Below are 72,089 nucleotides of genomic sequence, written 5' to 3' on the forward strand. Positions count from 1 at the left end.
CCCTCGCTCTACAAGCCCGCTCACTCCTTCCTAAAAAATAATTTTTGACTTGGAAATCCGATGGATTTCCCTTCGACTTAGTTCGAGACTCAAGCAAAATGCTCAGAACTCAAAAACTTCGTCGGATCAACTCTCCGAGTGATTTCTAGGCAGAGCACTGCTCAAAAAAACCCAGAATACTCAAGAAGAGGGTTAAAACTGTGTGTGAAAGTGTCCAATGACGTCAAAATGACGCCATATTTATAGGGAACAGGCGCAATACGGGCTATGGAATCAATACGGCCGTATTGAAATTTTTGAACTTCAATACGGCCGTATTGAGTTCAATACGGCCGTATTGAAATTCAGAAATTTCAATACGCCCGTATTGAGTTCACTGCGGCTGTATTGAAGCTTCAATACGGCCGTATTGATTTCAGTACGGCCGTATTGAAGTTTCAGAAACTTCAATACGCCGTATTGAGTTCACTGCGGCCGTATTGAAGCTTCAATACGGCCGTATTAAGTTTAGTACGGCCGTATTGGGCTTCATTCCCTCCACTTCCTTATTTTAAGCTACTCTAAGACCTCTAAACCTACAGATAGCCATCCTATGGTCTTCTAGGAGTCCTTCTGGCTGACTTTCCTTCGATCTTTGAGGGTCTTCGAGTTTTATTTCCGACCCGGACAATTTTAGGGGTCTACAGGCCCAACCATAGTATTTTTTAAAAATTGATTAGGGTTTTTCTTTAGAGCGCAGATACTGTCGTATATTAGAGTATTCACTTTTCTTAACTTTCTATACGTACTACTGTTGAGATTCATGGAGTGGTGAATCAACTCAAGCTAGGAGAATGAAGGTTTTGATGATAACAAAATGTGGAGTATGAGAATCAAAGCTGACTAAGGACATCAACAAGTCAAAAACAAAGTCAAGAAGAAAATATGGCTATTATGATGTGTAATAGGAGTAGCTCATAAGTTGTATTGTTTTGTTGAGCTTATTTTGCATGTGTGTGCTTGGTGCATGAGTTAATCTTTATCTAATCTGACTAAGAGTGAGTATGATGATGAGTTAGAAACTTGAAAAGTTAATTTGAGACATAAAATAGAGTTTTTGAAAATTGACTCAAAATAATCGATTATCATTAAATATAATCGATTATTCCAGCAACAGGTGAAAAGGATGCCTTGTTGTAATAATCGATTATTTGTGAAATAATCGATTATCCCATGAATCACTCTCTGGAATAATCGATTATCCTGCAAAATAATCGATTAATCTGTTCTTGGTTGATTTCAAGAAATCATGAAGAACAAAATAATCGATTATTCTTTAAAATAATCGATTATCTGGTTCTAAAAATGTTATAAATAGTTTTCACATTTTGAAACTTCAGAACAAGATAGAACAGAGAATCAAAAAGATAAAAACGTTATTGTGAAGTCTTTATGACCTTCTTGGAGTGTTTTCTTTGTGAAACCAAGAAGTAAAACGTTTTTGAAATGCTTTGAGAAAAGATCATCATCATCATCACATTCTTGAAAGAGAAATATTAAGATTTGCTTCTGAGTTCACTATCTGGTTTGTTCAGTTTCTAGGTGAATTCGTTCCTTTAATTCTTTGTGAATAATTGTAAATATTGAGTAGGTGTCTCAAGTGGTAAGGATTTCTTGTAGTGGGTTTCTACAAGAGGTGCTTTCTTGGGGTCAAGAAAGTGATTATCTTGAATGTAGGAGTGTATGCATGTGTGGTATGCTTGTAAAACTTCTTCATTAAGATAGTGGAACAAATCTTGATCAGGTTATGATTGTGGATTGGATGTAGGTCACATGTGGAGTGGCTGAATCAAAGTGTTGCATATTGATTGCTTTTAACTTTGAAGTTTATTAAAGATTAATCAAGAAAGCATATAGGACTTATTTTTCATTAACAAGTCTTTAAGGAACTTTGAAAATTCATATTAGAAAAGTTTGAATTGAAATAAAGATCCTAAGAACTCTGAAAATTTTTAAAGTGTCATAGAATCCAATTCACCCCCCTCTTGGATTGAGCCATTCTTTTCTAACAATTGGTATCTAGAGCAAGGTTCTTGAGTGTTATTCAAGATTTCAAAAATAGCCAATAGCAACCTACATTATGGTGAAGGTGTGTCTATTCGTAGACCTCCTGTTTTCAATGGTGAAAACTATGTCTACTGGAAAATTAGGATGAGAATTTTCATTGAAGCAATTGACATTACTGTGTGGGATGCAATTGAAAATGGACCCTATATCCCTATGATCAAAGATGATGATGGGAAGAGAGAAAAACATTGGAGTGAGTGGAGTGATGATGAGAGAAAAAGAGCCCAATATGATTATAGAGCAAAGAACATCATTACATCTGCATTGTCTATTGATGAATTTTTTAGAATTTCTCAATGCAAATATGCTAAAGAAATGTGGGACACTTTGCATGTCACACATGAAGGAACAAGTGATGTAAAAAGATCTAGAAAGCATACTCTCATAAGAGAATATGAATTGTTGAGAATGAACAATGGTGAATCAATTTCTGATTTTCAAAAAAGATTTACACACTTGATAAATCACCTTGTTAATCTTGGCAGGAAATTTGAAGAGGAAGAATTAAATGTAAAAGTGTTGTAATGCTTGGACAGATCATGGCAAGCAAAGGTGACTGCCATAGAAGAATCAAAGGACTTGACTTCATTGACCCTTTCTACTCTCTTTGGAAAGCTAAGAGAGCATGAGCAAAAGCTACATATATTTGAGGAGAATGAACAGCAAGATAAAAAGGGCAAGGGAGTGGCACTAAGATCCTTAAAATCAGTCAAAGGCAAAGAAGTGCATGAAGAATCAAGCTCCGAAGATTCTGAAACAGAGAACTTCAACTTGCTGGTGAAGAAGTTCAGAAAATTCCTAAGAAAGAAAGGGAATTCCCCCTACAAGTTCAACAAGAAGACTAACAAGAAAGAGGAAGCAAGTACATCCTCCTACAATTTTTTTGAGTATGGGAAACCAGGACACATAAAAGCTGAATGTCCAAACCTCTTAAAGAAGCAACAAGAGGAAAAGAAAGTGAAGAAAAATGGCAAAGGAAAGAGAGCCTACATTGCTTGGGAAGACAATGAATCAAGCACAACAAGTGATGAATCTGAATTTGAAGAGAACAATTTGTGTTTGATGGCTGGAGCTGATCAAGACACAATAGTAAGTGATTCTGACCTTGAATCTAATCCAGACTATGACCAACTTCAAGAAGCTTTCATTCAAATTCACAAAGAGGCTGTGAAATTAGATGCTTTAAATTCAAAGCTTAAAAACAAGTTTTCATGGTATGAAAATGCTTTAATTAAAGTTGAACAAGAGCTTGAGGATTTGAAAAATGAGCATGACAATCTTCAAACTATTTTGAACTTCAATGAAGCTCATTGTGAAACCTCCCCTTCTTCAAAAGGTGTTTGTGAAAATTGCAAGACTTTGGAAAAGGAAAATGCTGATTTGAAAATTACTCTTGCAAAGTTCACAAATGGAAATGCAAATTTGAATATCATTTTGGGAAGGCAAAGAAATACTTTTGATAAAAGTGGACTTGGTTTTAATCAAAGCATGAACATGGCATTAAAATCAAGAGAAGGAGTTTTTAAGAAAAACCAAGTTTTCAGAAAATACAAAGGCAATTTCATTAGACAAACAACTTGCTATTATTGTTGTAAGAAAGGTCATACAATAAGGAATTGCTACTCTAGAAAGTATGGAGTTCCAAATGGAGAAATGGTTTGGATTAAAAAGTGCCAAAGGCTGAGAACTAACCATCAAGGACCCTTCACATGGGTACTTAAATCAATTTTCTGATCTTTGTTGTAGGAATGCTTGAGAGCCAAAAACTTATTATGGTATCTTGATAGTGGCTGCTCAAGGTATATGACTGGAAATCCTTCAAAATTCTCAAGTCTGAAATTGAAGAATGAAGGGTTTTTTACTTATCGTGACAACAACAAAGGGAGAATTGACAACATATACATGCTTGACTTAGAGCATTCAATAGCAATGTCCAACACCAAGTGCTTAATAACCAAAGAAGACAATATTTGGCTTTGGCATAGAAGATCTACACATATTCACATGGATCACTTAAACAAACTTAGTAGAAAGGAGTTAGTGATAGGTTTACCTAAACTCAAGTTTAGTAAGGACAAATTATGTGATGCTTGTCAAAAGGGCAAGCAAGTGAAGGCTAGCTTTAAAAGCAAAAATCAGATTTCAACTACTAGACCTTTACAATTAATTCACATGGATTTGTTTGGTCCTTCAAGAACCATGAGTCTAGGTGGGAACTACTATGGGTTAGTTATTGTAGATGACTATTCAAGATTCACATGGGTTATGTTTCTTGCAAACAAAAATGAAGCTTTTCATGCTTTTAAGAAATTTGCCAAGCTTGTTCAAAATGAAAAGAACACAAACATCACCTCAATTAGAAGTGACCATTAAGGTGAATTCCAAAACATTATGTTCCAAAAATTTTGTGAGGAGCATGGTATTAATCATAATTTTTTAGCACCTAAGACACCTCAACAAAATGGGGTTGTTGAAAGGAAAAATAGGTCTCTTGAGGAATTAGCAAGGACTATGTTGAATGAGACCCAATTACCAAAATATTTTTGGGCTGATGCTATTAACACAGCTTGTGATGGAAATGGTAAGGATGAGTGATGAATGTTTTTCTCCTTAGCTCTCCTTATGCATGGATCTTCTTCAAGGAAATAGAAACCAACGTGATGAACACTAGATGGAGGAGATTCTCGGATAGGAAGAAGGCTTAAGCCTTGGATGGAAGCATCCAGGCTTAAGGTGCAAGGGAAAGCTCACTTCAAAGAGGAGGAAATCCTAGAAGGGTTCCTAAGGTGAAGCTTTCTCTCATGGTGACTCTTGAACGAAATTTGGCTGAATAAGCTCTCAAATTTCATTATTCTCAAAAGTGAATACAAAGAGTGGAAGAATCACTTAAGTAGGGTTCCAAGTGTGCAACTTTGGGCGCCTAAATCCAAGGCTACATGTGGCGCCCAAAATTTGAATTCAAACTTGAAATTTGAATTCAAATTTTGGCTCCCATGTGCTAGTCCGAAAATTTAGGTGCCTAGATGCATTTAGGTTTGATTTGAGAGTTATTTAGGGTTAATTTGAGTGGCACATGTTCAGCCACCCATGGTGCTAAACATGTGACTCAAATGTAACTTAAATGACTTCCAAATTAAACCTAGTTTAACCTATTTTACCTATTTAAGTAATTCTTGTATATTCCTAATCTAATGACCTAAATACAATGGTCAAACAAATACAATGGAAAAGAAAAATTACAAGAATGAAAATGAGCCCAATATTGGGTACCAAAAGCCCAAAGGCCCATGAAGCCCAAAACTAGGCCCAACAAGCCTAAAACCTAAAATGCTACTCTATGTGGTCCAAAATACAAGACCAAAATATATGATACCTATACTAACATGATGTATACAAAACATATGAAAATAGCTATAACAAAATATGGCCCATGAAAAGTTCAACTTGGGCCTTCCCAGGCCCATCAGGCCCATTGGGCCCTGACTGGCCCAAACCTCCATGTCTAGCCAACTCCTCTTGGCTCCTTCAATATGTCACCTCTTGCCTTCCTAGGCAGGATTCCATCATCCCCTCCCTCTTGAAAAGGATTTGTCCTCAAATCACGAGGATGCATGGAATAAGAAACATCACCTACATACACAACAAACCATGTATAAGAGGTGACATGTTTATGATGAGAAAATGGATTATGGATCCTAAGAGGAGTCCTTATATCTAGCCTAAGAAAAAATAAACTATCAAAATTAGACTCCCTAAAAGTAGAAATAGGCTCCTCTCCTAAGCATAACCTAGAAGTAAAACCTAAGAATGTAATAACACTATGACTAAGACAATGAAAAGAATGATTTTTAAACACTACAATATCTTGCCTAAAATACCCTAAATGGTAGCCTAGGCTTTTCCTAAAATATAAAGAAAAGAATACTAGAAAACGTCCTAAACAATTTTGAATCATATTGTTTGGTAGATAAAATGTCTTGGAAAATCTTGAAAACTCATATAAACTATTTTTGTCTTGTAGGGAAGGGTGCAAATTAAGTTCAAATAAAGATGAACTTCCCATAAGATCAAAAATAGAATATGAAATATGACAAGATGTATCTATCAAACAATATATTCCAAAATTTGGGTGCTTTATTAGAACAACTATGGTAGAAGGATTCCTAAAGAGAGGAAGGCTATCTTCCTTGGGCACCTCCAAGGAAGTAGCACAAGAAGTGGAACTAAATGTAGTCCACTCCTTCTTCACTACATCTTGAAGTTGAGATTCATTTTTCTTTAGAATGATTTGTTCTTGAATCTCTACTTCATGACTAGTGGTATGATTAGGGTAAGAGTTAAGGTCTTTATTTATGAAGAGAGTATTTTGTAAATGATTTTTAGTGGTAGAACAACTTTCTTCACTCACAAGTCCTTTAGAGGAATTATTTTCCTCCTTACTCTTCCCTAAGAGCAATGCCTTTTTTCTTTCTTTTTCTCTTGTTTTTCTCAATTTTTCTTTTGCTAAAAGTTTTTCTCCCTTTTGTTTAATAATGTGAATTTCTTCCTCTAAAATTGCAATTTGTGCTTTTTTTTCAAGTTTTTCTTTTTCTTTTTGTAAAGCTTCTTGCTTTGTCCAAGGTGTTAGTGATTTAAGCCTTTGAGTAGAATGTGAAAAACCTTTTGGAGAGCTTAATTCACTACCACTTGAGAAATATTTTCTCATGATTAAACAAAAGAATTTTTTTTTTTTTTGTATATGCTATGCAAAAAGTTATAAAATGTTTTTGGTATTTTCTAGGAATGAAAATAGCACTTGGAAGTCTAAGTGTACAAGTTGCACTATCAAGGGAGGTGAGCTACAAAGAGCCACTTAATAACCAAGCCTTTTCAAGTGGAAATCACTAAACTCCTTTGTGATACTTCCAATTCCCCAAAACTTTTCACAAAAATTTTGAATGCTTTTTCACAATTTGTTTGTTTTTGAGACTAAACTAAACGTGAGCAAGTAAATCTACACAAGTCTAGACGTTTCAAGGCAGCAAAATAAAGCAATTAAAAGACAAAGAACTTAAAGGAAACAATGTAAGCAACTAGTCGGATATCCTAAGTGGAAGCTTGAAACATATGAAATTTCCAAGCCACTTCCACTAGCACTACACGTGAGGATGCTAACAAGGAGTTAGATATACCTGACCAGCTTCTTAATACTCCCTCCAAGCTTTACAAATTGATTTTTAAATACAAGAGAGATTGCAAAATTTAAACTAGCCTAGAAAGCAATAAATGGCGGTTTTGGTGACCAATTTAGTGACGGATTGTTGTGCAAATTTTCCAACACTTAATCAAGTGTTTAATCCGCCACTAATCCTTCAATATGATGCTACTGGACCTGCAAAAGAAACACAACAAAGAGGTTAATGGTGGCTGCCTCACAAGGTGAAAGGAATGGTCACTCAAGTGAAGGAAGTTTAGGAGAAGTTTTGGTCACTAAATTAGGTCAAATTTTTAGGTCTTAGTGTCCAAACTTTTCCTACTCTTTGTTGAGCAATGCTTGATCCTTGAGCAAGGATTTGAGGCCACTTCCAGCACAGGGAAATTATTGAAAGAAAACTAGACAAGCAATAAAGCACAATTTGGAAAGCTTATACCAAAAGTTAAGAGTAATATGTATATATGACAAGACTCAAAGAGGTTCAACAAGTAAAACTGGAAAATAAGACTCCAAATAAAGCTAGCACTCAGTTAGGAATGTTCCTAGATAGGTACTAGAGTAGATGAACAAAACAAAAAAAATTTGAAAGCAATTGGATAAGTATAGCACAAGTAGTAGTCAAAACAATAACAAGGAATCAAGTGATTTTTCACCAATGTACACCTCTCGGCTTTTTCACTTTAAAATGCTTTCTCTAATTTTTTTTTAATTCTTTCTTTTTCTATATTCAAGTTAAGAGTCCAGAGAGTATATTTGCCTTTTGTTTCAAATTTTTCTAAGATTCCAAGCTATAGAAACCGTGACTACAATTTAGACAAAAATTCAAGTGAAAACAAGGAAACTAGTGCACTAGTTTTTAGGTTTTGTCTTGGATTCTTTTGTACACTTTTCTTCTTTGAATCTTTGTACTTTTCTTTTGATTTAGGCTCTGTTTTTGTCTCTGTTTTCAGCCTATTTACTTTTTAAAATTTGAATCCAAAAGATAGTGCACTAGAAGTAAGATTAAGCACTTGAAATTTTTGAGTCACAAAATTTTTTTTATAAGATTTTTCAATGGAAATGTGATTTGAAAACTTAAGACACAATGGAAACCTAACTCTAAAGAAACTTACTAGAACTAATAGCAAGTTATGAACACAATAAGGTAAAAGAAAAAGCACATATAGGAGGCAAGAACAATAAGCAATCCGAGAGCAACAAATTGATGAACTAGACACAAAGAAAATTTAGGTCAACATGCTATTCAAGGAATTTTAAGACATATAAAGACTACACAAACATACTAAGACAAAACATGGATTAAAAACCAAAATCTAAATGCAATGTATGCAGTCCAATCACGGACACATATTAGGAATGGAGAGACTTAAAATTAAAATCAAAAATAAGCACAAGCTAATAGGTCCTAAACAAGTTGATTGAGGAAGAAAATTCAAGAACAATCAACCAATGGATCTATGGAACAAAATATGATATAAAGCATGTAGATCCGAAAAGAAACTCAAACAAGACACTTAGAACACAAAGAACACAAAAATAAACGGACCAAAAACTCAAGAACTTATCTCCTTGAAGACCTTGCTCTTGATACCAAAAATGATGGAGATGGTAAGGAGGAGTGATGAATGTTCTTCTCCTTAGCTCTCCTTATGCATGGATCTTCTTCAAGGAAATAGAAACCAGCGTGATGAACACTAGATGGAGGAGATTCTCGGATAGGAAGAAGGCTTAAGCCTTGGATGGAAGCATCCAGGCTTAAGGTGCAAGGGAAAGCTCACTTCAAAGAGGAGGAAATCCTAGAAGGGTTCCTAAGGTGAAGCTTTCTCTCATGGTGACTCTTGAACGAAATTTGGCTGAATAAGCTCTCAAATTTCATTATTCTCAAAAGTGAATACAAAGAGTGGAAGAATCACTTAAGTAGGGTTCCAAGTGTGCAACTTTGGGCACCTAAATCCAAGGCTACATGTGGCGCCCAAAATTTGAATTCAAACTTGAAATTTGAATTCAAATTTTGGCTCCCATGTGCTAGTCCGAAAATTTAGGTGCCTAGATGCATTTAGGTTTGATTTGAGAGTTATTTAGGGTTAATTTGAGTGGCACATGTTCAGCCACCCATGGTGCTAAACATGTGACTCAAATGTAACTTAAATGACTTCCAAATTAAACCTAGTTTAACCTATTTTACCTATTTAAGTAATTCTTGTATATTCCTAATCTAATGACCTAAATACAATGGTCAAACAAATACAATGGAAAAGAAAAATTACAAGAATGAAAATGAGCCCAATATTGGGTACCAAAAGCCCAAAGGCCCATGAAGCCCAAAACTAGGCCCAACAAGCCTAAAACCTAAAATGCTACTCTATGTGGTCCAAAATACAAGACCAAAATATATGATACCTATACTAACATGATGTATACAAAACATATGAAAATAGCTATAACAAAATATGGCCCATGAAAAGTTCAACTTGGGCCTTCCCAGGCCCATCAGGCCCATTGGGCCCTGACTGGCCCAAACCTTCATGTCTAGCCAACTCCTCTTGGCTCCTTCAATATGTCACCTCTTGCCTTCCTAGGCAGGATTCCATCATCTTGTCATGTGTTAAACAAAGTTCTGATTTAGCTCATTCTAAAGAAAACACCCTATGAGATTTATAGTGGGAGGAAGCCTAATATTTCATACTTTAGAGTATTTGGGTGTAAGTGTTTTGTGTTGAACAATGGTAAAGAGCAACTTGGAAAATTTGATGCAAAAGCTGATGAGGCAATCTTTTTAGGATATTCTATCAATAGCAAAAGCTATAGAGTATATAACAAGAGAACTCTAATTGTTGAAGAATCAGTTCATGCTGTGTTTGATGAGACTAACAAACAAGAGATAAAGCAAACTGAAATAGAAGACTTGACTGATTTGCTTGATCAACCTCCATTAGAAAGTGAACCTAATGAAATGCCTAAAGAGAGTGAATCAAATGAAACCCTTGTGAGTACAAGTGAACAATTGCCTAAGGAATGGAAAACTTCTAGGGACTTATCAATGGAAAATATAATTGGAAATATTGGTAAGGGAGTGTCAATTAGAAGAGCCATCAAGAATATTTGTAATGCTATGGATTTTTTTTCACAAGTTGAACCTAAGACTATAGATGAAACACTACAATATGAACATTGGTTAATGGCTATGCAAGAGGAACTAAATCAGTTTGAAAGAAATGAAGTATGGGATTTAGTGTCATTACCAACTGATTATCCAATTATAGGAACCAAGTGGGTTTTTAGAAATAAGCTTGATGAATCTGGAATTATTATAAGAAATAAGGCAAGGTTAGTGGCTAAGGGGTATAATCAAGAAGAGGGAATTGATTAAGATGAGACTTTTGCCCCTGTAGCAAGGATAGAAGCCATTAGATTACTTATTTCTTATGCTTCTATAATGAATTTCAAGCTTTATCAAATGGATGTGAAAAGTGCTTTTCTTAATGGTTTGATACAAGAAGAAGTATATGTGGAGCAACCACTAGGTTTTGTTGATTTTAAGTATCCTAATCATGTGTACAAACTTAAAAAGGCACTCTATGGCTTGAAACAAGCTCCAAGATCATGGTATGACAGGATGAGCAAATTTTTGATTGAGAATGACTATGTAAGAGGGAAAGTAGATAATACATTGTTTGTGAAAAAGTTTAATAGTTGAAATGGTTTAGGAATGGTTTAAAAAGTTAGAAATAAGAGAAGCAAAACTTATATGAAATAATCGATTATTTTAAAATTTAATCGATTATTGTAAGTGAGCCTAGGAGAATAATTGATTATTTGGGCAATAATTGATTATCTTGAAGAAGAGGAATTCTAGAAGTCTTTGGAATAATCGATTATTTGGGCAATAATCAATTATCTGGGAAGCAAGAATACAAAGAGTCTCTGGAATAATTGATTATTTGGGAAATAATCAATTATCTTGGCAAGTTAGAGGAAATGACCCTCTGGAATAATCGATTATTCCAAAAATAATCAATTATTTACTGCAAAAAGGGTTTTTCAAAGGATTTTACTGATACAAATAATCGATTATTTGTATAGATAATCGATTATTTGCGCGACCCTTGTTTTCCATACGGTTTTTGAACGATTTTATTCGCGCCAACCTTTAATGTAACGTAGTTAGTAGACTGGAACGGGGCGTTCCGGATTTGGAACGGGCCGTTCCAAACTACTAAAACAAGGGTTATTTAGTAGCCTAGAACGGGTCGTTCCCAAACTGGAACGGGCCGTTCCAAGCTACTAAATAGGCCTATGAATCTTGGACTGGAACGAACCGTTCCAAAGCGGTCATTGTGAGTTAAATTCAACTCTAGAACGGGTCGTTCCGGGTTTAGAACGGGCCGTTCTAGACATGCCAGAACGGGTCGTTCCGATTTCAGAACGGGCTGTTCTGCATGTGAATTTTACTCATGAGGAAGGAGCCCAGAACGACCCATTCCGGATTTGGAACGGCCCGTTCTGGCTAGTTCAGACTTCTAAAAATAGAGGTTGTGGGAAGTTGAGGAAGATGGAGGTTTTAGAGAGAAGTTCTAGAGAGAAGGGCTCTGGACTAGAAAGCTTACTTTTGAAGGATTGAAGTTCAAGAGTCAAGCTTTGGAGGATATTTCTTCTTCTTCTTCTCAGATTCTTGGCTTTTGGAGCCAATCTTCAGGTAAGGGAAGCTAGATTGTAAAGTTGTTGGTTGTATGTGAGTTGAGAACTCATTTGGGTGCTTAGGTTGATTAGTATGAGTTGTGTTATATGATGAAAATATTGTGTGTTGCTAATATATGATTAAATATTTATTAATGATGTTGTTGGTGATGCTTTCATGATGAAAATGGGATGTAAATGAGATGCATGTTGTAGTTAAGTTGTGAAGTTGTTTACAAGTTGTGTGTTGATCTATGATATTGTTGAAATTAGTTGAAATTGAGTTGATAAGGTTGCTATATGTGTGGACATGTTTATGTTGTGAAGTATGATGAGATGTTATTATTAGACTGTGTTTTCAAGTTGTTAGAGGAGAGTTGTATGTTGCTAAAAAGTTGTATGTTGTGCCATGTGTTGAAGATATTATCTTAGGATAATTGAGTTGTAAATTATGAGTTGGGCTATTAAGTTGTTGAGTTGATTGTGTTGTTTAAAGTTGAAATGAGATGTTGTGTGGTTAAAATGTGTTGTTAAATAGCGTTGATGAGTTGTTGTGCTGATAAACTGTGTTTTTAAAGTTGTGAGTTGATTGTGTTGTTCAAGTTGAAAGTTGATTGAGCTGATGAGTTAAAAAGTTGTGTGTTGTGTAAGTTGCTGAGCTGATCTGTGTTGTTGATTTGTAAGCTGATTAAGCTGTGATGATAAGTTGTTGATCACTAGGACTAGGGGAGATGTTTTCGAAGTTGTTCATCCCATTGTGTGGATTGAGATAGTTGTGGTGCTCAGAGAGCCCAATTTATTGAAAAACCTTCCTTGGGAAGTTGTCCCTTGGAGTGGTCGTTGTGTTGTTCTATTCTAGGACTTAGTTGATCCCGTGTGTGGGCAAGGTCGAGGCACATGTGTATAAAGCGACCACGGTATAGGGGCAAGGTCGAGCTATATCGATTATAAAGCGACCACGGTATAGGGGCAAGGTTGAGCTATACCGATTATAAAGCGACCATGGTATAGGGGCAAGGTCGATCTATACCGATTACAAAGCGACCATGGTATAGGGGTCAAGTCGACCTATACCGATTACAAGTGGCCAATTTGAGTAAAGTACGAAGTTGGGAACTTAGTTCCTAACCGAGTACTATACTTCTTTGTTTAAGTGGTAAAGTCTGAGAAACCATTATCGTGTTGTGGATTGATATCTAAATTTGTTGTGTTGTCGGTTCGGTAGGACCTAGCCACTTAGACTACTTACCATGTTATAGGAGATCTCTGAGTCGAAATGCGTGACGACACATAAGTTGTTGATGAGTTGATTTGTTGTTGATATGAGTTGTATATTTGTTGTTGTGTTGTTAAGCTGTGATTGTGTTGTATGTTGACCTTGTTGAGGATGACGATAGTGTTGTTATGTTGTAAGTTGAAATGAATGTTAAGATGTCTAGTATATATATATGTTGAATATTAAATTATTATGAGTTGTTTATTGTCTCTAGCTTACCCTTGCATGTCTCCATGTGATTTGGACTGTAATGATCATACGTGGTATGGGAGCAGGGTATGGATAGGCTGGGAGGTAGCTGCTAGAGGCCACAGGAGGTGCCTGAAGATGGATATTTTTTTGTAGGCTACCTTATAGTAGCAGATTTTCTTGTATATAACTAGTTGTAAGTTGCTTGATTAGCAACTTGTGTTGTAAATATTTATTATACTATTTTAGTATATTTTCGAGCAGTATGTAGTGTTGTTTCGTAGTGTGACGGCCACGACGGGTCGTTACACTTTTATGGTATCAGAGCAGTTCGAGTCTAGTGGACACTCTATGGGAGTGGTTCCTTTAGGCTTTTGTTGTGTTGAACTCTGTGTTGTGTTAGATGTTGTGCAGATTTGTGTTGAGTAGTTGAGATGTAGTGTGTTGAATGAGTTGTTCATTTTGTAGAAGATGCTTAGAACATGAGCAGATAGCCCATGCCATGGAGATGATGGCTATGGCTATGCAATAGCGGAATGCCTACTTTGCTAGGATGGATGCTGAGAGAGCTGCGACTAGTGCTGCAAGACCAGTTGGGTCATAGGAGAGTCAGGTTTTGTCTGAGTTCAGGAAGTGTAGTCCTCCTCAGTTCAGAGGCGATGCAGATCCGAAGGTGGATGACCACTGGATTTGCGAGTTGGAGAAGATATTTTTAGTTCTAGGTTATTCAGAGGAGAGAAAGCTCACCTATGCATTGTATATGTTGACAAGGGAGGCACAGTATTGTTGGAGAGGTACTAGTTAGATGCTGATTGACCGTGGAGTGGTTGTGGACTAGGTGTGCTTCAAGAGGGCCTTCATCGAGAAGTACTTCCCAGAGAGTGTCAGGCATGCTCGGGAGGCATAGTTTATGAGATTACAGCAGGGGAGAATGTTGGTGACCGAGTACGCCATGAGATTCGAGCACTTGGCACACTTCTACACCCAAGCCACCTCTGAGGCTTGGAAGTGTAGGAAGTTTGCTGAAGGCTTGAAGTATGATTTGAGGAGAGTGGTGGTTCCTATGGCCATCACGGAGTTTCTAGCCTTGGTAGAGAATGCGAAGGTTGTAGAGCGGCTAGAGAGCGTCGACAAGCTGACAAAGATTTTTGGTGGGCCAGCTGGGTCCAAGAGTGATGGTGGTTCTCATAGGAAGCCTTATGATAGGCCCCAATCATAGTAAGGGGGTCCTGTTACAAGGCAACCTATTGACACAGCTAGGAGTGGGGGGTCAGAGTGGAGCTGCTACTTAGATGTGGTGGACCTCACTTCATTCATGATTGCCCTCATACCGAGAGCAAGTGTTTTAGGTGTGGCCAGATGGGTCACATGTCGACTAGTTGTCCTGTAGGTGCCAGATAGACCAGGAGTGCTCGAGGGGTGATATATCTATTGCTGCTGGAAGGGTGTTTGCCTTGACCGGAGCCGAAGCTTCCACTTCATCTGATATAGTGAAGGGGAAGGGTAAAGCTACTGGTAAGGATGTGATGATATTATTTGACTCAGGACCTCCCATTTATTTATTTATTTTTCTTATGCATATGCTAAAAAGTTGGGTTTTCCTGTATGCAATTTGGGGTTGAGATTGCTTGTGTCTACGCCCGCTTCTGTTTTGTTGTTGCCTTTAAGATATGTGTTGGTTTTCCCTTGGAGATGTGTGATAGGAAGCATAAGGTGAACTTGATCTGTTTGCCTTTAGTGGATATTGACATAATCTTGGGCATGGATTGGTTATCTGCCAATCACATTCTTATAGATTGTGCCAATAGAGAATTGGTTTATCCCTTAGGGGAATGATGAATTGTTGAAGTCAGCCAGCCAAGCTGAAGTGATGTTAAGAGATGGAGCAGAGTGTTATATTCTGCTTACTGCTGTGAGTGTGAAAACTGAGAAGGTGATCAATAGGTAGGAGCTGTGAGGGAATTCTCGAAGGTGTTTTGGATGTGGTGTCTAGGTTACCTCCTACTAGGGAGATTAAGATTAGCATTGATCTGGTCCCTGGTGTAGGACCAGTGTTGGTTGCTCCCTATAGGATGGCCCCAACAGAGTTGGTTGAATTGAAGTTTCAGGTGGAAGAGTTGAAGAGAAAGATTGACTACTCCTATGTTGGTGTTGCCTAATCCTAATGAGTCATTTGAGGTGTGTTGTGATGTTTCTCACTTAAGGTTAGGGTGTGTGTTGATGTAGAATAGGAGAGTAGTTGCATATGCTTTAAGGCAATTGAAGAATCATGAGAGGAATTACCCTACTCATGACTTAGAGTTGGCAGCAGTTGTTTTGCCTTAAAGGTATGGATGCACTATTTTATAGTGCAGGGTTCAACATCTTTGGTGATTGCAAGAGTCTGAAGTATTTGCTTGATCAGAAGGAGTTGAACATGAGACAGAGACGGTAGATGGAATATTTTAAAAGACTATGAATTTCAGTTGATGTATTACCCTAGGAAGGCCAATGTAGTGGTAGATGCTTGGAGTAGGAAGTCCATCCACATGTCTAGTCTGATGGTAAAGGAGTTGGAGCTAGTTAAGAAATTCAGATATTTGAATCTGTATGTGAAGTTGGCTTAAGACCACATTAGTTGTGGCATGATTACCATTGCTAGTGAGTTTTTGTAGCAAGTTGGTATGAAGTAGTTGTAAGATTCAGAAGTTGTGAAGGTTCTTAATTTGTTGGAGACAGAGAAAGCAGTTGGCTTTGAGATAAGTTAAGATGGGATTTGAGGTTTAAGGGTAAAATTTGCCTACCTCAAAATTTTGAGTGTAGAGAGACATTGTTGAATATACGGCGGTCTGTTTGACTTGTCAGAAGGCTAAGGTTGGGCACCAGAAGTCTGATGGTTTAATTGTAGATGATGGAGATCCTATAGTGGAAGTTGGATAGTATCACTATAAATTTTATTGATGGGTTGCCTAATGTCGACTAGGAATAGTGATACTATTTGAGTTGTGGTTGACAGATTGACCAAGTGTGCACTTTTCTTGCCTATCAATATCAAGTGGTCCTTGGAGAAGTTGACATAGTTGTATGTGAAGGAAATAGTACAGTTGCACGGGGTGCCTTCTTGTATTATTTCAAATAGGGATCCAAGGTCCACTTCTAGATTTTTGGCAGAGTCTACACCAAGTCTTAGGTACGAGGTTGAGATTGGATTCTGCTTATCATCCACATCGGATGGTCAGTGAGAGAGGATGATTCAGTCCTTGGAAGATTTGTTGAGGGCTTGAGTGCTAGACCACTTGGGGAGTTGGGAGAAAGTCCTACTACTGGTGGAGTTCATGTACAATAATAGTATGAGCACTATTTTGTTATAAAGCATGATTTGTAATTATTATTTTGATTGGTGATATATTGATAACTTTTATGATTTGTATTTTATTAATAATTATGCTTACATTATTTGATTATAGAGAAGAGGTGTATTTTAATTATATTATATTGTATTAATTATTTTATGGAAGGGGAAGAAAGGACGTGATGGACATTTGATTAATTAATATTATTATTATTTTATTTTTATTATTTTAAGAAGGGATTTATCAAAAGTTAACGGGAGTGAGAAACCTCACTCGGGGGTGTGGGAATAACTGTTGGGTAGCAGGATTGACCCTCAATCCTTTGCTTGATAGAAATAGCTAGGCACTTTATGAAAGTTTTCTATTTTGGTTTCTAATTATTCTGTTGCATTCCTTGCGTGATTCTGAGTGTGAATATGCGTTCAATTTCAAGAATAGATAAGTTTTGATATGGATTAGAGTGCTCTGTGGGTTCCTATGGGAGACTCTATGAGAAACAAGCAAATTTTGAATGTTTCTATTTGGGCTTCTAAATTTTCTGTTGTATTCCTTGATGATTACTAAGCATGAATGTATGTTTAATTTTGAGTTTGGATATGTTTTAATATGGATTATAGTGCTCTCTAGGTTCCTACAGAAAACCCTATGAGAAACAGGTAAATTTTGAATATTTTCTGTTTTGGCTTCTGAGTTTACTATTATGTTCCTTGATGTTTACTGAGTGTAAATATGTGTTTAATTTCGAAAATAGACAAGTTTTGATATGAATTCAAGTGCTTTATGGGTTCTTGTGGGAAACCCTATGAAGTGAAATTAGGGATATGATCTTTGGATGAATTTTGAGGCATTATGATGGGCTCCTTCCTTCGATGGTGTGTTCTTTGGCTTCCAAGGAGGAGCTCGCTCTTTCTCCACGGACTAGGAAGAAGGATGATGGTTGGATGTTCCTCAAGGGTGGTGGAAAAACAATATTGAAGAGGTGGGGGTCAAGGTGGGCGAAAATGGAGAAGAGAAGGTGGAAGGTGTTTATGGTGCTCTTGGCTAGCTCTCTCCACCAAGGGTTGGTGGAGGCCACTCAAGGGAAACTCAACTCTCTTTAGGGTAGAGAGGAGAGGAGGTTGAGCATGAGGACCCTAGGAGACTAAGAAAGGATTTTGAGGCACAAAGGCTCACTCAAAATGCATATATTCCAAAGTGGTTACAAGGTGGGGGGACTAGAGTACTTATAGAGAGAGGAGAGCACCCTAGGGTTTCTTGGGAGCATTTGGCCGAAAATTTCAAACCCAAATGCACCCTAAATGAACCCTAGATGTAGCCCAAATGAAATGGCTCTCATCTCTCCAAAAAGACTAAAGTACCCTTAGTCCTAGAAAATGAAAGAAATGGACTTTTGACCTTACTAGTCAAGGTTAAGTCCCTAAATAAATCCTAAGCCTAATTTTGCCCCATAATACAAAGGCTAAATAAAAATACACAATAAAATCCTAATAGCTAATGTACCCCAAAATACAAGAGCAAAATAGGAAAGGAAAGCAACAAGCTAAGGAGAGGGCCCAAAATCGACACACATGATGATCATGGCTTTTGGTGTGGTGTGTTCTTCATCTTCCTCTACTCTCCTAGCCATGGACCTTGTGATAGGCCCTATATGATGTCTCAAGGATGGTCCTCCATCATCCCTCCTTCTTGAGAAGGATTTGACCTCAAATCTTCAACCTCATCCATGTCATTAGTCCCTACAAAAGGTGTAAGATCACAAACATTAAAAGAGGAACTAACTCCATATTCAGAGGGAAGGTCTAGGATGTATGCATTGTCATTAATCTTCTTAAGGACTTGGAAAGGACCGTCTCCCCTAGGGCTTAGTTTGGACTTCCTTTGAGTAGGAAATATATCCTTCCTCAAGTGAAGCCAAACCCAATCCCCAACTTCAAAATTCACCTTTTTCCTCCCTTTGTTGTTGTATTTGGCATATTTTTCAGTTTGTTTTTCAATTTGGCTCTTGACTTTCTCATGGTAGTTTTTAATAAAGTCAGCCCTTGATACTCCTTCTTTGTGATACAAGGAAGTAGTATTAGAGAGTGGGAGTAAGTCAAGATGGGTAAGAGGATTAAATCCATATACAACCTCAAAGGGAGATAAGTTAGTAGTCTTGTGGACCACTCTATTGTAGGCAAACTCTATATGGGGGAGGCATTCATCCCAAGTCTTGTTGTTCCCTTTGAGAATGACCCTTAACAATGTGGATAGGGATCTATTCACTACTTCGGTTTGCCCATCGGTTTGTGGGTGGTAAGTAGTGGAATAGACAAGTTTTGTCCCTAGTTTTTGCCAAATAATTTTCCAAAAATGACTAAGGAACTTAACATCCCTATCGGACACAATAGTCATGGGTAACCCATGCAAACGAACCACCTCTTTAAAGAAAAGTTTAGCAATATAGCTAGCATCATCTACTTTGTGGCATGGTATAAAATGAGCCATTTTGCTAAAACGATCTACTACCACAAAGATAGAGTCGAATCCCCTTTGGGTCCTTGGGAGACCGAGTACAAAATCTATACTAATGTCAACCCAAGGGGAGCTAGCTATAGGGAGAGGGGTATAGAGTCCATGAGGCACCACTCTTGATTTTGCTTGAAGACAAGTGATACACTTGGAGCAATGCCTTTGAACATCCACCCTCATGTGTGGCCAATAAAATTTACATTTTAAAAGACTTAGGGTTTTATCAACCCCAAAATGGCCCATGAGACTTCCTTCATGACTTTCTTTAATCAAAAGCTTTCTAATGGATCCTTGGGGTATGCAAAGTCTTCCCATTTTAATAAGATACCCCTCAAGAAGATAGAACCCATCAAAAGGCTTTTCGAGGCATTTGGTGAAGGTGGATTGGAAATATTGATCTTTCTCATACAACTCTTTTATATTATCAAATCCAAGAATTTGAGAGCCCAAGGAAAAAAGTAATGAATGCCTTCTAGATAAAGCATTCGCCACTACATTATTCTTTCCCTTCTTGTATTTGATAATGTAAGGCAATTGCTCAAGATATTCTACCCACTTAGCATGTCTCTTGTTCAACTTCCCTTGCCCTCTAATGTACTTAAGTGACTCATGATCGGTGTGTATGATAAACTCTCTAGTCACTAAGTAATGCTCCCATACTTGGAGGGCTCTAATAAAGGCATAAAGCTCCTTGTCATAGGTGGGATAATTCAAGTTAGCTCTGTGAAGTTTTTCACTAAAGTAAGCAATAGGGTGGCCTCCTTGAAGTAACACGGCACCTATGCCAAAACCTAATGCATCACATTCTAGCTCAAAGGTTTGAGCAAAGTTTGGGAGGGCTAGAATGGGTGCATTGGTGAGCTTTTCCTTAAGAGCATTGAAAGCTTTATCTTGGGCTTCACCCCAAATGAAAGGGACATCCTTCTTAACAAGCTCATTAAGAGGGGATGCAAGTGTGGAGAAGTCTTTGACAAATCTTCTATAGAAGCTTGCTAAACCATGGAAGCTCCTCACATCTCCCACACTTTTTGGGGTGGGCCAATCTTGGATGGCTTTTATTTTCTCGGGGTCAACTTGCACTCCCTCTTTGCCAACTATAAAGCCCAAAAAGTTCACATTTTCTTTACAAAAGGTTCATTTCTCTAAGTTGGCATAGAGGTAGTTGTCCCTAAGAATTATTAACACTTCCTTTAGATGCTCAAGGTGCTCACCTAAGGACTTGCTAAAAATTAAAATGTCATCAAAATATATAACTACAAATTTCCCTATGCAATCCCTAAGTACATGATTCATGAGACGCATGAAAGTGCTAGGGGCATTGGTGAGACCAAAAGGCATCACTAACCATTCATACAAACCAAACTTGGTTTTAAAAGTGGTTTTCCATTCATCACCCTCTTTAATTCTAATTTGATGATAACCACTCTTAAGATCAATTTTGGAGAATATGATTGCCCCATGTAGTTCATCCAACATATCATCTAGCCTAGGGATTGGGTGCCTATATTTTATGGTGATGTTATTGATGGCTTTACAATCTGTGCACATGCTCCACTTGCCATCTTTCTTAGGCACCAAAAGAACGGGAACGACACAAGGGCTAAGGCTCTTTTGAACCCAACCCTTCTTCAACAAGTCCTCAACTTGAGATTCTATCTCTTTGGTCTCTTGAGGGTTAGTCCTATAGGCGGGCCTATTATGAGGTCTATTTGATGTTCTATTCCTCTTAAAGATGGAAGCCCACATGGAACTTCTTGAGGGAATAGGTCATCAAATTCTTTCAAAAGTTTTTGAACCTCTTGAGGTAGAGACTCAAGTTCATGACTAGTGGCAGCTAGTGTCTCTTTGAAATAGAGGAGGTAAAAAGGTTGCTCAAGCAAAAGTGTTTTTTTGATGTCATTTTAATGGATAAGTGACTTTTGTGAGCAACTTCTTTAAAGGGGATATTTGCCTCTAAACTTGATACCTTCTCTTCCACTTCTTTAGCTTTTAAGGGGAGACCTTTTTTATCTTTCTTTTGTTTTCTTATTTTTTTTCATCCTCTTCTCTTTTGGCTTTCATTTTGAGTTGGTCCTCACTCACTTGGGAAGGTGATAGAGGACACAACACAATTTTCTTGCCCAAGTGGTGGAAACTTATTTTATTAGAAAGGCCTTCATGAATAGTTTTCTTGTCAAATTGCCAAGGCCTTCCAAGTAAAATGTGACTAGCATCCAATGGCACTATATCACATAAAATTTCATCTTTATACTTGCCAATGGAGATAGGTAAATTTACTTGTTGGTTGACCACAATACCTCCCTCCTCATTTATCCATTGTAACTTGTAAGGTTTAGGGTGAGGTAGAGTAGTCAAGGCTAACTTGTTAACTAATCTAGTACTACAACAATTACAACTAGATCCACTATCCACAATGAGAGAACAAGTATTTTCTAAAACCTTGCATCTTGTATGAAACAAGTTCTCTCTTTGGGATTGGTCTAAATTACTAGATTGGTTCCCAAGAAGTCTTCTTACCATTAATAATTCTCCTTCACCCATAAGTTTCTTCCTCGGACTCTAAAACTTCTTCTTCATCACTTGAAGATGATGAGGAAGTAGCTTCATCAAGGCTACTATAGTGATCTTGGCCCCTTAAAATCATGGTTTTCTTTGTTGGGCATTGAGAAGCAATGTGCCCACGGCCAAGACACTTAAAACACTTGATGTCACTTGTTTTAGCATCTTTGGAAGGTGCTTTAAAAGAAGATTTTTCTTTTTCTTGTGCTTTTTCTTTGGAATAAGGTTTGGAAGAGGGGCCCTCCTTCTTGAAGTTCTTGGAATAAGAGGGAGTGAAGTATTTTCTAAAAATTTTTCTTTTGAGTTGATGCTCCACTTTTGAACAAAGTTGAACAAGCTCATTGAAATCTCTATAAGGTAAAAGTTCAACTTTGTCTCTTATTTCAAGATTTAGGCCACTTTGAAATCTAGAAATGGTAGTCTTCTCTTCTTCCCTTATACCCGCCCTCATCATAAGTAACTTCATTTGTTGCCTATACTCCTCCACACTAGATGACCCTTGTTTCAACCTTTGAAGCTTATCCATAAGCTCACGGTCATAGTATGGAGGAATATGCCTCCTCCTTAAGGCACTACGGAGTTCATTCCAATATTGAATTGGGGGTTCATGATGCATTCTTCTTTCTTTTTCTAAAGAGGTCCACCAATACATAGCATGCCCTTGGAAGCTAAGGGTTGCTAAAGAAACCTTTTTCTCTTCACTTATTCCATGGCAAGAAAAAAGTTGTTCAACTTTCATTTCCCAATCTAAATATGTTTCAACATTGTCTTTGCCATGAAATGAGGGAAGAGTAATGTTGGGTTCCTTACTGGAAGACTCCCTTGGTCTTGGTCTTTGTGTTCTTGGTGGCCTTTGATAGTAATCATCATTGTGATGACTACTATAATGGCTATCACTTAGGGGGTTTGTAGGGTGTTGACTGCCCTCACTTTCAATTCTAGGGATGCTTATCCTTGGGTTGGATCCCCCAACTCCCCCTCCCATGACCAGTTTTGCTAACATCTCTTTTATTTCCTTATTGTTTTTCTCATTTTCTCTCTCTTTTCTCTTATATTCTTCCTTTCTTTTTTCATTTTCTTCATCTTTTCTTTTTATATACTTCCTAAGTTCTCTAAGCTCATCCCTAAGACTATGTCTACTACTATGAGTATTTTGACCCCTCACACTTGAATGATCACTCATCTTTCATCAATAAAGGTTTTCACAAAGAAGTTCTTGGAAATGTTTTCACAAAGAGTGAGTGATAAAAGGTTTTCACAAAAGAATTTTGAGGGAAAGAATAGTGATAAGAGGCCTAAGTGTACAAAGTGAACTATCAAGGGAGGTGGACCACTAGGGGTCTCTTCAAAACCAAGCCTTTTCAAGTAGAAATCACTAAGCCCCTTTTCACTTTTCTCACAAAAATCAAATTTGTAACAAAAGTGTGAGTGTGTGCACGGACCCTTAGTAGGCAAATTTAGAGCCTTATAAATGCACAAGAGAACCTAAAGCATGCATACTAACAATAACAAAGAGTAAATGAAAGCAATAAAACATAGGCTAGTCGGAGGCCCTAGGGTGGAAGCTTGAAGTGACCTTGGGGGTATTCAAGACACTTCCACAAGTACTAAACGAAATTATTACAAAAATTAATTAGTTAAAAGGCCAATTACAACCCAACAAAAACAACAAGAAAGGGAAAGAAAAAGGCACAAAAGAGAAAACAAGAAATTAAAGTCTTCAAGCCTCCAATGGTGGTTCCTTCACAATGAGCAAACTTGGTTAGTCCTCTTCCAAGGTGTCTACACTCCAAGACTTTTAGTAATCCTTCCAAAGTACTTTGGGCTACACGAACAACTCCTCCCCCTCAATCTCCCCAAAGTTGTAAGGGAAAATTGAAGTGTACTTTATCTACACCAAGTAAACCAACCAAGAGCAAGAAGGAGGCCAAGGAAATGAAAACTAAAAATGCTCAATTAGAAAGGCTAAACTCAAAGGGAATATTGATGAGACAAAACACAAAGAATTCCAAGAAAGACAAGTAAAAATTAAGGCACATTTAAAAGGCAAACACTCAAAGGAAATCCTAGAATGGCTCTAGAGTAGAATTAAGTGTTTAGTGTTTCTTGTCTTTATAATTTCATGTCCATCCTCCCAAGTCCAGCCAAGGTATTCCTCCAAGTCCAGCCAAGGTTTTGGTCTCAAATAGGGCCCAAAATTAGTCCAAGTTCAAGTCCAAATGTGCAAGGGTATAATGGTCCAAGTCCATAAGTCTAGCAACAATTCCTTTTATTTTTTTTCTTTTCTTTTCTCTTTTGTTTTCAAATTTCACGTCAGATTTTTGGGCAGCACATAGGGTCAGATTTTGACTCTCTTTTTACTTGTTATGTTGCTTGGTTTTTACACTTGTGGTGGTTTACAAGGTTGCACAAAAAAGGAAAGAGACAAAAAAGACTAGTAGCATAAAAATGGCATGTTTTGGGTGAAGTGTATTTGGTTCTTTGTCCTCTTGTTAGGTGCATATTTTTGCAGTGTGTTCAGCAATTTTTCAGACTTACAAATCACTTGGTTGACTCACAAAATGGACAACAAGACAAGGGGTGATGGTGGCATGCAAGAGTGGCTAACCATAAATGTGCAAGATACAAGTTACACATAGAAACTCAACAAATCTTGGAGCATGTTAAGGACTAATTATCATGCAAGATTGACTTCTAAGATAGACATATATGGTTCGGCCAGCCACAAGGAAAGAGGTGTCATGCATCATTTTTCATCTTTCATGCAAACCAAGGTGTGTCATGCATAGATTTTGAATTTTAAGGAGAAAGAAAAAGAGAGGGAAACATAACTTTGACAAAACTTGGATGAGAAAAGATCAAAATAGAGTTCATGTAGTGTTTAACATGTTCATCATGTTCTTGAAACAAAAATTTCTAGCCAAGTCAAAATAGAGAAAAGCATTATGTATAAATGTTGGATTCGTGTTTTGGGTAACATTTGGAGTGTTTTGACCTATTGAAATATTATATTACTTGGCTAGTTGTAAAAAAATGCATGAAATCATGAAGTTGGGTTTATGACCTTTATGCTTCGTATGTTATGAATTGTGAATTGAATGTGTATGATGTTGGATAATTTCCTGTTATGGTTTGTGTGTTATTTTAATGTATATGCCTATGAGAAGTTCCTTGTTTAAGACTATGTGAATATGATGATACAATGTGAAAAGTGAATATGAGACACGAGACATGATGATATGTGACAATGAGACATGATATATGAGAAACTATGACAAGTGAAATGATGAGTCAATGAAGTATGAGTGTGTGACATGCATCATGTGCATCTGTGTGACGGGTATGATATGAAGTACACCGTTAGGGAAGGCCCTCCTTGTGTAATAGCTTGGGGGAGTCCTAGGGGATAGAATGGTTTGGATGTCTCGATTTCGCTCGTTTGTGAGCATGAGACATAACTTGCGCAGCTTCGCTATCTCGACCCTAGCAATACATCCTTCTATTTGAGAGTGTATGGGTAGCTCCCTAACTATACTCCTAGACTACCTTAGGTGTGTTGTTTACGCAGCACACTAGTGATATGTGATATGTGACTAGCGCCACATGCATGAATTTGTGAGTTGAGTCCATGGGATCATTTCATAATGAGTGACTGTGTATGTGCTACTAATGTATGTATTACGTTGTGCTTCTTTAATTTGTGTTTCATGCTGTGCTTTGTTATGATTTTTGTGGGTGTTTCCTGACTGTTATTTTTACACTTTAACCTCACTCCCCAGTTTGTTCTATATGTGTCTTCTACTGTGTTGTAGATGACCATTAACATGAGGTTGTTGGTGATGAAGCTTATGCTTCAGTTGAGCGTGCTCTGATAGGATATGTGACATTAGGGCGTAGTTAGGACTAGTTTAGGATGTTGTTTCCATTGAACTGTACGTTCTGAAAACCTCAATTTCTTTTCTTTGTAATTTCTGCATTGGAGATATTGTTTATGAGTTTATGAATGTGAATTCTCTACGTAAGATATTTGAGATTCTATTTTTATTTATGAAGGATTTTAGTTATTCCTATTTATTGTGTAATTATGAATGTGGGGTAGAGGGTGTTAGATACAACCTAGTATCATACTACCTTAAACAACTTTTCAATCCACATGATAACACCTTAAAACATCAAAATAACATATGTCTCCCTTTGACAACTATCAAAGAAAACAACACGTAGAGAGTTATACTCATCCAAATAAGCTGAAAGTGTAACGTCTAATCGTATAAATATTAATCCCAATATTAAACCTATATATATATATAATATTTATAGATTGAAAACACAAGTGATGAGTCAATATTTTCCCTTATTTTCTTACCTTTCTGTACTTATTTTAATCTCTGATTTGTGCTTAATTGTTTATATTTTGGACTGTTTTCTATTTGGGCTTTAATTGGACCGGTAATTCATATTTTAACTAATTTGAATTTTCTGAATCTAATTATTCCAATTTTTATTTTCAGGGCAGTTTAATAATTATTTGGGGCTTGGAATTAATTTTTTGGACTTCAAGAGGAGCTGCCACGTCATCTGCCATGTCACCGCTGCACCATGTTCCACCTCAGCATTTAATTTCAGTTTTTATTCTATTTTATTGTAGTTTGGGTCAGACTTGTATTGATGGGGGCCCAATTTCGTTTTAGGTCATTTAGGTCTAGGTTAGGGCTGACTTGGCAGCCACTAAGAAGGATATTCTGATGTGACTACGTAGCTAGCTGCCCTCTCTTTGTTTTGATTTTACGTTTTTCTCTCTAGAGCTACAGTTTACGTTTTGGCTTCCCGCTTGCTTTCTTTTACGTTTTGCTTTCCTTCTCTGCTCTGTAACTCCAGTGTTATTCACATTTTCCTTTGCTCTCTATTGGAGTTTTACGTTTTTGCTTCTTCTCCAGTCACGTTTTTGTTTTGCTTTCTCTTCTCTGGTTGTGGAACTTGAACATCTACATTTGAAGAATACAGATTACTCATTTCGTTTTCCTTCTCTTCCTTGCATTTTCGTTTTCCTTCTTCCTTGCATTTTCGTTTCTGTATTTTAATGGAAGACTAAAACCCTTGGGGTTGGCTCCTTGAGCAGATTGCAATCTCTATTTGAGGTTTTATTTATATTTGTTTTGTGTTCTGGTTGGTTCTTCTTCATTGAACCTCTGAAACGTTTTTGACACCTGTTCATGCTTAATGAATCAGGTTGCTCACAGGTTGCTTAATCTTGTGGGGAGGTTTGATGTTGTATACGTTTGCTTAATTCGTGTAGGGAAATCCTGAGTTAATCTTCGCTTAGTTGGTTCACTCGGATGGAACAAGGATTAAGTCATGAACAGAGAAATCTTTTGAGAACCAGGGATAAAAGAGTTGCAATTTGAACACTGAACCAATCCATTTTTTATTTGTTGTGCTACCTGCGTTTTATTATGTTTTATTGTGTTATAAACTGAAAAACCTGAAACAAACCCCCCCTTCGTGTGTTTAAGCCTTTGACAGCGAAAAATGGTCCTTGGGAAACGACCTAGGACAACTTCCTAGTACTCCATTTAATTTTTCAAACTCATTTACATATAATTAGCTTATAATTACATTACATATTAAAATAAACATATTTACAACTACGTGCGTAGCTACTTATTTTTTACATATATATTACAATATTTACAAATTAGGTTGATACAGATTTACAATAGGATTAACGTGATTCGCTGGGGGTAATTAAAAAGTAACTACTATAGGGCCTTCGATCACGGTAGGAGCTTCTTGATTTGGAGAAAATGTAAAAGATTACAACGTCACTCAGTTGAAAGTGACCGAGTTTGCAAAAGCATTGTGAATAATCAATTTTATCCGGACTCACAAAAACAATGAAATGGACATCTACTATGACGAGGAGGAGCTCCCAAAGTATGGAGGCAACATCATATGACAACAAGAAAGTTTGAAGCCCAAAAAAAATTTGTTTAAGTAGCCCAGAACGGCCCGTTCCAAATTCAGAACGAGCCATTTCAAGTTACAAAAAAGCACAACAACCCTAATTGAGAACGGGCCGTTCCAAAATGGGAACGGACCGTTCCAAGTCAATGAAAAGACCCAAAATTCTAATCTGGAACAGGTCGTTCCGAATTTAGAACAGGCAGTTTCAATTTTAGAACGGGCCATTCTTAATTCAGAACGTGTCATTCCAGGTACTAAATTAACACAAAACGGCCATATCGAGAATGGGCCGTTCCGATTTTGGAACGGGCCGTTCTGGCAACTTCTGACATCTATAAATAGATGACTCGGATACAGTTTTCGGGGCCAGAAAATTTCGTCCAAGACTCCTTAGAGCTCGAAATTTCTCTTTCTTTCTCCTCTGTATTTCTTGAGGTTTTGTGATGAATATTGTAGTGTGATAGGTCGCCAAAAAACGCCTAATAGATCATCATATTTGAAGATTCAGCAAGTTAAAGTCTCTCATTTGGTATCATTTTTTTTTCTTTCTTTTTTTATTTTTTATTTTTTTATTTTCTATTTAATAATTGTATGTACATAGTGAATGTGATTTGTTGTCTTTAAAATTATCATTTAAAAAGTATTTAATATACGACAAATAATAATGTTAATTGAATAACATTTTATCTTTAACATTATTTGGTTCTAGGAGTTTAATGACTAGTCATTTGCTAGCTTAAACTTTTCTGTACAAAATTTCTTTTTAAAGAATAAATATGTTGCAACCAATAACGTTAATTAAGTAGCATTTCTATTTTTAACGTTATTGGAGGGACTTATTAATTAGTCATTTGCTAACTTGAATCCTTATGCAAAACTTATTTCTTTAGATAAAAATATTCATGTATACTTATTTTTATGGTTAATGATATTAATTGAGTAGCACTTCTACCCTTTAATATCATGTAAATCATAAAGGTTAATAGAATAATTATTCATTGTCCTAAGCTTTAAGCATAATTTAGTATCAACAAATAAAAATCAATAACATTGATTGAATAGCAATTCTATCTTTCATGTTATTGGAAGGGTTTATTGATTAGTCATTTGCTGACCCAAATCCCTATAATTTTCTAATAAAAATATATAAGAAAAGGCATCTCACATTTAAAAAAATATATATATACATATTTCTAAGAGTAAATTAAATATTTATAAATTTATATAATTTTGCACAATTAATTAAAGGTACTGTTTTTACAGGCGTTGTAGGGTGCTAATACCTTCCCTACACGTAATTGACTCCCGAACCCAACTTTAATTTTAAAGATTATCATTTAAAGGATTTTTCAATGTTTTTCCCTTAAAATAAAATATTGGTGGCGGCTCCATTGAAAAATAAATGTTAGCGTCATCCCGTCGTGATCCTGGTTACGATAGATGGCGACTCCACTGGGGATGTGTGAGAGTCAGACCTTATTAAATTAATTGCGCAAAATTATGACTTTATAAATATATTAATTTTTTTTCCTTTCCTTTTATTTTATTTTTTGTTTTATTTATTTGTTTTGTTATTTTTGTTTGCTACGCATGTTTTGTTTGGATTTAAGCTTAAATTAGAGTTTTGTTTATTTTATTTGCATGTCTGTTTGTTACCTCACACACCCACTAACACTTGTACCCACACATTTTGGGCTCTATACCCGAGCCTGTGAGAGCCTAAGAAGAGAAAGTGGCTTGATGACTGTTATTGAGGGGCTTGATGCTCACTTGACCATTGTTGAGTTACTGCTCAGGTTGTTACTAGTAGCATGGGTTAATCATATTGAGAGCGTATGTTCCCTACTTGTGATTGATTCATGCGCTAGGTCCTTATTTATATGATAAGGGCAACCTAGGGACCAATGAATCTTGAGGAGTTTTTAGATCCACCCACAAAACCATGCACTAATAGGTGGAATTAATGACCTTCCAAAGTAGGGTGTTAACCTTAGAAATTTTCTACCCTAGGTTTACCATAATAGGTCACATGGTACTACTCTCTATCCCTCTTTTATATATGTTCATACTAACAAAAAAAAAACATGTTAACACATTCATGCATCATACATTTATATCCAATATCATTTTTTTAATTAGGTTGCTTTTCTTGCCAAAAATAAAATTTTAATAAACAAATAAAAGATAAAAATGATTAAAAAAAGTCATGCATACATGCATATTAGGAGCATAGTAAGTCATATTTTTAATGAAGTCTTCGTCTCATTTTGTTTTCTTTTCTTCTTCTTTTTTATTTAACTAAGTCTTTGTCTCATTAACACTTTAAAACAATTGGTAGTATTCAATATGGAGGAGATTCAAAATCATACTAGCAATGCATCAGGGTTAAGCAAGAGTATCAGGATAAATGTGCTAAAAAATGATCTCCAAAGGGTAGGTAAGATCTGCCAAAATAATAGCACATTTGACTTGATATATAACTCATTTTAGACATCATTTATTGAGGATAGAATTCTCCCTTGAGTGATTGTTAATCACATTTTGATCTTGAGATGATTGATCCTTGTTTGAAAATGTGGTTTATACTGTTGCATTGCTAGTAAAATGACCTTATTTATTGAGGAGTGAATGCTCCCTTGAAATAAATGTCAACCGTCGTATGACCTAAGAGGTTTTGCCTCTAGTGTTGAGATATGAGGAATTACTCTTCAAATTGAATAAAAAATCAATCTTTTCCAAAATTTGTTTCTTCTTACTTTTCTTTTATACTCATAAAAATCACTTTGCATTCAGAAAGTAATAAAGCAAAAAAAAAAGTGTTTCCTCAGCATCGTTATAGAACACGTTCTCATGCCAAGATCATGGATGCAATGGAGGAACGCAACGAAGAATTGAGAAATGATATCAATCAATTAAAGGAACAAATGGCCCAAATTCTAGAGATGTTGCAGTCTATACAAGTGAAAAATGTAGAAAGGACCCCCTAGTAGCTAGAGGAGAATCGTCAACTTCTCATGTGTATCCACTTGGCTTTACCCCAACCCCAGCACAACCATTAACTCTAAATCTTAACAAATCCGGTCAAGAAGTTGATCCTCCAAAGGTCCAATGGCCACCATATGGCCTTCTGCCCAACTACATACCTCCAACAATCATGGATCCTCCGGATAAGCACCAACCATTGGTGAATCAGCCGCCTACACAAATGCAACTTACCTAACCTGAGGTTTCACCCATGAATGTCACCTCTTATAAACATCAAGTTCCCTACCAACCCCAAAATTCTAATTTTATCAACCAAGGGAATCCTTGCCAAACTTCTGGGGGATATCAACCAATCTTTGGAATTGAGCAAGTTAAGTCTAGTGAGAAGTTACAAATGCTAGAAGAGAGGCTAAAGGTTGTGGAAGGAGGTAGTTATGATGTCGGTGAAGCTTTCGATCTTTGTTTGGTTCCAGATATAGAGTTTCCCCCAAAATTCAAAGTTCCTGAATTTGATAAATATAAAGGAACAAGTTGTCCAAAGAATCACATAACCATGTATTGTAGAAAGATGGAAGCATATGCTCGCAATGATAAGTTACTTATTCATTGTTTTCAGGATTCGTTAACTAGGGTAGCTTTGAATTGGTATATGCATCTTGAACGGGCCTATATCCGCTCCTGGAAGGATTTAGTTGATGTTTTCCTTAAACAATATAAATATAATCTTGACATGGTTCCAGATAGGTTTGAACTACGTAACATGTCTAAAAAAGATGGTGAAACGTTTAAGGAATATGCTCAGAGGTGGAGAGAAGTGGCAGCACAAGTGGAACCTCTTTTGTCTGATAGAGAAATGGTAGCCCTGTTCATTGATACTTTAAGAGCACCATTCTATGATAAGATGATTGGGAATATTTCATCAAATTTCTCTAATATAGTCATCATCGAGGAAAGGATTGAGAATGGCATGAGGAGTGGGAAGATTGCGGTTGACTCTACTGAAATAGCTGGTTCAAGAAAAGTTTCAAATGGTGCAGGAAAGAAAAAGGAAGGAGATACAAATGCAGTGACATTCAACTCCCTTAGGTTACCTAACAACTAACCTCCTTATTTCTATACCCCTCACATGGCCTACCCAAATATCACTGCCATCTCACCATATCCTCACCAACCTATCCATCAAGCTCTGCAAGCTTCGCTTGCAACACCTACCGCATGACCACCTCAATCTACCCAGCCATGGAACCAAAATTCTAACCATGTGAGGTCACAAAATACCCAAGATCGGAAACCAATTGAGTTTGACCCTATCCCTAGGTCCTATACTGAGTTATTCCCTCTCCTACTACAAAATTCACTAGTAGTACCTTGTCCGATGAAGCCCATAGAACCACCATATCCTAGGGGATACGACATTAATGCCAAATGTGATTATCATGCAGGAGCTATTGGTCACTCCCTTGAAAATTGTAGAGCACTAAAAATTAAGGTACAAAGTTTAACTAAGGCTGGGTGGTTAAAATTTAAAGAGGATAATCCTAATATTGGGAACAACCCTCCACTTGGTCATGGAGGGTCGACAGTTAATTCTGTTGAGGGGAATAGATGGGGTCCCTATCAATGATCTGCGAGAAATCTTTTGAAGTGCGGAGTTTGAGTTTCCAAACTCAATGGCTGTTGTTGAGCAAGACTCTCGTGAGGATGAACATGTTAGTCTGGTTTACACTTGTCCACCGAACATGGAGCTTAATAATTGGGAGATTGTCGAGCTTCCTGTGTTTTTTTAATTCAGATTTAAAGTAATTTTCTTGTAATGTCCGTCTTATTGCTCTGCCCAAGGCTTTAAGATTTATTTCTTTGAATAAGGGCTCATGTATTTCCTTTTAAATATTAAATAAAATGCATTCATTCTTCTTTCATCTCTTACCCTTTCCTTTCTCAATCTCAAAAATGCATTCACTCTTCTTTCACCTCTTACCGCTTCCTTTCTCCTTAATCCTTTTATCAATATTATCCTAACTTTAAAGAATGCGAAAAAATGCGCTTGAAAGTGATAATGCTAGTGTTGCATCAAATAATTTTGATTGTGTAGTTAATCAGACTTGTGATGAAATGGAAAATGATTGCTTTAAATACTAGATGTATGCTGATAACATCAATGCTTTGCCAACTTTTCTTAATATTTTGTCATAACCTTGGCCATTTTCGATGTAGGGAATGGATGTTTGGTCCCATTGAGCCGAAAGCATCAAATGGACATCGCTTCATTCTAGTTGTTATTGACTATTTTTCCAAATGGGTTGAAACCACTTTGTATGCCCATGTGACTTGAAATGTGAATTAAGCAGAATCATTAATAATAGAATTAGGTGTTGACTTTAAAATTCAGCTCCATAACTCTTCCCCATATCGCCCAAAGATGAACGGTGCAGTTGAAGCAGCAAACAAGAACATCAAGAGGATCATCCAGAAAATGGTGGTGACATACAAAAATTGGCATGAGATGCTTCCATTTTCTTCACATGGATATCGTACCTTAGTTCGAACCTCAACTAGGGCAACCCCATTTTCCTTAGTTTATGAAATGGAAGCAGTCCTTCCAATTGATGTTGAAATTTCATCTTTGAGAGTATTAACGGAAGCCAAATTAAGAGAAGCAGAATGGGTCCAAATCCATTTGGATCAATTAAATCTCATTGAAGAGAAAAGGTTGAATGCAATTTCTCATGGCCAATTATACAAAAAAAAAAACGCTCACTAGATTGAAAACCCGAAAGGGCAATCTAGGCAAAAGTTAGAGCGACTCGCTAGATTGAAAACTTGAAAGAGCAATCTAGGCAAAAATTAGGGTCAACAAGAAGAAAAAAGGAGGCTCGCTAGATTGAAAACCCAAAAAGGCGATCTAGGCAAAAGTTAGAGCGGCCCGCTAGGTTGAAAACTCAAAAGAGCAATCTAGGAAAAAATTAGGGTAAAAAAAAAAAGATGGTTAGATTGAAAACCTGAAAAGGCGATCTAATCAAATTCAGAGCGACATGCTAGGTTGAAAACCTGAAAAAGCAATCTAGCAGATAAGTATCATGGCAATTTTTGAGGTATCAATTGGGGCAAGCCATGGCAGAGCTGAAAACTGGGGCAAAATACATTGAATTATCCTCTCAAGTTTATTGGCGAGCAATCAAAATTATTGAAGTGCAGTACTAGCATTGTTCATCTGAAAAGTGTCAGTCACATGATAAATACCTCCCATTGCTACTGTTGTACATATTTGTCATTCTTGTCATACAATGACTTCCTTTGTAAACACATTTTCTTTCTTGAATAAGATTATCCTATTCCCTTGTTGCCAATTCTCCTTGCATTTTATGATAATATATTGAAAGGAAATGCATGTTACATGTTAAAAAATTCAAGGCATTATAAATTATTTTATGAGTTTTAAAAGCCACAGTATGCTTGATAATTTTCTGATAAATGTTACAAAGCGCAACAAACAGGATAACGTTTCAACTCATTAGTACTTACAACAGCTTAAGGGTAACCCAAGAGAATAATCGACTATCATTCAAGTAAAAAGTATCCAAAGGCCTCACTCATCCAGGATCCTTGGCTGTGTGTCATGATGAGGAATTTCTGAAAAATAAAGCAAAAGCAAAAACAAAAAAGGAAATAAACAAAAGTTTAAGTCTTAAAAGTTGTGTCTCATAACATTTTGCATCATATCACCATTGCATCATATTTCATTTGCATCTCTTGCTTCCTAGAACTTATGACGTAGAGTTTTTAGGCTAAGCACTTACTTCACATATGACTTTTTATTTAAGTCCAGTACTTACCTGGCACAAGTTATATTTTTCTTTTATATAAGCCTAATATCTACCTGGCACAAGTTGCATTTTTCTTTTGTATAAGCCCAGTATCTACCTGGCACAAGTTATATTTTTCTTTTGTATAAGCCCAGTATCTACCTGGCACAAGTTACATTTTTCTTTTGTACAAGCCTAGTATCTACCTGGCACAAGTTACATTTTTCTTTTTTACAAGCCTAGTATCTACCTGGCACAAGTTATATTTTTCTTTTGTATAAGCCTAATATCTACCTGGCACAAGCTACATTTTTCTTTTGTATAAGCCCAGTATCTACCTGGCACAAATATTCGATCGATACAGCACAAGCATTCGACCACTCCAGCATTAGCATTCAGTCCATCAACATTCAATCAATCCAGCACCAGCATTTGATTGAATTGGAACCAACATTCAGTCAATCCAACACAAGCATTCGACCACTCCATCAAGCACAAATGTTCGGATGATCAAGCACAAGCATTCAACTACTTCAACATAAGCATTCAGTCGATCTAGCACAAGCATTCGAACACTCCATCAAACATTGACATTCGGTTGATCAAGCACAAGCATTCAACCCCTCCAGCACAAGCATTCAACATTAAAATTCGGTTGATCCAGCACTAGCACTTGATGATCCCAACACAACATTCTAGCATTGGACTATTCAAGCAAAAACATTGAATCTTTCAAGAACTTACTTCATCAACAATAGGAGCTATGTCTTGGGTAGTTGGATAAAATAAATTCACATATTTATTTATTTCTTATCACAAACGATCTAAATTACCTTATTTAGATTATTTAATAAGAAATAAATAAAGAGGGGCAACTGTGAATAATCAATTTTATACGGACTCACAAAAACAATGAAATGGACATCTACTATGAAGAGGAGGAGCTCCCAAAGTATGGAGGCAACACCATATGAAAACAAGAAAGTTTGAAGACCAAAAAAAAATTGTTTAAGTAGCCCAGAACGAGCCGTTCCAAATTCGAAATGGGCCGTTTCAAGTTACAAAAAAGCACAATAACCTTAATTGAGAATGGGCCGTTCCAAAATGGAAACGGGCTGTTCCAAGTCAATGAAAAGACCCAAAATTCTAATCTGGAACAGGTCGTTCCGAATTTAGAATGGGCAGTTTCAATTTTAGAATGGGTCGTTCTGAATTTAGAATGGGCGATTCCAGGTACTAAATTAACACAAAACGACCATATCCAGAACGGGCCGTTCCAACTTTGGAACGGGCCGTTCTGGCAACTTCTGACGTCTATAAATAGACGACTCGAACACAATTTTCGGGGCCAGAAAATTTCGTCCAAGACTCCTTAGAGCTCGAAATTTCTCTTTCTTTCTCCTCTGTATTTCTTGAGATTTTGTGATGAATATTGTAGTGTGTTAGGTTGCCAAAAAGCGCCTAATAAATCATCATATTTGAAGATTCAGCAAGTTAAAGTCTCTCATTTGGTATCATTTCTTTTTCTTTCTTTTTTTATTTATTTTTTTATTTTTTATTTTTTATTTAATAATTGTAAGTACATAGTGAATATGATTTGTTGTCTTTAAAATTATCATTTAAAAAGTATTTAATATACGAAAAATAATAATGTTAATTGAATAACATTTTATCTTTAACATTATTTGGTTCTAGGAGTTTAATGACTAGTCATTTGCTAGCTTAAACTCTTCTGTACAAAATTTCTTTTTAAAGAATAAATATGTTGCAACCAATAACGTTAATTAAGTAGCACTTCTATTTTTAACGTTATTGGAGGGACTTATTAATTAGCCATTTGCTAACTTGAATCCTTATGCAAAATTTATTTCTTTAGATAAAAATATTCATGTATACTTATTTTTATGGTTAATGATATTAATTGAGTAGCACTTCTACCCTTTAATATCATGTAAATCATAAAAGTTAATAGAATAATTATTCATTGTCCTAAGCTTTAAGCATAATTTAGTATCAACAAATAAAAATCAATAACATTGATTGAATAGCAATTCTATCTTTAATGTTATTGGAAGGGTTTATTGATTAGTCATTTGCTAACCCAAATCCCTATAATTTTCTAATAAAAATATAAAAAAAGGCATCTCACATTTAAAAAAAATGTATATACACATTTCTAAGAAGTAAATTAAATATTTATAAATTTATATAATTTTGTGCAATTAATTAAAGGTACTGTAAAACAGGCGTTGTAGGGTTCTAATACCTTCCCTACACGTAATTGACTCCCGAACCCAACTTTAATTTTAAAGATTATCTTTTAAAGGATTTTCCAATGTTTTTCCCTTAAAATAAAATATTGGTGGCGGCTCCATTGAAAAATAAATGTTAGCGTCATCCCGTCGTGATCCTGGTTACGACAAGCATCTACACTCCACATAGTACCGGAGAATACTGCAGATATGACTGAGGGAAAAGGACCTGGAATTGCTGGCAAATCCATCTATATATATTTTTTCTAATATAAATTAATTACATATTTTAAATAAGAAACATAAGGAGTGAGAACAATTATTCAATAAATATCAAATAATTATATAATATGCATAGAAATATTTAATAGTAATAAATATATATTAACTTTTCTTGATATAAAAATTTGAATTATACTAGTAGTGACTAGTCAGGATAAATGAACATTAAAATAACAAATAACTAAAGGTTATTTTACCTTAAGTTTTACTCATTTAAATCCCCAAGGTAAACTTCCAACTACAAATTAATTCAAACTTTTATTCTTATGGTCATAAAATAATATTTATTTTTATAAATGCACGAAAAAATAACAACAAGATGAGTTTAAGATATTTTTAATAAAACTATATTATACTTAATATTAACATAAAAATAATTAAGCTAAATAAATTTGAGTATTTTTCATTATTTGAACTTTAATAAAATAAAGTTTACGTAAATGGAGTATATTAAAGAATATTAATCAAGTAAATGACAGTAATAAATATCATAAAATAATTAAACAACATAAACTAGAAATATCTCATTAATAATTAAGAATAAAAATATCATAAATTAAGTAAGTGAGATTAGGGATACCTCACTAAATAAATACACATAAAATATAACATAATTAAATAAATATAATAGTATATAAAATTTTAAAAAGATAAAATTCTCTTCCCTTTTACCTTGATATTTAAAAGTAGACACTTTAAAATACAAAACGTCCTTCCACGATTTAATATCCCTATTCTCTCAACATTCTCCCGGCCCGCTTCTATTCTTCAATTTTCTCCACTCATTCTACACTCCTCTACCTCTATTTATACCCAACTTTGGTATCATTACATGGTTCGTAATGAATTTTTTTTACTGTTCAATTCGTTCTCAACTTAAACTTTCTTTCGGATAATTTTTCCTTACATGAAGATAAGTATCTCTCTGCATGTTTATCCCTTCATTTAATGCAGCGGATAATTTATTTATTTTTTAATTAATTATTTAGTTTAAATTGAATTAGAAACTTGATTCTCGAATTTATTCCTATTGCTAAGAAATAAGCGAAAGGCAAGTGAAATAGAAACAGTGCTGATGCAGTTTTTTTTTACCATAAATAAATAAATATATATATATATATATATATATATATATATATATATATATCCTTAAATTGTTACGTACGTTTTAAGTGTATAAAATTATTTTAAACTTTTTTATAAATAATTTTATTAAACACTTAAAACGTAACAATTTAAGTATATATATATATATATATATATATATATACTTTATAATTAAAGTATTATGCTGGAAAAATATTATAAATGGAGTTTTAAAAAAAACATTTATAATGTAATTTGAATATTATATATTTTCATTTTAGTTTATTAAAAATATTGTAATAAAAGTTGTAATGTAAGAAAAAAAAAACATTGTACTCAAATTTTTTTTTAATGGTAACTAGAAATTTATAATATTATTTTTAGAATAAAATAATAATAAGAAAATTTATAATATTGTATCAAAGTTTTAGAATATTACAATTCTCTCCTACTTACAAAAATTTTGTCCTTAAAATTTGTATTGCTTAAAATAAATAAAGATACTTTTCTTTCATTTTCTCTTTTAATTCCCACGTAGCATCTCCAATAACATCATTCTAGATGATCTTTACTAGCGAAATCTGTTTGCCTCTCAACTATTTGATTCTCTTGTGTGCGATCAGTACAAGCATTGTTTCAAATGTAAGGTTATCTTTTAATTGTACTGTATCAGGCATTATTACATGAGAAGGATCAGAAATATATTTCCTTAATTAAGACACATGAAAAACATTGTGAAGATTAGAAAAATAGGAGGTAGAGAAATTTGGTAAGCTACAAGACCTATTTTTCTAAGAATTTGGTAAGGATCAATAAATCGAGGTGTGAGTTTCTTTCATTTCATTAACCTACCAATTCTAGTTGTTGGTGTAACTTTCGAAAATACATGATCATTGTAACACCCCAGTTTTCTTACTTTTTTATTAAGGGTGATTTAGTAATTTTCATAAAATTTATTAAGGGTGATTTAGTAGCCCAGAACGGGTTGTTCCTAAACTAGAACGGGTCGTTCCAAACTACTAAAAGAGACCTATTTTTGGTAGCCCAGAACGGACCGTTTCCAATCTGGAACGGGCTGTTGCAAACCACCAAAATAGCCTATAACCCTAGGTGAGAACGAGTCGTTCTAAAGTTGGGAACGAGCAATTCCAAAGTTGGGAACGGACCATTCCAAATATGGACGTTGTGAGTTAAAACTCATCTCTGGAACAAGCCGTTCTGGTTTGAGAACGGGTCGTTCCAGATGTGAATTTTCCACATGATGAAAGGATTCAAAATGGGTCGTTCTGGTCACTCCTAAAATCTATAAATAGAGCACTCTGGCACTATTTCTAGACACACTCTCTAAAGACTAAGGAGAACCAAGAGAAGGAGATCAACCAGATTCCGCTCTAGCTTCACCTTCTGCTTATTCAGGTAAGGGGGAGTGAGAAACCTCGCTCGGGGGTGTGGGAATAATTGTTGGATAGCTGGATTGGCCCCCAATCCCTTGCCGGATGCATGCTTCTAGGAACAGGCAAAATATGAATGTTTTCTGCTTTTCCTTCTAATTTTTCTATTGTGTTCCTTGTTGGATGTGATGTATGAATATGTGATTAATTTTAAAAGTAAACAAGTTTTGATATGAATTAGAGTGCTATATGGGTTCTTGAGAGAACCCTATAAGAAACAAGCCAAATATGAATGTTTTTTGTTTTGCCTTTTGATTGTTCTGTTGTGTTTCTTATGTGATGTAGAGTGTAAATATGTATTTGATTTCAAAATTAGATAAGTTTTGATATGAATTAGAGTGCTCTGTGGGTACCTATACGGAACCTTATGAGGAACAATTACGAATATGACTATGTAAAATTTGAACAAATGACATAAGATATGATGTGAATGAGAATGTGAAACGTGATGAAATGAGATAAGCTATGATTATGAGAATGTGAAATGTGATGAAATGAGATAAGCTATGACTGAGAATGGGAAATGTGATGATATGAGACATGAAATTCCATGACAAGTGAAATGTTGAGTTAATAAAATAGTGAATGTGTGACTGCATCATGTGCATATATGATCTATTCTAGATGTGATGCTTAGGCCGCATACCAGTGATGTAACAAGCTAATAAGGTGTACCTTAGGGTCACCAGTGATGTAACAAGCTAACAAGGTGTACCTTAGGGTCACCAATGATGTAACAAGCTAACAAAGTGTACCTTAGGGTCACTAGTGATGTAACAAGCTAACAAGGTGTACCTTAGGGTCACCAGTGATTTAACAAGCTATGTGATGAAATGACTTATTCCAAGTATGCCGCTTAGGCCGCATACCAATGATGTAACAAGCTATGTGATGAAATGATGAGAAATGTGAAACTTCCATATGGCGCCACATGCATGCATTTATGAGTCGAGTCCATGACATCATTGCATGATAAATGAGTGTGCATGTGATATTGATTGTGCATGTGTATTGTTTACATGTGACTTATGTTTGTTGTGTGTGTGTACTATCTAACCTTTATTTCTGCACCTGGAACCGAGTGAGATATTTCTCACTCCCTTGTTCTTTGTATGTGTTTAAATTGTGTTGCAGGTGATCATTAGCATGAGGATGTTGGTGATGAGGCTTAGGCTTCAATTGGCATGCTCTTATAGGATATGTGACATCGGGGCTTAGCTAGGTTTAGCATTGGAGTTTCATTACTGTTATTATGTTTTGGAAAGATTGGTGTTTTATTTTGTTATCATTTCTGCATTGGACTACGATTTGCGAAATGTGAATGTGAACTCTCTATCTATGTGTTTTGAAACCTTATTTTTAAGAAAGTTTTATTTACTCAGGAATGTACTTTATATTTATTTTGTATTATGTATGTGGGGTAGAGGGTGTCACAATCACCTTCTTGAAATTCAAGAGGTAGTGTTCTTTTATCAGCATAACTTTTCTATCTGCTTTGAGTCATTCTCATATTTTCCTGAATCATTTTGATTTTCTTCGTGGTTTATTGTACCATTTCAGGACCCGAGATTAAATTTTCTCTAGTTTCAAACAAACACAAAGAAGTTCTGCACTTTCTTCTATATAGAGCTTCGTAGGGTGCCATACCTATGCTAGAATGGAAACTATTGTTATAAGTGAATTAAATCAGAGACAAATATTGATCCCAACTATCTGAATCCTCTAGCACACAAGCTCTCAATAAGTATTCTAAGGATTGTATGGTCCTTTCTGATTGTCCATCTGTTTAAGGATGATATGCAGAGCTAAGGCGGAGCTTAGTTCCCAATGCTTGATGTAAGCTTCCCAAAATTTAGAAATGAACCTAGGATCTCTAACAGATATTATGCTAGATGGTACACCATGCAATAATATGATCTCCCTTACATATAATTCTGTCAATTTTTCCAGTGAATACCTAATGTTGATGGGTAAGAAATGAGTAGATTTTGTTAGTCTATCCACGATAACCCATATGGAATCAAACTTATGTGTTGTTCATGGTAAACCAACTACAAAAATCCATTGCTATACTATCCCATTTCCATTCAGGTATATCTATGGGTTGTAGCATTCCTGCTGGCTTTTGGTGTTCTATCTTGGCCTTTTGACAAATTAAACATGTAGCTACATATTGTGCTACTTCCTTTTTCATTTTAGGCCACCAAAACATTTTCTTGAGATCTTGATACATTTTTGTTGCACTAGGGTGTATGCTCAACTTGCTTTTATGTGCCTCACCTAAAATTATTTTCTTAATTTCTGAATCATTAGGCACACATATCATATCATTAAATCTCAAAACTCCCTTTTTATCTATATTAAACTTTTCACTGCCTTTTTTTCCCAACAATCTTTTCTTCTAAATGAATGAATTTATCAACTGCTGCTTGAGTCTCATAGATTTGTCCATGTAAGCCACTAGTAATCTGAACTGCATGCAATTGTATTCTATCCTGATTTACTATAGTTGATAAACCCATATCTCTAAATTTTTTTATCAAATTCATCTCATGAATCATTAATGAAGAGATATGTAAAGATTTTCTACTCAGTGCATTAGTCACAACATTGGCTTTTCCTGGATGATAATATAATTCAAAATCATAATCTTTCAAAAATTTCATCCACCTTCTTTGTCTCATATTCAATTCCCTTTGATTGAACAAATATTTTAAACTCTTATGATTACTAAAAACATCAAACTTACCACCATACACGTAATGTCTACATATCTTGAGTGCAAAAACAATGGCGACTAGTTCTAAGTCATGGGTTGGGTAATTCTTTTCATAAGCTCTCAATTGTCTGGAAGCATATGCTACTACCCTTCTATGTTGCATAAGAACACACCCTAATCCCATTTTTTAGGCATCAAAAAATATGACAAATTGTCCATTAGGATTGGGTAAGGCTAAGACTTATGCAGTGGTTAATCTTTTCTTAACTTCTTGAAAACTATTCTCACATTTTTTTGTCCATTCAAAGGGTTGTCCTTTCTTAGTGAATTGAGTTAAAGGCATCGCTATTTTAGAAAATCCTTCAATGAATCTTCTATAATATCCTGCCAAATCCAAAAAAACTACGAATTTCTATTACCGTCTTTAGAGGTTCTCATAGGAGAACTGCTTCTACTTTGGACAGATCCACAGATACTCCATCTTTGGAAATCACATGTCCTAAAAACTTAACCTCCTCTAACCAAAATTCACACTTAGAAAGTTTGGCATAAAATTGTTTATCTTTTAGGATTTGAAGAAAAGTTTGAAGGTGTTCTTCATGCTCCTCATGAGTTCGACAATATATAAGGATATCATTTATAAAGACCGCCACAAAATGATCTAAAAATGGACGAAAAATCCTATTCATATAATTCATGAACACTGCAGGAGCACTGGTCACACCAAAAGGCATCACTTGATATTCATAATGACCATACCTTGTTCTAAATTTAGTTTTCCGTATGTCTTCTACTTTAACTTTGATTTGATGATATCCTGATTTTAAATCTATCTTAGAAAACACAGTTTCTTCGCTCTATTGATCCATCAAATCATCTATCCTAGAAAGAGGGTATTTGTGACACCCTCTACCCCGACATAATACACAATAATTGTAAGATAAAATTTGAATGAATAAAAAGTTTCTCAATTACCAAATACGTAAAGGATTCACATTCACATACATAATCATAGTTCACTTGCGAAAATTATAAAAGAAATAAAGTTAAAGGTTTTCCAAACAAGAAAGAAACTAAAGTCCTAAACTAGTCCTAACTATGCTCCAATGTCACATATCCTATCAGAGCACTCTCAATTGAAGCCTAAGCCTCATCACCAATATCCTCATGCTGATGATCACCTGCAACATAATAAAAATACACATAGAGAAAATAGGGGAGTGAGAAACATCTCACTCGGTTTCAGGTGTAAAAATAACAGTTAGACAGCACACACATAAAAAATATACAAGTCACAAGCACCAGTCACATATAGACAACACACATACACAATGGGTATCACATGCATGCTCATTTATCATGCAATGATGTAATGGACTCAACTCATAAATGCATGCATGTGGCGCCAGTCACATGTCTCATAATCACATATCACATGGTATGCTGTCGAAGCAACATACTTGGAGTAGTCTAGGAGTACATGTCGGCTCAACTGTGCACTCTCAACTAGAAAGATGTACTGCTAGGGATTTGTCGGGATAGTGAAGCCGCGCAAGATACGTCCCATGCACACAAACGGGTAAAACTGGGCCTTCCAAACCGCACTATCCCCTATGACTCCTCTAAGATGTTTCACACTTGGAGGGCCTTCCCTAACAATGTACTCCATATCGTACCCCATCACATAAATGCATATGATGCATGTCACACATTCACAAACTCATGGACTCATCATTTCACTTGTCATAGTTACTCATATATCATGTCTCATTGTCACATATCATCATATTTCATATCTCATATTCACTTTTAACATTGTCTCATCATATTCACATAATCTTAACAGAGCATTCTAATTCATATTAGAACATATTCAAACTCAAAATTAAATATACATTCATGCTCAGTAATCATCAGGAAACACAATAGAAAACTCAGAAGGTAGAACATAAAACTTTCATAAAGTGCCTGTTCCTATTAGGCAAGGGATTGGGGGCCAATCTTGCTACCCAACAGTTATTCCCACACCCCCGAGTGAGATTTCTCACTCCCCCTTACCTTGATAAGCAGAAGATGAAGCTAGAGCAGAATCTTGCTGGTCTCCTTCTCTTGGTTTTCCTTGGTCTTCAGAGAGCGTAGAAGAAAACAAAGTCAGAAGTGTAAAATGCTTTTGGTAGTGCCTGAGTATGCTATTTATAAACGTCAGAAGTGGCCAGAATGGCCCGTCCTGGTTCCATTCATCATGTGTTAAATTCACATCTAGAATGGCCCGTTCTTAAACCAAAACGGTCCATTCTAAAGTTGAGTTTAACTCATAACTCAGATGTTGGAACGGCCCGTTCCAATCTAGGGTTTTAGGAATTTTTAGTGGTTTGGAAAGGCCCGTTCTAGTTTGAGAACAACTCATTCCAAGTTACTAAATCAGTCTTTACAAGGCTTTTTGAGTCTCTAGTTTCATATCATGTTGTTTCCATGCTTTGGGAGCTCCTTTTCTTCATAATAGAAGTTCATTCCCTTGTTTGTATGCCCCGGAAGAAATCAGGTGTCTACAATATTTATAAAATACATTTAAATATAAAAGTAATTTCTAAAATACATTCATATAATTTATGGAAATTGGGGTGTTACAACTCTCTCCCCCTTTTTGAAATTTCGTCCTCGAAATTTATCTGAAAACAGAAGTGGGTAGGCTCCTCACATCTTGCTTTCTAATTCCCATGTAGCACTTTCTTCAATATTTCCTCCCCAAGCGACCTTAACCAAAAGGATTTCCTTTCCTCTCAGTTGTTTTACCCTCTTGTCATCAATCCTTAAAGGACCGTTTCATAGGTGAGATTACCCTTCAACTGAATGTTGTCAGACTCAATGATATGGGAAGGATCATGGACATACTTTCTGAGTTGGGAAACATAGAAGACACTATGGAGGTTTAAAAGAGATGAAGGCAAGCCAATTTGATAGGCCACTTCACCAATCCTTTTAAGAATTTGATAAGGACTGATGAAACACGGAGTAAGCTTATGGGATTTCAATGCTCTGCCTACTCCAGTCCAAGGAGTGACTTTAAGGAATACATGATCATCTTCTTTAAACTTAAGGTCTTTCCTTGTCTTGTCACTATAGCTCTTTTGCCTACTTTGAGTTACTTTCATCCTATCTTGGATCATCCTAACCTGTTCAGTAGTGTGTTGAACTATCTCAGGTCCTAATATGGCATTCTCTCCAGGCTTTACCCAACATAAAGGTGTCTTACATCTTCTACCATACAAAACCTCACAAGGTGCCATCCCAATACTAGAATGGTAGCTATTATTGTAGGTAAACTCTATCAAAGGTAGGAAACTATCCCAACTACCCCATGCTCTAAAATGCAAGCCCTCAATAAGTCTTCTAAGGACTGTATGGTTCTCTTAGTTTAGCCATCTATTTGGGGATGGTAGGCTGAATTCAATCTAAGCTTAGTGCCTAAAGGCTTATGAAAGTTCTCCCAAAATCTAGAGGTAAATCTAGGATCTCTATCAGAAATTATACTAGTAGGGACACCATGCAATCTCATAATCTCCTCTATGTATAACTTAGTTAATCTCTCTAAAGGGTACCTAATATTAATGGGAATAAAATGGGCAAACTTAGTCAATCTATCCACAATGACCCATATGGCATCCAAGTTCTTCACTGTCGTAACCCAACTACAAAATCCATAGAGATGCTATCCCATTTCCACACAGGCACATCTAAAGGTTGCAACAAACCGGAAGGTTTTTGGTGTTCTACCTTAGCTTTCTGACAAACTAGGCAAGCATACACAAATTCCTCTACTTCCCTCTTCATCTTAGGCCACCAAAACATAATCCTAAGGTCTTGGTACATCTTAGTGGCTCCTGGATGGATACTAAGGCTACTCTTATGACCTTTTTCTAGGATTGCTCTCTTAAGTTCAGGCACACTAGGAATGAACAACCTATCCTTAAATTTCAACACTCCATCCATTCCAACTCTAAACTCACTCTCCACACCTTGATTCAACTTCTCTACTCGACTCAATAAGAAAAAATCTACCTTCTAACCTTCTCTAATCTCATTTATCAAGCTATTAGTCACTTTCAAAGCTCCCAACTTAATACTTTTAGGGGTCAGCTTACACACTAGGCTCATATCTCTAAAATCCTCAATCATATGCAACTCCTTAATCATCAAAGAAGAAACTCTCAAAGATTTTATACTTAAAGCATCAGCCACAACATTAGCCTTACCAGGATGGTAACTTAACTACAAATCATAATCTTTGAGGAATTCTAACCATCTCCTTTGTCTCATATTCAACTCTTTCTGGTCAAACAAGTACTTAAGGATTTTATGGTCACTAAAGACCTCAAATCTAGAACCAAATAGGTAATATCTCCACAACTTAAGAACAAATACTACTGTAGCTAACTCAAGATCATGGGTAGGATAATTCTACTCATGGGTTTTAAGCTGTCTAGAAGCATAGGCCACCACCTTACTTTCCTACATAAGATCTCTTCTTAAACCCAATTTAAAGGCATCACAAAATACCTCAAAGGTCTTACTAGGGTCAGGCAAAACTAACACAGGTGCACTAGTCAATATCCTCTTAAGCTCTTGGAAACTCTCCTCACACCTAGAGTCCCACACAAAAGGTTGGTCCTTCTTAGTCAGCTTAGTCAAACGAAGGGCTAGCCTAAAGAAATTCTTTATGAACCTTCTGTAATAACCAGCTAGTCCTAGGAAGCTCCGAATCTCAAATACTGATCTAGGTGCACTCCACTCTAACGCAGCTTTTACCTTAGCTGGATCTACAACTATCCTACCCTCAGATATCACATGTCCTAGAAATTTCACACTATCCAACCAAAACTCACATTTTGACAATTTAGCATACAACTGCTTCTCCTTAAGGGTTTGAAGGAAAATCTTAACGTGCTCAACATGTTCCTCCCTAGTCTTAGAATACACTAGGATATCATCTATGAAGACCACTACAAATCTATCCAAGTAAGGGTTAAAGATCCTATTCATGTAGTCCATAAAAACACCAGGTGCATTAGTCACACCAAAAGGCATAACTAAATACTCATGGTGTCCATAGCGGGTCCTAAAGGCTGTCTTAGGAACATCTTCAACTCTCACTCTAATCTGGTGGTATCCTGACTGTAAATTTATCTTAATGAACACACAAGCTCCAACTACTTGGTCCATAGGGTCATCTATCCTAGACAAGCGATACTTATTCTTAATGGTCACATTATTCGGTTGCCAATAGTCTATACACAACCTCATGCTCCCATCTTTCTTCTTAACCAATAAAAAAGGCGCTCCCTAAGGTGAGACACTAGGCCTAATGAACTATTTCTCTTGCAACTCCTTTATCTATTTTTTTAAGCTCAGCTAACTCCTTAGGAGACATCCTATAGGGTGCTATAGATATAAGTGAGGTACATGGAACTAAGTCTATGCTAAACTCGGTCTCTCTCTCAGGTGGCAAAATAGACACATCCTTAGGGAATACTTTTGGGAATTCTCTCACTAAGGGAATCTCATCTAGCTTACTATTAGTCTCAAGTGTTAAGGAAGCTAAGATCATGTACACTCTTTCATTTTCTTTTAAACAATTTTTAGTATTGGCAGCACTAAGAAATTTTGTCTTCTTACATTCACCAAAAGAAATAGATTTATCAAAGTAGTTTAAGAGGACATGATTGGACGATAACCAGTCCATACCAAGGATAACATCTAATTGACTAAGAGGTAAACAAATCAAGTCAACTAGAAACTACTTATCAAAAATAACCAAAGGACACTTCAAACAGACTTGGGATGTAATTATAGGGCCATGAGTAAGGGTTTCAACAATCAAATCAAAATTTAAATAGGACACAAGAAATTTCAAACTTTCGACACAAGAAATAGAAATGAAGGAATGAGTTGCACCAGAATCAAATGGTACGATAAAAGGAGTCTCAGCTATGAAACAAGTACCTTGTATTAGATTTTCAAAATGAGCGGCTTCAGCACCGCTAAGAGCAAATACTCTCCGAGTAGCCTTCGGACGCTCAGCTTGAGAACCCGATTCAGTAACACGTGGTCTTGGAAGTTATGGACACTAGGTGCTAATATAACCCTTTCCATTATAGTTGAAGCACGTGACATCCTTGTCAGGACATTCATAGCTAATGTGGCCACGCTATCCACACTTCTTGCATTGATCCGTGGGAGTAGAAACAAACTCTCCAGCACTCCCTATACCACTAACAGTGGATCCCCCAACATAGGATTTACTTCCACCAGCATGCGATTTGCTCCCACTAGCAGTAACTCGACTCCCTTGGAACCTAGCAAGAGCGGAGTAAGGCTTACTCCTACTCAGAGTACCAGAACTTGCAGCACGTATAGGACCTCCAGCTCCCTTGTAAAAAGCAGCATGTGCATGGTTGTCACGGTAAAAAATGTGACACTTGTTCACTAATGTTAGAAAATGGTAGATCTCCTGATAGTTGATCGCTGTCTTCACTTCGAGACATAACTTATTCACAAATTTAATGCATTTAGCACGTTCACCACCCTCACCATGATAGTGAGAGCAATAACGAACCAATGAGTCAAACTTTGCAGCATACTCTGCTACTGTGTCGTCTTCTTACTTTAGCTCAAGGAACTCCACCTCTTTCTGACTCCTCACATCATCCGGGAAGTACTTCTCAAGGAAGACCCTTTTGAAGTTGTCCCAATTCAAATGCACTCCCCCATCAATCATCCGTTGCAGTGCTCCTTACCACCAAAAGTATGCATCAATAGTCAACATGAAGGTGGCCAGATTCACCTTTTGAGCAAGAGGGCACTCTATAACATTGAAGATCTTCTCGATCTCTGTCAACTAGATATTAGCAGCATCGAGATCGTAACCTCCTTTGAACATAGGTGGGTGGTTACGCTGAAATTGCTCCAACCAGTTAGGAGTAGCTCCAACCAGTTAGGAGTAGCTCCAAACATATTCATCACAAAGCGAAACACCATTAGAGTACACAACAAAATCATGATAAACACATAACACACACGTCTGGTTTGAATCAACCAGGCTCTGATACCACTAAATCTAACACCCTATACCCGACTTAATACACAATAATTGTAAGATAAAATTTGAATGAATAAAAATTTTCTCAATTACCAAATAGGTAAAGGATTCACATTCACATATATAATCATAGTTCACTTGCGAAAATTACAAAATAAATAAAGTTAAAGGTTTTCCAAACAAGAAAGAAACTAAAGTCCTAAACTGGTCCTAACTATGCCCCGATGTCACATATCCTATCAGAGCACTCCCAATTGAAGCCTAAGCCTCATCACCAACATCCTTACGTTGATGATCACCTGCAACACAATAAAAATACAAATAGAGCAAACAGGGGAGTGAGAAACATCTCACTCGGTTTCAGGTGTAAAAATAATAGTTAAACAGCTGACACACAACAAATATACAAGTCACAAGCTCCACTCACATATAGACAACACACATACACAATTGGTATCACATGCACGCTCATTTATCATGCAATGATGTAATGGAATCGACTCATAAATGCATGCATGTGGCGCCAGTCATGTGTCTCATAATCACATATCACGTGGTATGCTTTCGAAGCAACATAGCTGGAGTAGTCTAGGAGTACATGCTGGCTCAACCATGCACTCTCAACTAGAAGGATGTACTACTAGGGTCTCGTTAGGATAGTGAAGCCGCGCAAGATACGTCTCATGCACACAAAGGGGCAGAACTGGGCCGCATTTCAAATCGCACTATCCCCTAGGACTCCTCCAAGATGTTTCACACTTGGAGGGCCTTCCCTAACGTTGTACTCCATATTGTACCCCGTCACATAAATGCATATGATGCATGTCACACATTCACAAACTCATGGACTCATCATTTCACTTGTCATGGTTACTCATATATCATGTCTCATTGTCACATATCATCATATTTCATATCTCATATTCACTTTTCACATTGTCTCATCATATTCACATAATCTTCACAGAGCACTCTAATTCATATCAGAACATATTCAAACTCAAAATTAAATATACATTCATGCTCAGCAATCATCAGGAAACACAACAAAAAACTCAAAAAGGTAGAACATAAAAGTTTCATAAAGTGCCTGTTCCTATCAGGCAAGGGATTGAGGGTCAATCCTGCCACCCAACAGTTATTCCTGTTGAGCTTAGGAGAGCTTGAAGCCTAAAGAAGTTTTGATGATCACAACATAAATGTACAACAACAACTTACAACTTGGAAGCACAAAAACAAAGTCAAAGAAAAGTCAAGAAAATGCTATGTGATAGAGCTATGTAATAGAGTTTAGAAATTAAGGTGTTTTGAATGAGTTCTTATATTGTGTGTGCTTAGTATGCTTTGTGCATAAGAAAATCTATATCTAAAGCTGAGTAGAGAGTATATGATGATGAAGGAAAAGGTTGGAAAGTTATTTTGAGACTTAAAAATGAAGTTTTAAAAACTTACTCAAAATAATCGATTATCGTTAAATATAATCGATTATTCCAGCAATAGGAAAAATGGGATGCCTTGCTGCAATAATCGATTATTTGCCAAAATAATCGATTATCCCATAAACATCTCTCTGGAATAATCGATTATCCAGCAAAATAATCGATTATATTGTTCTTGGTTGATTTCCAGAAAATCTGAAGAACAAAATAATCGATTATTCTTTAAAATAATCGATTTTCTGCGTCTGAAACTTTTATAAATAGTTTGAACTTTGAGAAACTTCAGACAAGAGTTAGAACTGATAATCAAATTGTGAAAAACGTTTTTGTGGAGTCTCTGTGACATCTTGGAGAGTTTTCTTTGTGAAATCCAAGAGTAAAAATGTTTGTGAAAAACTTTGTGAGATCATCATCATCATCATATCTTGAAAGGGGAAGATTAAGATTTGCTTCAAGAATTCCAGGTGAATTCGTTCCTTTATTCTTTGTGAATCTTTGTAAAAATCTTGAGAAGGGTTTCTCAAGTGGTAAGGTTTCTTGTAGTGGGTTCTACAAGGGGTGCTTTCTTGGGGTCAAGAAAGTGGTTATCTTTTGTGTTGAAGTATATGCATGTGTGTGTGCTTGATTGAACATTAAAGAAGATAATTCTTGATTAACATGTGTATGTGAAAATTGTTGGTTTAAATCTGAATTAGAACATTATATTTGAACCTCACAATTTTGTAATCAAGAAAGCATATTGCATTCATACTTTCATAACAAGTCTTTAAGAGAGCTTCATTTGAAAATTTCAGTCTTAGAAAAGTTTAAGTGAAATAAAGATCCTAAATACTCTGATAATTTTTAAAGGGTCATAGAATCCAATTCACCCCCCTCTTGGATTGTGCCATTCTTTTCTAACAATTCCCACACTCCTACATGAGATTTCTCACTCCCCCTTACCTTGATAAGCAGAAGATGAAGCTAGAGCAGAATCTTGCTGGTCTCCTTCTCTTGGTTCTCCTTGGTCTTCAGAGAGGGTAGAAGAAAATGAAGTCAGATGTGTAAAATGCTTTTAGTAGTGCCTAAGTATGCTATTTATAGACGTCGGAAGTGACCAGAATTGCCCATTCTGGTTCCATTCATCATGTGTTAAATTTGCATCTAGAACGGCCTGTTCTTAAACTAGAACGGTCCATTCTAGAGTTGAGTTTAACTCATAACTGCCATGTTGGAAGGGTCCGTTCCAATCTAGGGTTTTAGGCCTTTATAGTGGTTTGGAACGGCCCGTTCCAGTTTGAGAACAACCTATTCCAAGTTACTAAATCTGTCTTTACAAGGCTTTTTGAGTCTCCTAGTGTCATATCATGTTGTTTCCATGCTTTGGTAGCTTCTTTTCTTGATAATAGAAGTTCATTCCCTTGTTTGTATGCTCCGGACGAAATCAGGTGTCTACAATATTTATAAAATACATTTAAATATCAAAATAATTTCTAAAATACCTTCATATAATTTATGAAAATTGGGGTGTTATAGTATTTATTCTTTATGGTAAACTTATTTACTTGACGATAGTCTACACACAGCCTAAAAGTTCCATCTTTCTTTTTAACTAACAAAACAAGAGCCCCCCAAAGTGATACACTAAGGCGTATAAATTGTTTTTTAAGCAGCTCTTATAATTGTTTCATTAACTCAGCTAATTCATAAAGTGACATCCTATAAGGTGCCATTGAAATTGGTCCAGTTCCAGGCATTAAATCAATTGAAAATTCAATCTCTCTATCAGGTGGCAAACCAGGAATATCATTAGGAAAAACTTCAAAAAAATTTTGAACAACAGCTAAGTTTTTCAAATCGACTTCCTCTTTAGCTTCCATAGAAGATAAGATTAAATATCCTTCAACTTTACCCCCATGAAAACTTGCTTATTGGTTTGGATAATGAAATTGATAGGTCCTTAGAATCAGAAAACATTACAGACTTTTTTGCATAGTTGAGAAGAACATGATTGAAAGATAACGAGTCCATACCTAAAATCACATCTAATTGTGATAAAGGTTGGTAGATCAAATTTACAATAAATTTTCTATCACTAATAAGAAGAGGACAATCTAAACAAACTTTATTGGCAACAACAGATTTGTTTTTAGGGGTTAAAACAATTAGATTATTCTCTAAAGAAGAAACTGATAATTGAAGGTGTTGAACGCAATCATTGGAGATAAAAGAATGAGTTGCGCCTGAATCATACAGTACATTCAAAGTTTTACCTTTAATGAAACATTTACCTTGTATTAGATCATTGTTTTGAGCAGCTTCAATTCCAGTCATGGTATAAACTCTCCCAGTTGTAGGAGGTTTTGGTTTGGGTCCAGAAGTATTTGCATGTGGCTTTGATTGTCCACAATCAAAAAACACATGACCAAGCTTTCCACACTTGAAACAAACATGTCCTTTGAGATGACAGTCCTTTGCATAATGTCCCTGTCCACACTTAAGACACTTAACCTGATTATTCATAGGTCTACTGGAATTTCCTACAAATTGAGAAGATTGGGGCTTCCATTGAGGTTGATCATAAGGTTTTCCTTCATTATTCCTTTTCTTGTTAAACTGAGGATGAAAAGATTTTGGTCTGTTATCCTTATTATGATCAAAACCTTCTAGAAAATGACACATGTATTAATGTAGGAAAATCAGAAGTTTCTAATATCCCTACTGCCTTTTTTAATTCTGGTCTAAGTCCATCCCCAAATTTTATACACTTCATTCTCTCATCAAGATGATAAAAAAAAAGCAAAATATTTTACAACTCCTAAAACTTAGAAGCATATTCTCCTACTATCATGTTCCCTTGTTTTAATTGCATAAATTTTATTTCCTTGGCCCTCCTAACATCATTAGGAAACTATTTTTCAAAAAATTTAGCTTTAAATACTTCCCACGTAATAACTATTCCTCCTCCTTTTAATAACCTTCTAGTACTATCCCACCAATATTCGGCTTCTCCTACTAACATAAACATTGCATAGTTCACTTTTTGGTTATCAGGACCATTCATGGCTCGGAATACTTTTTCTATTTCCTTAATCCATAGTTCAGCTTTTTCAGGGTTATATCCTTCGTCAAAATGGGAAGGCTTATTTCTCCTAAACTCAATCAATCCTTGTGACTCCCTCATTCCTTCTGGTCTTTGATTTCTTAACAAGGTTGCAACCATGACTTTAATAGCTTTCATAGACTCTATCAGTTCTGTATTTCTTCTTCTTGCCATCTGAAATTTTTATAGGTTAGTTTATCATAATAGAAACATGGTAAGCACACTTCCCCAAGTTACACATGGAACATTGCTCTGATAGCATTAAAATGTAACGTCTAATCGTATAAAAATTAATCCCAATATTATACGTATATATAATATTTATAGATTGAAAACACAAGTATATTAATAATAATATTACATGTTATAACAAAGAAAGATATTTCAAACTCATTTACATATAATTAGCTTATAAATATATTACATATTAAACTAAACATATTTACAACTACGTGCGTAGCTACTTACTTTATACATATATATTACAATATTTACAGATTAGGTTGATACAGATTTACAAAGGGATTAACGTGATTCGTTGGTGTAACGACCCGCCTAGCCGTCACACAGCAGACAACACAGCACCACACAGAATAGAGCATACATACATACATATAAAGTATATACACATATATCTAGCCTGGGGCTCAAAAAATCCAAATATACAAAATACATCCAGCAATGCTACACTAAGTAGTCAAAATAGCAAAATATCAATATCTACTCCATTTGCCAGCTGTAGACCTGCCTCAAGACACCAACCTATCCCTACTCTACTCCCATACATAGTATGATCATTGCAGTCCAAACCACATGGAAACAACAAGGGTAAGCTAGTAAAAAGAATCAGCCTATGTATATATAAATACATGAATTATAAATAGTTATAACATATCAGCACATCATCAAGTTCAGCATGAATCAGCATACAACACATCACAGCATACATCTCACATCATTTAGCCAAAAGCAGCATTAAACAAACAATACGTCGTCATGCATATTAGCTCGGAGATCTCCTACAACAGCTCAGCCTTACGGCCTACAACAGCTCAACCTTACGACCTACAATAGTGTATATCAGCATGCAACACAACACAACATAACAGCATTAACAGCATACAGCATACGGCACAGCTCAACTTTATACAGCACAACTTAATCATCATAATTCAGCTTTGAACATCTCATAGCACAGCAAAAATCATCAATAACAGCTTAACAACATTCATTATTAACAGCTTAAATCAACAACCATCAACACATATCAGCATCTCTCAGCATATATCAGCATATAATAAAGATCACATCCGCGCCCGGCGCACTCATGGTCGCGCCCGGCGCACTCATGGTCGCGCCCGGCGTGGCCCAACCAGAGAGCTCCAAGGCTCAAACGCGCCCAACGCAATTTCAATTGTGCTCGGCGTGCTAGGAGGCAAAGACTCCAAGGAGCCTCACACGCCCGGCGTGCCAAACTCGCGCTCGGAACAGGGAAGGCAAAGACCTCCCCAAGGTCTCACGCCCGGTGCAATACCAATTGTGCCCGGTGCCACCACTGGCAGAGACTCTCAAAGAGTCTCCACGCCCGGTGAGGAGAATACCGTATACTGAGGGAAAAGGACCCGAAATTACTGGCAAATCCATCTATATTTTTTTTCTAATATAAATTAATTACATATTTTAAACAAGAAACATAAGGAGTGAGAACAATTATCCAATAAATATCAACAATTATATAATATGCATAGAAATATTTAATACTAATAAATATATATTAATTTTTCTTGATATACTTATAGTGACTAGTCAGGATAAATAAGCATTAAAATAACAAATAACTAAAGGTTATTTCACCTTAAGTTTTACTCATTTAAATCTTCAAGGTAAACCTCCAACTACAAATTAATTCAAACTTTCATTCTTATGGCCATAGAATAATATTTATTTTTATAAAACTATATTATAGTTAATATTAACATAAAAATAATTAAGCTAAATAAGTTTGAGTATTTTTCATTATTTAAACTTTAATAAAATAAAGTTTACGTAAATGGAATTAAAAAATATTAATCAAGTAAATGACAATAATATACATCATAAAATAATTAAACAACATAAACTAGAAATATCTCATTAATTATTAAGAGTAAAAAATATCATAGATTAAGTAAGTAAATGAGATTAGAAACACCTCACTAAATAAATTCACATAAAATATAACATAATTAAATAAACATAATAACATATAAAATTTAAAAAAAATAAAATTCTCCCACTTACCTTATATTTAAAAATAGACACTTTAAAAGACAAAACGACCTTCCACGATTTAATATCCCTATTTTCTCAACACTCTCCCGCTTCTGTTCTTGAATTTTCTCCACTCATTCTACACTTCTCTACCTCTATTTATACCCAACTTTGGTAATCATTACATGGTTCGTAATGATTTTTTTTTCTGTTCAATTCGTTCTCAACTTAAACTTTCTTACGGATAATTTTTCCTTACATGAAGATAATTATCTCTCTGCATGTTATCCCTTCATTTAATGCAGTAGATAATTTATTTATTTTTAATTAATTATTTAATTTAAATTGAATTGGAAGCTTGATTCTCAAATTCATTCTTAATGCTAAGAAATAAGCGAAAGGCAAGTGAAATAGAAACTGTGCTGTTGCAGTTTTTTTTAACCATAAATATATATATATATATATATATATATATATATATATATATATATATATATACTTAAATTGTTAAGTTTAGGTGAATTCTCTGAAAGACCACTTTTACAAGTGGTCTATGGGTGCACCATGAACAATTACCACTAGATGCATCTAAGGTTACTGTTTACCAATGCACCTTATCACACTGGATCCAAATTTCAAATTTTTTACTGAATTTTTTTTTTAAAATTACCCAAAAAAAAAACACGTGTTACGGAGAACTGATGCAGCTGCTGTCACTTTCGGAACGGACCGTTCTGAAATCAGAACGGCCCGTTCTAGATGAAAAAATAACACATGAATAATGCACCAGAACGGGCCCTTCCAGAAGAAAAAAAAACACGTGATGACTGGACCAGAACGGGTCATTCCGAAATCAGAACAGTCCGTTCCAGATTCAAAAATAACATATGAATAGTTAAACCAGAACGGACCGTTTTGAGTTCGGAACGGCCCATTCTAACTACATATTTGACATAAGCACTTTTTTTTAAGCAAAATAATATTTTTTTTTTCATTATACTAAATTATATTTAAAATTTAAGTATAGTTTTTCAATTGATAATGTTTTTCTATTAGAATTAGAGGTTTACATTAATTATATGCGTAAATTTCTAATTATAATTAAAAATAACACCAAACAAAATTTTCTATTATAAATATAATTTTCTCTCATTTAAATTATTGCAAAAATTTGTTAGTTTTACTTTTATATCTCGACATTTTCCTCTTAAAAAAATGATGTTACCAAATATTTTTAAATTTGATTTACATTAGTTTAATTGCTTTTAAGGTGCATAGACTTTCGTGGTTTTGCTGTCAATGCTACAAACATTAGGCGTCGATTAAATGTGACCTAGTGTGAGGAGAGATACTCATTTTCTGTTTGAATTTGCATTGGGTGCTAATGTATGTGGCGTTAAATATAAGTTAGACAAAGGCCCTCAGCCTAATTAGCAGACACGAGAGAATATGAGACTCTTTGCCTCAATGACATTAGGTGTGGCTAGTTTAGTGCTAAGTGTGAGTGAGATATGAAGCCCCTTCCTCAATGACATCAAGCATCCTATGAATGAAGCCCAAAACTAGGCCTAATAAGCTTAAAACCCAAAAAGTCTCATATTAAGGCCCACAATACAAGACCAAACAATATAAACTCCTATACTACCAAATATATGAGAAAGGTGGTCATCCATGTAAAGCCCAAGTAAAGAGAACCCTAGGCCCACCAAACCCATTGGGCTCACTAAGCTCAGAAGCAAACAAAAGCCCAAAGGCCCATGAAGCCCAAAACTAGGCCTAATAAGCTTAAAATCCAAAAAGTCTTATACTGAGGCCCATAATACAAGACCAAACAATATAAATTCCTATACTACCAAATATATGAAAAAGGTGGTCATCTATAAAAAGCCCAAGTAAAGAGAACCTTAGGCCCACCAAACCCATTGGGCTCACTAAGCTCAAAAGCAATCAAAAGTCCAAAGGCCCATGAAGCCCAAAACTAGGCCCAATAAGCTTAAAACCCAAAAAGTCTTATACTAAGGCCCATAATACAAGACCAAACAATATAAACTCCTATACTACCAAATATATGAGAAAGGTGGTCATCTATGTAAAGCCCAAGTAAAGAGAACCTTAGGCCCATCAAACCCATTGGGCTCACTAAGCTCAAAAGCAATCAAAAGTCCCATCAAGTCCAAAACTAGGCCCAATAAGCTTAAAACCCATAAAGTCTTATACTAAGGCCCGTAATACAAGACCAAACAATATAAACTCCTATACTACCAAATACATGAGAAAGGTGGTCATCCATGTAAAGTAGAGCTGTCAAAATGGGTTGTGGCCCGTGGGCCAACCCGGCCCACCCTGAAAACGGGCCAGGCCAGGCCAAAAAAATAGAAGTTTTATAGTAGGTGGGTATATCTCAACCCGGCCCACTTTTACCCGGCCCACCCGGGCCAAACCCGTGGTAGGCCGGGTAGCCCACCAACCCACCAATTTTTTTTCAATGGAAATTTAAGTATGATTTGTAGTTAATTTTGTATGATGGGATATTAAAAATTTTTATTTTGAACTTTTATCATGATTTGTATTTAATTTTGTATGATGAGTTATGGCTTATGGCTATTAATGATGCTAATTTTATGACTATTATGTTAATTTATAATTAATATTAAATTTTAAATTTTGTTGTTAATTTTTTTTTTAATTTTTGGTGGGCTGCTGGGCTGGCCCGTATAACCCACCAACCCGTGGTGGGCCGGGCCAGGCCAAATTTTTTTTGAGAAAATTAAAAGCGGGCCGGGTTGGGTTGGCCTGTTTTTAAAGTGGGTCAAGGTGGGCTACCCACATGGGCCAAGCTGGCCCGTTTTGACAACTCTAATGTAAAGCCCAAGTAAAGAGAACCTTAGGCCCACCAAATCTATTGGGCTCACTAAGCTCAAAAGCAATCAAAAGTCCAAAGGCCCATGAAGCCCAAAACTAGGCCCAATAAACTTAAAACCCAGAAAGTCTTATACTAAGGCCCATAATACAAGACCAAAACAAAAGCCTAAAGGCCCATGAAGTCCAAAACTAGGTTAGTGAGCCCAATGGATTTGGTGGGCCTAAGGTTCTCTTTACTTTGGCTTTACTAGGATGACCACCTTTCTCATATATTTGGTAGTATAGGAGTTTATATTGTTTGGTCTTGTATTATGGGCCTTAGTATAAGACTTTTTGGGTTTTAAGCTTATTGGGCCTAGTTTTGGGCTTCATGGGCCTTTGGACTTTTGATTGCTTTTGAGCTTAGTGAGCCCAATGGGTTTGGTGGGCCTAAGGTTCTCTTTACTTGGGTTTTACATAGATGACCACCTTTCTCATATATTTGGTAGTATAGGAGTTTATATTGTTTGGTCTTGTATTATGGGCCTTAGTATAAGACTTTTTGGGTTTTAAGCTTATTGGGCCTAGTTTTGGACTTCATGGGCCTTTGGGCTTTTGTTTGCTTCTGAGCTTAGTGAGCCCAATGGGTTTGGTGGGCCTAGGGTTCTCTTTACTTGGGCTTTACATGGATGACCACCTTTCTCATATTTTTGGTAGTTTATGAGTTTATATTGTTTGGTCTTGTATTATGGACCTTAGTATAAGACTTTTTGGATTTTAAGCTTATTGGACCTAGTTTTGGACTTCATGGGCCTTTGGGCTTTTGTTTGCTTCTGAGCTTAGTGAGCCCAATGGATTTGGTGGGCCTAAGGTTCTCTTTAATTGGACTTTACATAGATGACCACCTTTCTCATATATTTGGTAGTATAGGAGTTTATATTGTTTGGTCTTGTATTATGGGCCTAAGCATAAGACCTTTTGGGTTTTAAGCTTATTGGGCCTAGTGTTGGACTTCATGGGCCTTTGAGCTTTTGACTGCTTCTGAGCTTAGTTAGCCCAATGAGTTTGGTGGGCCTAGGGTTCACTTTACTTGAGCTTTACATGGATGACCGCCTTTCTCATATATTTGGTAGTATAGGAATTTATATTGTTTGGTCTTGTATTATGGACCTTAGTATAAGACTTTTTGGGTTTTAAGCTTATTAGGCCTAGTTTTGAGCTTCGTTCAAAGGATGCTTGATGTCATTGAGGAAGGGGCTTCATATCTCACTCAATTGAAAAACTATACTTAAATTTTAAATGTAACTTAGTAGAATGAAAAAAAAATTATTTTGCTTAAAAAAAAGTGTTTATGTCAAATATGTAGTAAGAACGGGCCGTTCCGAATTCAGAACGACCCATTCTGGTTTAACTATTTATATGTTATTTTTGAATCTGGAACGGGCCGTTCTGATTCCGGAACGGCCCGTTCTGGTCCAGTTATCACGTGTTTTTTTTCTTCTGGAACAGCCCGTTCTAGTTCATTATTCATGTGTTATTTTTTCATCTAGAACGGGTCGTTCTGATTTCAGAACGGCCCGTTCCGAAAGTGACAGCAGCTGCGTCAGAGCTTCATAAAAAGGGTTTTTTTTTGGGTAATTAAAAAATAATAATTTCAGTAAAAATTTCAGAAATATTAATCCTGTGTGTGAAGGTGTACAATATATTCTTACTCATTAAAGCACAATCTCAACCATTCATTATTTTTAATATTATATCTATGGTGATTTTTCATTCACCACCTATGGACCACTTGTCAAATTTCACTATCAGAGACATCACCGTTTAATAAAACTATTTTAAACTTATATATATATATATATATATATATATATATATATATACTCTACAATATAATTAAAGTATTATGCTGGAAAAAATTATAAATAGAGTTTTTTTTTTAAAAAAAATTATAATGTAATTTCAATATTATATATTTTCATTTTAGTTTATTAAAAATATTGTAATAAAAGTTGTAATGTAAAAAAAAAAAACATTGTACTCAATTTTTTTTTAAATGGTAACTAGAAATTTATACTATTTTTAGAATAAGATAAGAATAAGAAAATTTATAATATTTGATGGAAGAGCATGGGCTAAAGGCCCAACCACTAGAGCTATGACCAGGAGATTACTTGAAGACTTGACTGTTTCAGAGCTTAGTGGGCCCAATGGGCTTGGTGGGCCTAGGGTGCTTCTCACTTGGACTTTGATTGATTAAACACCATGTTTTATTACATTACTTAGTATAGGAAGTTACTTTGATTTTTGGTCTTGTATTTTGACCATAGATTAGGGTTTAGATATTTGGGCTTCTTAGGCTTTGGGCTTTTGATACCCAATATTAGGCTCATTCTTCTTCTTGTAATTTTTCCATTTCATTGTATTTTCTTGACCATTGTATTTAGGTCATTAGATTAGGTTTTAAGGAGGAATTATTAAAATTGAGGATTAGGCAACATTAGGTTAAATTTGACTTGCATTTAAGTTGAATTTGGAGTCACATTGTTTGCGCCACCTTGGCTGAACAAGTGTGACACAAATTCAACCCTAAATGCTAATCAAATTCAACCTAAATGGACACTAAACACCCATGTGACCGGACCTTGCATGTGAGTTAAGTTTTTGAATTCAAATTCAAATTTGAATTCAAAAACTTGGCGCCACATTAGGCTAGCACATTGGCGCCAAGTGTGAGCCATTTCCGGATGTTATATATGCTACCTCCTTAACCATTTGTACTACTTTGATTCATATTGAAATTTGAGAGCCATTGGCCGAGTTTCTACCTCAAAGTCTTCTAGCTTCTCACCTCAAAACCCTAGGAGAGTTCCATTCTTTCCTTCTCTTTGAAGTGTGTAGTCCATTGTTTCTTGAGCTTGGATACTTCCCTCCATAGCTTAGGAACCTCAAGTCCGAGTATCATTCTTCATCAAGTGTTCACCATAGTGGAATCAAATCTCTTTGAAGAAGATCCTAGTATTGGCGAATTCAAGGAGGAGAACAACGTCCACTTCTCCTAGTCTTCTCCATCATTTTTGGTATCAAGAGCAAGGTTTTTCAAGGAGATAAGTGTTTCATCAATTTTTGTGTGTCCGTGTCTTGTGTTTGTGTTCTTCTTGTCTTGTTTGAGTTTTCAATTTGGATCTATATGCTTTGAATCATATATTGTTCCATAGATCCATTGTTTGATTGTTTTGATTTCCTTCCACAATCAACATGAATTAGGACCTATTAGCTTGTGCTTGTTTTGATTTAATTTGAGTCTCTCCATTCTTGTATGTGTCCGTGATTGGACTTCATGCATTTGCATTAGATTTTGGTTTTTAATCCATGTTTTGTCTTAGAGTTTGTGTGTAGTCTTTCTATGTCACAAAATTCCTTGAATAGCATGTTGACCTAATTTTTCTTTGAGTACATTGTCCATATTTTGCTTTCGGTTTGTGTTCATTTGTGCCTACCTATATGTGCTTTTTATTTTACCTTATTGTGTTCATAATTTGCTATTAGTCCTAGCAAGTTTCTTTAGAGTTAGGTTTCCATTGTGTTCTTAAGTTTTCAAATCACTTTCCATTGAAAATCTTATAAAAAATTTTGACTCAAAATTTCAAGTGCTTAATTCTACTTCTAGTGCACTCTTTCTTGTGGATTCAATTTTAAAAAAAATTAGAGGCTGAAAACAGAGTTAAAACAGAGCCTAAAACAAAAGAAAAGTCTTAAAGTTCAAAAGAAAAGTGTGCAAAAAGAATTCAATACAAAAACCTAAGACTAGTGCACTAGTTTCTCATTTTCACTTGAATTTTGACCTAATTTTTGGCTGACTTGTAGTCTCGGTTTCTATAGCTTGGAATCATAAAACATTTTGAAACAAAAGGCATTTACCTTCTCTGGAATCTTAAATTGAATATAGAAAAAGAAAGAATAAAAAAAATATAGAGAAAAAAATTTAAAAGGAAAAAGCCGAGAGGTGTACAAGCTGAAAAACCTACTTGATTCCTTGTTATTGTTTTGACTACAACTTGTTCTATACTTGTCCAATTGCTTTCAATTTTTTTTTGTTTTGTTCATCTATTCTAGTACCTATCTAGGAACTTTCCTATCTGAGTGCTATCTTTATTTTGGAGTCTTAATTTTCAGTTTTAATTGTTGAACCTCTTTGAGTCTTGTCTTACACATATTACTCTTATTTTTGGTATAAGCTTTTCAAATTGTGCTTCTATTGCTTGTCTAGTTTTCTTTCAATAATTTTCCTGTGCTGGAAGTGGCCTTAAATCCTTGCTCAAGGATCAAGCATTGCTCAACAAAGAGTAGGAAAATTTTGGACACAACAATCACCAAATTTGACCTAATTTTGTGACCAAAATCCTCCTAAATTTCCTTCACTTGAGTGACCAAATTCCTTCACCTTGTGAGGCAGCCACATTAACCTCTTTGTTGTGTTTCTTTTGCAGGTCCAGGAGCATCATATTAAAGGATTAGTGGCGGATTAAACACTTGAATAAGTGTTGGAAAACTTGAACATCAATCTGTCACTAATTGGTTGCCAAAGGCGTCACTTTATTGCTTTCCTAGGCTAGTTTACATTTTTGCCAAATCTTTGTATTTTAAACCAATTTGTAAAGCTTGGAGGGAGTATTAAGAAGCTGGTCAGGTATATCTAAATCCTTGTTAGCATCCTCACGTGTAGTGCTAGTGGAAGTGGCTTGGAAATTTCATATGTTTCAAGCTTCCACTTAGGATATACGACTAGTTGCTTACATTGTTTCCTTTAAGTTTATTGTCCTTAATTGTTTAATTTTTCTGCCTTGAAATGTCTAGAATTGTGTAGTTTTATTTGTTCACGCTTAGTTTAAGTGTCAAAACAAACCAATTGTGAAAAAGCATTCAAATTTTTTATGAAAAGTTTTGGGGAATTGGAAGTACCACAAAGGAGTTTAGTGATTTCCACTTGAAAAGGCTTGGTTATTAAGTGGCTCTTTGTAGCTCACCTCCCTTGATAGTGCAATTTGTACACTTAGACTTCCAAGTGCTATTTTCATTCCTAGAAAATCCCAAAAACATTTTATATCTTTTTGCATAGCATATAAATTTTCTTGCTTAATCATGAGTCATTTCTCAAAGTAGTAGTGACTTTGAATCTCCTAAAAGTTTTAGAAGAATTGTTAAGGAGGTTGAGGCACTAAACCTTTGGAAGCAACAAGAGGTACTTCAAAAAGAAAAAGAGAAAATTGAAAGAGAAGTACAACTTGTTGCTTTGGAGGAAGAGATAAACAAGATCAAGCTAAGAGAAGAAAAACTTTTGAAAAAAATTCATAAACATAAAAGCCAAAAAAGTTCTTCCACTAAGAGTTCCAATGACTCTCAAAGCCAAGAAAATGATGGTAGTTTGAACATGGATGCATACTACCAACCTCATCCTAGGAGAGTCATTAAAGAACACAAAGTGAGGGAATCAAGGGTTGATCTCCCTTACTTTCATGGAAAAGAAAATGTGGATGCCTACTTGGATTGGGAGATGAAAGTGGAGCAAATCTTCACTTGTCATCAAGTAGGTGAGGAAAGAAGAGTTCCTCTAGCCACCCTAGCTTTTCAAGGATAAGCCATGTATTGGTGGACATCCTTGGAAAGAGAGAGAAGACTTCACAATGATCCTCCCATCACTTATTGGAATGAATTGAGGAGTGCTATGAGAAGAAGGCACATTCCTTCTTATTATAGTAGGGAGCTTATGGATAAGCTCCAAAGACTCCAACAAAAGAATATGAGTGTTGAGGAGTATAGGTAAAAGATGGAGTTGTATCTCATGAGGGCTGGGATAAGGGAGGAAGAAAGATTGACCATTGCTAGATTTTTAAGTGGTCTCAATTTTGACATAAGAGATAAGGTTGAGTTACTCCCTTATAGGGACCTTGATGATTTGGTCCAACTTTGTATAAGGGTGGAACAACAAAACTTGAGAAAAAGCTCTTTTAAAGGAAAAACTCAATCTATCTCTTATGTTAAGAAAGACTACAAGAGGGAGGGTCAATATGATTCTTCTAAGAAATTTGGCAAAGGTCTTGAAAAAGAAAAAGAAAATGAAAAAGAGAAAAATAAAAATGTTGTCACTTCTAGTAGTAAGACTAGTGACATCAAATTCTTTAAATGTCTTGGGAGAGGCCACATAGCTTCTCAATGCCCAACTAAAAAGGTAATGATTTTGATAGGGCAAGATGTTTATAGTAGTGTTGATGAATCTAGTTCCACTACTTCAAGTGATAGTGAAGCAAGTGAGGAAGACCATCCAATTGAAAGTGCATATCCTTGTGATGGTCAACTTCTTATGATTAGAAGGCTTCTAGGAAGCCAACCTCATGAGTCTCACCTTTCACAAAGAGAGAATATTTTTCACACAAGGTGTAAAATTCTTGATAATGCTTGTTCTCTCATTGTGGATAGTGGGTCTTGTTGCAATTGTTGTAGTACAAGGTTGGTGGAGAAGCTTGGTCTTACTATTATTTCCCATCCGAAACCATATCAACTTCATTGGATTAATGAAGATGGGGATATCAATGTTGATAAACAAGTGAAAGTCAAGTTCTCTATTGGTAACTATGAAGATCAAGTGGTTTGTGACATAGTTCCAATGGAGGCATGTCATATTTTGTTGGGAAGGCCATGGCAATTTGACAAGAAAACCATGCATAATGGCCTTACCAATGAAATCACTTTCACCCATAAAGAAAAGAAATTTGTACTTCATCCTTTGTCTCCTTCACAAGTGATAGAGGATCAAGTACAAATGAAATTGAAAAGAGAAGAAGAAAAAAAAAACTTGATTAAAAAAAAAACAAAAAGGAAAAGAAGCATAAGTCTTCAAAGAAGAAGGAGGAAGAGAAACCTCTTCTAATAGAAGGAATTCAACAAGAACCTTTAAAACAAACTTTAATTGTTGAAAAGCCTTCTTACATTCTTCTTTGTAGAGGTATGCTTCAGTGTCATAATTTAAACATTGAGCTTAGTTCTTTACCTCCTCAAGTTTCTCATTTATTAAAAGAATTTGATGATATATTCCCTAGTGATGGTCCAAAGGGCCTTCCTCCTTTTAGGGGTATAGAACATCAAATTGATTTTGTGCCTGGGGCTAGTCTACCCAATAGACCAGCCTATAGGACAAATCCTCAAGAAACTAAGGAAATAGAGAACCAAGTCCAAGAGCTTTTGGAAAAGGGGTGGGTACAAAAGAGTTTGAGTCCCTGTGCTGTGCCTGTATTGTTAGTGCCCAAGAAAGATGGGAAATGGAGAATGTGTTGTGATTGTAGGGCCATTAACAATATCACAATCAAGTACAGGCACCCAATCCCTAGACTTGATGATATGCTTGATGAATTACATGGTGCTTCTATATTTTCTAAAATTGATCTTAAGAGTGGTTATCACCAAATAAGAATTAAAAAGGGTGATGAGTGGAAAACTGCTTTTAAGACCAAATTTGGATTGTATGAGTGGCTAGTTATGCCTTTTGGTTTAACTAATGCACCAAGTACATTCATGAGGCTTATGAATCATGTCTTGAGAGAGTGTATAGGAAAATTTGTTGTTGTTTATTTTGATGACATCTTAATCTATAGTAGATCTCAAGATGATCACTTAGGACATCTTAGAGAAGTTATGATGATCCTTAGGGAAAACCAATTATTTGCAAATCTTGAAAAATGTACTTTTTGTGTGGATCATGTGGTTTTCCTAGGGTTCATTGTAAGCAAAAATGGGGTTCAAGTGGACCCCGAGAAAATCAAAGCCATTCAAGAGTGGCCCAAGCCTAGAAATGTTAGTGAAGTTAGGAGTTTTCATGGACTAGCAAGTTTTTATAGAAGATTTGTGCCTAACTTCTCTAGCATTGCTTCACCCTTGAATGAGCTAGTCAAAAAAGATATTTTATTTGATTGGACTTCAAAGCATGACCAAGCATTTCAACTTCTTAAGGATCAACTTACTAATGCACCTATTTTAGCTCTACCAAATTTTGAAAAGACTTTTGAGCTAGAATGTGATGCATCAGGAGTTGGCATAGGAGTTGTGTTATTGCAAGGAGGACACCCCATTGCATATTTTAGTGAAAAACTAAAAGGTGCCTCTCTCAATTATCCTACCTATGACAAGGAGTTGTATGCATTGGTTAGAGCCTTACAAACTTGGGAACACTACCTTGTGTCCAAAGAGTTTGTCATTCATAGTGACCATGAGTCACTTAAGTATTTAAGAGGTCAAGGTAAGTTAAATAAGAGGCATGCCAAATGGTTAGAGTTCCTTGAACAATTTCCATATATCATTAAATTCAAGAAAGGAAAAACAAATGTTGTAGCTGATGCTTTATCTAGAAGACATACTTTGCTTGTGTCTCTAGGTACTCAAATTCTTGGATTTGATAATATTAGGGAGTTGTATGAGGAAGATCTTGAGTTTGGTGATAATTATAAAAAATGTCAACAAAAAGCTTTTGATGGTTTCTATATGGTTGAGGGGTACTTGTATAAAGAAGGAAGGTTATGCATACCCCAAGGATCCATTAGGAAATTATTAATTAAAGAGAGTCATGAAGGTGGGCTTATGGGGCACTTTGGTGTTGAGAAAACCCTTAGTTTGCTAAAAGAAAAATTTTATTGGCCCCATATGCGAAAAGATGTCCAAAGGCATTGTTTTAGATGTTTGGCTTGTTTACAAGCTAAGTCTAAAGTAATGCCTCATGGTACATACACACCTTTGCCTGTTGCTTCTTCTCCTTGGATAGATATTAGCATGGATTTTGTGCTAGGTTTGCCTAGAACTCCAAGGGGAATGGATTCTATCTTTGTGATAGTGGACCGTTTTAGTAAAATGGCTCATTTTATTCCATGCCACAAAGTAGATGATGCAAGCAACATTGCAAAACTCTTCTTTAGAGATGTGGTTAAACTCCATGGGCTTCCTAGGACTATAGTTTCAGATAGAGATACAAAGTTCCTAAGCCACTTTTGGCGTGTCTTGTGGTCAAGACTAGGAACCAAACTCCTCTTTTCAACTACATGTCATCCTCAAACAGATGGCCAAACTGAGGTAGTGAATAGATCTCTGTCAACTATGCTTAGGGCAGTCCTAAAGGGTAATCACAAATCTTGGGATGAGTTTTTACCTCATATTGAATTTGCCTACAATAGGGTAGTTCACAAAACTACCAATATTTCTCCTTTTGAGGCTGTGTATGGGTTTAATCCTTTAACTCCTTTAGACTTCATACCTCTTCCTAATGTTGAACATTTCATTCATAAGGAAGGGGCTTCAAGGGCTGATTTTGTTAAGAAACTTCATGAAAGGATTAAAACTCATATTCAAAATCAAAATGAGAAATATGCAAAACAAGGAAGTAAAGGCAAGAAGTCTATGATCTTCGAGGAAGGTGATTGGATTTGGCTTCACTTAAGAAAAGAACGTTTTCCAAACCAAAGAAAGTCCAAACTCAGTCCTAGAGGAGATGGTCCCTTTCAGGTCTTACAGCGTATCAATGATAACGCTTATAGACTTGATTTACCATCTGATTATGGAGTCAGCACTACTTTTAATGTTAGTGATCTTAAACCTTTTGTAGGTGCTAGTGATGATGAGGAGGAGTCTTTAGATTCGAGGACGAATCCTTCTCAAGAGGGAGGGAATGATGGAAGAGCATGGGCTAAAGGCCCAACCACTAGAGCTATAGCCAGGAGATTACTTGAAGACTTGACTGCTTCAGAGCTTAGTGGGCCCAATGGGCTTGGTGGGCCTAGGGTGCTTCTCACTTGGACTTTGATTGATTAAACACCATGTTTTATTACATTACTTAGTATAGGAAGTTACTTTGATTTTTGGTCTTGTATTTTGACCATAGATTAGGGTTTAGATATTTGGGCTTATTTTTGGGCTTCTTAGGCTTTGGGCTTTTGATACCCAATATTAGGCTCATTCTTCTTCTTGTAATTTTTCCATTTCATTGTATTTTCTTGACCATTGTATTTAGGTCATTAGATTAGGTTTTAAGGAGGAATTATTAAAATTGAGGATTAGGCAACATTAGGTTAAATTTGACTTGCATTTAAGTTGAATTTGGAGTCACATTGTTTGCGCCACCTTGGCTGAACAAGTGTGACACAAATTCAACCCTAAATGCTAATCAAATTCAACCTAAATGGACACTAAACACCCATGTGACCGGACCTTGCATGTGAGTTAAGTTTTTGAATTCAAATTCAAATTTGAATTCAAAAACTTGGCGCCACATTAGGCTAGCACATTGGCGCCAAGTGTGAGCCATTTCCGGATGTTATATATGCTACCTCCTTAACCATTTGTACTACTTTGATTCATATTGAAATTTGAGAGCCATTGGCCGAGTTTCTACCTCAAAGTCTTCTAGCTTCTCACCTCAAAACCCTAGGAGAGTTCCATTTTTTCCTTCTCTTTGAAGTGAGTAGTCCATTGTTTCTTGAGCTTGGATACTTCCCTCCATAGCTTAGGAACCTCAAGTCCGAGAATCATTCTTCATCAAGTGTTCATCATAGTGGAATCAAATCTTTTTGAAGAAGATCCTAGTATTGGCGAATTCAAGGAGGAGAACAACGTCCACTTCTCCTAGTCTTCTCCATCAATATTGTATCAAAGTTTTAGAATATTACACAAACCTATCTCAAAAGAAACAAGAGGATAATCTACAACTATTATGAAAACATAAAATTCTAGAAAAAATCATCTACTTAGCTAAAAACTTCAAAATCCGAAACAGATATAATTCACGCTGACAGCTTGACCCTTGTTCACTAAAACAACCATATCTAGAGTTCTAGACATCCTTTTGAGTGATTCCAAAGCCATTAGAAATCTAACACCCAAAGCTACAACTTTTGTGAAGAACACTAAGCTTAAAAATGTCGTTAAGGTCACCTCACATGACTGACAACGAAACTTAATATTTCACGCACTAGAAATGGAGACTAAACTTATAACTCGCATAACTCAATCAATTCTTAACATTTTTACACAATTCTGGAGTCTAAATTATAGCTCCGAGTGTCTACTTTCTAACCCAACAAACAAAAACAAAAATTGATTTGGTTAATCACACAGAAAGATATTACAAAAATACTAAGGTACATCCACAAGTAAAATCCCTCAATTACTCATCAATTCATATAATTAAGGGTGTTCATCAATATACAAGAACCCTAACTTATAGAGAACGTCCCAATAAATTCAATCATCATCTAGATCATCAATTTTACCAAATAATATCACAACAACATTTATAAATTAATGTGAAACCCGATTGAATTATCAATTTTACAAAATAACCTACCAATTATCATAACCCCAATCCCTCATGAACCCTAAATAACATGCACATTTCAAACAACTCAATCTCTCTCTTAGAACATTGATTTTAACATCTAATACCAGAAATACACTCACAAGTCCACATAGGAATTATCAAATTCATTAGGCACCAAAAAAAAAATGAATATATAATTACCAAAAAAAATATAGGGAACTTTCCCTCCACCCATTCCCTCATGTGACTTCGTATATAAAAATCCCTTTTTTTCCTCAGTACCTAATTGCGTTAATTAGAATACTCTTTGATATAATGGAAGTCATTCCTAATCTCTTCATGAGCACTCCTCCTCAGAGCTCTTTGTTTCTCCTCTTTTTCTTTTCTAATCCTTTAGAACGCAAATGAGACAGATAGGGTTAACTCTGTTTGACCCCTTTCTTAAAATTAATCCACTAGGCTGGGTCAACCCAACCTATTTTCCTTCTCCTGACCCTCTTCTCTTTTTCCCAAAATAATTAAATAAAATAAATATATGTATAGTATAAAATATTTTTCCTCTATAATAATATATCTGACCCAAAATATTATAATATAATTTTAATATTAAAATATCATATAAAATTAACCTTTTAGATTTTAAAAAAATATATATAATTTATCAACTCCAAAATTATTTGTTAAAACATATAAATAATTATTTTAAAATACTAATAAAAATACTTATTTAATACGTACAAAATAATTATCCAAAATAATAATTATTTAAAATGTACAAAATAATATTCCTCTATAATTATTAAACTATTTCTTACCAAATATCATATAATAATAATAACATTTTTTTGAAAAACGGGGTGTTACACATTCCAATAAATCCAATTATCATCTAGATCATCAATTTTACCATATAATATAACAACCACATATATAAATCAATATAAAACTCGATTAAATCAATAATTTTATAGAATCTTAACTCAAATAGTAAAACCCTCAATTTTTCCAAAACCTAACTCGCAGATACTTTTCTACAATTTCGTTCTCTCTTCTAGATCATCATCTTTACTAATTTTTTGCATATTCCTAATCCTCAATACGCATATAATTTAATGGAATCATTGATTCTTCAAACAGAAATAATTGTAAATTTACCAATAGCCCTACGAAATTCCTCCTCTACCCATTCCCTCATGTGACTTTGCATACAAATAAATCATTTTCCCTTGTACCTAGTTGCGTTAATCAGAATACTCTTGATGTAGTAGAAGTCGTTCATGATCTCTTCTTGGGCACTCCTCCTCAAAGCTCTTATTTTTCCTTTCTCTTTTTCTTACTCCTTTACAAAATGGCAAATCAGACTAGTGAGGGTTAACCTGCTAACTCCTTCCATTACATTCCCTTGGGCTGGTTCAACTCAACTCATTATCATTCCTATCCCGCTTCTCTCTTTTCTCAAAATAATTTAATAAAATACATATGAATAATAATACAAAAATATTTTCTCTTTAATAATAATAATAATAAAATCAAATATCTCTCACTCCAAAACATAATAAAAATATAATATTAATAATAATAATATTTTCTAAAAAGATAGGGTGCTACAATTCCTTCACCTTTTAAGAAATTCATCTCCGAATTT

At 35.6% G+C, this 72,089-nt stretch overlaps 1 protein-coding gene across 1 annotated transcript; it reads left to right on the plus strand.

Annotated features, from left to right (window-relative positions):
* Positions 1 to 31,040: 31,040 nt before the first annotated feature.
* Positions 31,041 to 31,892, plus strand: LOC145955132 (uncharacterized). The gene has a single exon (XM_083069842.1). The coding sequence runs from the start codon at positions 31,041 to 31,043 to the stop codon at positions 31,890 to 31,892; it is 852 nt and encodes a 283-aa protein (XP_082925968.1).
* Positions 31,893 to 72,089: the final 40,197 nt, after the last annotated feature.

The sequence above is a fragment of the Cajanus cajan genome, chromosome 1 (genome assembly GCF_000230855.2).
Source record: "Cajanus cajan strain Asha chromosome 1, NIPB_CcT2T_4, whole genome shotgun sequence".
NCBI lineage: Eukaryota > Viridiplantae > Streptophyta > Magnoliopsida > Fabales > Fabaceae > Cajanus > Cajanus cajan.

Coding starts and splice junctions, on each gene's coding strand:
- LOC145955132 (XM_083069842.1), top strand. CDS start 31,041: ATGAATGTCACCTCTTATAAACATCAAGTTCCCTACCAACCCCAAAAT.